Source organism: Panthera tigris, chromosome D1, assembly GCF_018350195.1.
Source record: "Panthera tigris isolate Pti1 chromosome D1, P.tigris_Pti1_mat1.1, whole genome shotgun sequence".
Taxonomy (NCBI): Eukaryota; Metazoa; Chordata; class Mammalia; order Carnivora; family Felidae; genus Panthera; species Panthera tigris.
Genome location: NC_056669.1, coordinates 101,060,433 through 101,132,521, shown reverse-complemented (window position 1 = coordinate 101,132,521; position 72,089 = coordinate 101,060,433). Strand labels below are relative to the sequence as shown.

The 72,089-nt window shown below is 38.3% G+C and overlaps 2 protein-coding genes across 2 annotated transcripts; both read right to left on the bottom strand.

The window, feature by feature from the left end:
- Nucleotides 1-19,601: 19,601 nt before the first annotated feature.
- Nucleotides 19,602-20,552, bottom strand: LOC102964833 (olfactory receptor 5G3-like). Its single transcript, XM_007088838.1, has one exon. The coding sequence runs from the start codon at nucleotides 20,550-20,552 to the stop codon at nucleotides 19,602-19,604; it is 951 nt and encodes a 316-aa protein (XP_007088900.1).
- A 15,156-nt stretch (nucleotides 20,553-35,708) lies between these two features.
- Nucleotides 35,709-69,206, bottom strand: LOC102964548 (olfactory receptor 5G3-like). Its single transcript, XM_007088837.2, has 4 exons — nucleotides 68,524-69,206; nucleotides 58,105-58,191; nucleotides 38,532-38,685; nucleotides 35,709-36,673 (listed from the first exon to the last, which is right to left on the bottom strand). The coding sequence occupies exon 4, from the start codon at nucleotides 36,657-36,659 to the stop codon at nucleotides 35,709-35,711; it is 951 nt and encodes a 316-aa protein (XP_007088899.1). The 5' UTR covers nucleotides 36,660-36,673; nucleotides 38,532-38,685; nucleotides 58,105-58,191; nucleotides 68,524-69,206.
- Nucleotides 69,207-72,089: the final 2,883 nt, after the last annotated feature.

Sequence of the window (72,089 nt, the reverse complement as noted above, 5' to 3'; positions counted from 1 at the left end):
TATTACATTATTTGCAATTTAAATATCTTACAATTATATTTGTCAATATGCCTCAATAAAGCTGGAAAAAATTTAAAAGAGGTAAGCCATCAATGAGCAGAAAAAGAATGAGATGAAGTTGATGTGGAAAGACGTATGACCTTAAACCACACCTGGGTCCAGGTTGTTAAGAAAGATGATAATTAGGACTTAAAGTAACTATGTGCCTTATATTTGTTTTGTTCACTCGCTCACTTAACATGTATTCTTGAGAACTTCCTATGTGTTAGGTGCTCTTATATGTATCATCGATTAATCTGTGTACAAACCACACATGACATTGGCCTCCTTGCAATTTTCCACCTAAGGCCTCAATGTATTGTTGTTAAAGGGTTATAGTTTCATTACACTTTTTTGCGCTCAGTTATTTTTAACAAAGATGTGTGAGACTATAAGATACTGAGTTGTAAAGTCTCGCATTTGATATATTGAATCAAGGAATGGAAAGGGAGAACAAGTCCCTAGAAAAGAAAACTGGAAAAATGGGTGGTATCATTGCCAGGAAATTCTTTTTTTCTTTTCTTCCCAGTGTATAAAAAGATGGCATTCATAGGAGTTGGACATATTGTGTACAATCGCAGAACTTTAGATAAAAAAGTAATATAAATGACATTGAGTCTTTTACCCTCAGTTTACAAAGTAAGACGTTGAGAACCAGAAATGGTATAGAATTTATCCTCTTTTAATCCTTTTTTCTTTTTGAAATGCCAGAGAAATTTATTTTAAATGGCACGGTTTTAGTCTAAAAATTATTTCGATCTGAAAGAGAACTCCAGCATGTCATGATTCTGTACACTCTGAAATAAGAATGATTAAAGTGTAACTACCAATTAATATCCAGGCACACGCAAATTGAAGACTGTCGCATTACTATGTTGTACACGGGAAACGAACCCAACACTGCACGTTAACGTTTAATCCTCTTTCTAATGGGAAGAGTCAAGGTTCAAACTGTCAACTCCTTAAGTCTAGTCCACCTCTTTCTTAGTACACGTTTTGTAATTCCACCTGAACATTGGTAAAAGCACCGTCCGAATTCCCTCCCGAGCAGAAAACTCTTCCTAACAAATGTCCCTCTAAATGCCCCTTTTACTTCCGTCTTCCTCAGGCAGTAAAGGAGCAGACTCAACATGGGCATCCATGTGGAATAGAATGCAAAATCGAATTTATTAGCGTACTGAGATGAACTTGAACGAGGACGTATGCAAAGGAAGAAAAGTGTCCCATGCGTGATGGCCAGAGCAGCCAAGCACGAGGAGCAGGTAGGGAAAACTTGCTGCCTGCATTTAGCAGATTGGATATTCAGAAGGTTTGAAGGATAAAAATGCAGGAGGCCAGGATGTTGAGGGCACACAGGATTCCTATGAATCCAGCCATAATGGAAAGAACCAACTTACTCTTCTGGGTAGCAGCACATGCCAGGGAGGGAAAAGGGGGAATGTCACAGAAAAGGTGGTTGACCACATTTGGACCACAGAAGCCTAGGCAAAAGTGAAGATCTCATGGACAATGGCACTTTGAGGACCCGTGGCACAGGGCCCCGCCACCAGCTGCACACGGGCCCTTTGGCACATGATGACTGTACGTGGCAAGGGTTTGCAGATGGCTGTGTACCAGTCACATGCTTGGCGGCCATGAGGAAACAGGCTAGTCACTACAAGCTGACCAAAAACCACATCAGTACAGCACAGCTCACAAAGGAGATGACTTTTCTCTCCCGAAAGGGATCACACCACATCGACGGAGCAGCGGAAGAAGAGGAGCATACACCCACAAAGGACAACGTTTCAAGGAAAAACTACATGGGTTTCTGGAGTCAGGAATCCAGCCACATCAGGGTGACCATCCCCGAGTTCCCACCCCGCGTGACAACATAAAGAACACTAAGCAGAACAACTGCCAGCAAAGACCACCCCTAGGCATACAGTTTTTAAAGTACAGAAAATCAGAAATAAAGAAAACAGTCTTCAAAGAAGGCAGGATCAGAAAGACACATCACCTGCAGAGGAACAAAGGATCACAGTTGATCTCTCAGAAACCGCACCTCCTAAAAGTCAGTGGCCGTCTACTGGGCGCCAAATTTACAAATCGGGAGACTTCAGTGAGTGGAGGCCTTAACTGACAGGCAATTTCCCTCTGATACTGGGACTAACTGGCGATTGTTTACAAAATAGGCAGAACCATTTAACGACTTCCGGGGTGAACAAACAAATGAACGGCAAAATGCACCTGCACTTGAATTTCTGTCCCTGCCCTCTAGGAAGAATCAGTTGGGAACATTTCCTACTAATAAAAACAAAACAAAAATCTATTTTAAGATGCACTGTGTTACAGCTATAAAGTCTAAGGGAAAAGAAGATGGTGCTGTAAGAGGACAATACACGGGCTCTAACTGACACTGTCTCTAATCATCCCTTAGGATGAGTCCCCAGTGGAGGTAACACTGAAACATATATGAAAAGCAAGTAGTTAATCCACGTGAATATGGCAGGAAGAGAATTGTAGGCAGAATACATGAGCAGATCAGAACAGCAATAACCAGAGCTAGAGGAAGACAGTTGGTTTGAATATATTTGCATACACTTAGACAAGGACCTTACAGCAATTCAGGAAATTTATAATTATCACTTGCCTCCTGCTGTTCTCCTCCCAATCCCCGTTCAATAGCACCTGCATCACGAATGTTTACCAAGCAATTAGGACCAAAGAAAACACTTCAGCTCTCCTACTAGGCAATGCATATCTCAATAGGTGACAGATCTGACACCTGTCATATAATGAAGACGCAGGATAGAGTCATTTTAAGGCAAAGTGTGACCGGGAAGAAAGTGTTGATCTTTCTAGATGAAAATACATTTCCCTTTGGCTCACCTAAGCCCAAGTTTTATCAAGTCTTAGTAAAATGGTGCTGGGAAATGTCACAAAACTGGCAACTAACAAATTATAATTTTTTTAATGTTTATTTAGTTTTGAGAGCGACAGGGACAGAATGTGAGTGGGTTGGGGCAGAGAGAGGGAGGCACAGAATCTGAAGCAGGCTCCAGGCTCCGAGCTGTCAGCACAGAGCCTGACGCGGGGCTCCATCTCACGAGCTGTGAGATCATGACCTGAGCCGAAGTCGGACGCTCAACCGACCCAGCCACCCCGGCGCCCCCAACAACTGACAAAGTTACTCATTCATAATCTGGGACCTAGCTCTCTTACATTTGGAAATCTGTGCTACAGAAATATAAATCTCAGATACACATGTGGCAACATCGTTTGTAGGGAGAATAAAAGGAAACCAGCTGAAGGGGTATCACTAGGAGAAGCATACATTCTTTGTATGAAATGCTGTGCTACAAAAACTATAAAATTTACCTGAATATTAATAATTAATTCACTTAGTAGTTTACTTTTCAAATTGCATCATTTGCATTGTGTCATTTTGAATTCAGCATTTTTTTTTTATCATTTCAACGTGTTTAATAAGGAGAAAACATACCACCTTGTATAAAAATGACAGATTCTGGGGTGAAGGGTGAGGGATGAGGGGAGACACAGGTCCTCAGAGGGAAAAAGTGAGATGGGAGCAGAGAGTTGCTAAGAATCTCTCGCTTTTACTTAGTTTTTGACAAAGATTTCAGTCACCAGTAGGTAACAGTGTTTCATTAAACCAGAGAGTGTTAGGATGGAGAAATAGCTTCACCAGAAGTCATTGAGTCCATCTGCCTAAATCTATTTACTTATGGCTATTTTCATTCATTCACTTATTCATTCATTCAGTTTTGACACAGATGGCAGCTTTTCAAGAGTAAATTTTAGTTATGAAATTGAGCATATTTGTTGCAAAACAAGTCCGACCACTCAGACAAGCATGAAGCACCCCCACTCTCTGTGGCTCCTTTCAATGTCATGTTACTAAAGTAACCAATGTTAACAGCGTGGCCAGTGACTTTGCACAATTCTCTCTATGATCATGTCCATAGGCACACACCAATGTCTTTTACACATGAGGTGGGTTTTACCCCCCCCCCCTTGTTCACCTTTGTTTACATGTTGGGGGGTTGGTCAACGAGAAGATCTGACCTCTGGTTGATCTGTGATCTGGACCCTGGCAACTGGAGGCTCCTCTCCCAGACCCTGCCCTTGGAACGTGCATTCTGCCTGCCTTCTCGGCTCCCAAAAGCTGCCCCAAGGACACAGCCTTGAGACAGTGATGTGTTCTTGGACGCTCTGGACGGCATGTGTGACTGCCTCTATCTAATCTTTCAAGATTGGGCAGGAGGCAGAAGGGCTATGGTCTTACTGCTGCGCCCAGGACAACCTCACAAGTAAGTTCTCTTGTCTGGTCAACCTGCTCCCTACCATTCCGGAGTGGCCTGCTTCTCTCTTTGGTCTCTCCCTGCCTTTGGTGATGGGGGGCCGGTTGCGGATTTCAGCGGAAGCTCCCCAGGAAGTTGCAAACCCACGCAAACTGTGATCGGTTCTACAGATTAAGGTTTGACTTGATTTTTTTTCTTATCTATCAATGATTGTATCAGGACGTTTCTTCCGAACCAAAACATTAATATTTAATTTACTTTTTTTAATAATTAGCCACCCAACACTTCAAGGAGAGAATGTATGTTTCTCCTGATGATACAAATTGAGGTTGTTTCCTTCCCCCCCCCCCCCCAAATGATGTTGCAGGATTTATGTCTGGTGTTGATATTGCGACAGCATAGATTTCCAAATGTAAGAGAGCCAGGTCAACGAGTATGTGAATTTTAACCGAAATCATCAAATTACTTTCTGAAAATGTAGCTGTTCTATACTTAGCCACTGTCGCTAAGTGTAATGTCGTGGTCAACATTCGTGGGCAACCTTACCAGCATTGCACAAATCGTTGTGATGTCTGCTAACGTGACAAATGAAAAAGAAACACTGTCTTGTCATTGTGATTTCATTTTTCCCAGCCATTGTGAAGTTCAGCAATTTTTAGTATATTTATATTTTTGGCCATTCCCATTTCCAGCTGTACCCATTGCTCATCCAGCCATTTATTGGTCCATGTCTCTACTGTGTGTCATACACACGTACGTTTGGGTTCAGGACTTTCTCATCGGGACATTACCTTATTGTAAGTCACCTATTTTGCAAAAGCCCTCTCACTTTCCATTGTTCAACAGAACAAGGTGTATGAACCTTTATTAATGAACACTGTTGACCTTTCTCTTACAACATTTGCTCTTCTAATCTGGAATAAATGTCCTCCCACATATGAGACTATATAAATGTTCCTCTGTACTTTCTGTTGGCATATAGTACATTTGTACCTTTAATATATCTGTAAATTATCTTGTATTTGTATTTTGTATTTTGTTCACTTTATGGAAGGGGAATGGAGAAGACTGATGAAAAAAATATAAGTAGTCTATAAGCAACCTGGAATAAAGGGAACTTCTAGTTCTCAGCCCAGTGTTCTTTTGACATGTTATAAACCAACGTCTAAGGTACAACACAACAGAGTTCTAATTACCAAAACTGCTGGAGAAGTTTTCCTTTTAAACTTCGTCCCAAATGTATATCTTACCTCCTTATTCCCCAAGCTGTAGACGAGGGGGTTCAACCTGGGCATTACCACAGTATATAACAGAGAAATCACTTTATTGATATCCAGGGAGGGACTTGAGCCAGGTCGAACAGAGATAAAGAAAAGAGTCCCATACAGGATGGAGACAACTGCCAGGTGAGAGGAGCAGGTGGGCAAAGCGTTCTGCCTCCCATGAGCAGTCTGGATCTTCCAGATCGCCACCAGGATGCAAACATGGGAGACCATCATGATCAGGGCACTGAGGATTCCTGTAGATCCAGCCAAAAAGAAAAATGTAAGTTGCATCACGGAAGTGTCTGCACATGTAAGAGAAAGCAGAAGGGAAATATCACAGAAAAAATGATTGATGATATTTGGACCACACAAGGGTAAGCAAAAAGTCAATGTCATATAGGTCATGCTCCTTAGAAGAGCCATGCCATAAGGGCCTACAACCAGCTGCACAGAGACCCTCTGGGACATAATGAGGGCATGCAACAAGGGCTTACCGATGGTCAAATACCAGTCATGTGCCATGGACGTCAGGAAGAAACATTCAGATACCACAAAGAAACCAGAGAACCACATCTGTGTGGTACCACCCTGAGAGAGCTGACTTTTTTCCCTGCAAAGATATCACACGGCATCTTGGGGGCAATGGAAGAGGAACAATACCTAAAAGGACGAGGGGCTAACAAACATACATAGTCTTTGACTGGTCAGTTGTAACCTGTGTAAGAAATTTAAAAGTACATTTTATTTTTACAATGTTAATTAGCATACACAAAATTGCTTCTTTTAAAAAATTTTTAATGTTTATTTATTTTGAGAGAGAGAGACAGAACACAAAAAGGGTAGGAGTAGAGAGAGATGGGGAACAGACAACCTGAAGCAGGCTCCTGCTTCCGCACAGAGCCTGACACGCGCTTGAAACCACAAACCATAAGATCGTGACCTGAGCTGAAGTCAGTCACTCAGCTGACTGAGCCACCCAGGCGCCCCATATTCATCATAGCTTCTTCAATGTATTACAAGTGTTTTTCAATCTGTAAAGGAGGCAGTTAGGAAAACAGCACTGGACTGGCAACGGTATTCCTGAGGAAAAGTTCCTGTCGCTTGGGACACTGTGCAAACTTGGGCAATTTATACTTGATCTTTTTGGATTCGGCACCCTCTGCCATCCAAAGAGCAGTCTAAGTATCAAATCTAAATTTCCCATAGGTTCTAAAATTGTATTTGAAACGAGAACAGTATCTGTATTTCATCTTTATCACATGATAGAATAACAATGCCTACCTAGGAATACCGTAACCAGTGAGACTGTAAGAAATGATGAAAAATTCAGACTCTGATAATAGACATTTGGGACCGGCTAAACAGAACAGAAATAAAGCCCTTTCAGTTCCTGTTTTGATGGAGAGGATACTGCCATTCAGATGAAATGAAGACAACATTCATATCTGTGTATATTAATCTCTTCCCCTTATAAAAGGCTTACAAAGAGAAATGTCAACAAATGTCAGTAGCATTCTTTACAAGGGGTAGTTCTATGGAAACTCATAATAGTCATTTTTATGTTTATAAAGGACAGGCCTGCAAATGAGAGATTGGATACATTTACTCTTTAACCATCATGAATACAGAAATGGCAGAAAGAAATAGGAACAGAGGATTCATGTTTGGGGTTAAATGAAGCGAAGAAATTTCCAGATCATGTAATTCATATAATCATATCATATAATTCAAAACAGAAATATAATGGTTTGGGAGGCACTGAGATGCCCTTCCTTTGAGATTAATTAATCTATCAAATATTGTATAGGAACTTTCCATGGAAATCAAAAGAAAACTAAGTATCCACTCTAGTCTCAACTGACTCGATCATTAGCGGCAATGTTACCATACATTTCCATGAATATACGAATGTATTTTGTTCATTGAAATAAAATTATTTCCCCTAATTCCCTGTAATGTTTATAAACCTATTTAAGGCATAAATTCTGACAGGTGATCTCTATGTTATTAACACAATGTGTGAAATGCTTACCATTTTTATTGTTACAAAATTTTTAAGTATTTTTCTGACTCATCAACTGAGTAAAAACACAGCAAGCTGTTTAAAATGACAGTAAGAAACACAAGGTGTGGGATTATCCGTAAGAAAGAGTCCAGATTCATATGTTTGTTACGAGGTCAAATAATTTCCTACATTAAAAAAAATATTCACACTTTGAAGATAGAGTGATTAAGATGTGAACCCTGAAATGCTACAGTGACAAAACAATAGTTAATATAATGTTTGTGCCCCCTGAGTTTATCATTACTTGAGAATTATCTGTGGAATGCATTTTCCACAGGGCAATTGCTTATTAATGGCGGCACTAAAATCAATCGCGGGAAATAGTGCCTGGGCATAAAAAGAAAGCCCACTTTTCAAAGCAGTGTTTGATAAATCCAAGACGACATATGCCGCAGCATTTCAGAGAAAGCTCCCTTCTTCACTGAGAGCTTAAGTGGTTGGAAAAACACTGATTTCGTTTCATGCCTAACAGTTCAAAATCTACGTGCAATGGCAGGCAGTGGTTGTGGACATTTGTGGACCCACCAGGGGAGGGCGTTTCGTGAGGGGAACGTGCTTCCATCCTTCCATTGCTCAGGACGCAAACAGGAATAAGACTCCGCCTCCCCTGTAAGGGGGACAATTTCTATGACCTTTGCATTTCTACATTCGGTGACCCGAGAATTTACCTGGACGTTGAAGTATCAGAGAAGAAGATCCGGCTTAAAATCGGGATCAAAACCTCAGTTATTTAGTGACCTAAAGAGCTGGACTAAACCAAAGACCACTCTCTCTGGGGTACCTGGGACAATGAGTTTATGTTCCCACAGATCAGGTTCATTCTGAAGTCTTGCTAGTGTATTTCAAAACTTGCTGTTAATCAATATGCGGGATACTCATTTCTTTAAGTTCATAGTACCCCTGGCTGAGTTCAAGGTAAATCAAAGCACAGACTTTTCAAAGAAGGAGATGTCATTGTGCACGAAAATGGTTGGGAAATATTTCATGGGCAGATTGGTTTGGAAAGGTGGACAAGTTTGAGATGACCTGAAATTGAGAGGAAAGACATTTCAGGTAGAACTAAGGAGATGAACAGAGGCAGGGAGGCAGGAACATTCAACTTGATTGGAATAAAGCTTCATGAAGGAGAAGAGAAAATATCACATTGAGGGAATAGCGGCATAGGCAGAATAATGGTCTCCAGTGATGTCCACCTCTTAACCCCAGGGACCGGTGATCATGTCACCTTGCATGGTAAAAAGTGACTTTACCCATGTTATTAACTTAAGGACCTTGGAATGAGGAGATTATCTGTGAGCCCTTCTCAGGAGATGTAAGTACGGAACATGGGCAGATATGCAACTTTGCGGGTTTTGAAGATGAAGGAAGGGGCCATCAGCTAAGAAATGTGGGCAAGGTTTAATAGCTGGAGAAAGCGGGAACATTTTCCTCTAGAGATTCCAGGAAGCAATGCAATCCTGCCAACACCTGATTGTAGTCTGGTGAGACCCATGTAGGACTCCTTAGCCTGCAGAGCATTAAATCAATACATTGTGTATACAACATTGTGTTGTTTTAGCTGCTGAACTTGTGGTAATTTGTCAGGACAGCATTGAGAAACTAAAACACATAGGTTGGATGACCTCAGTCACCACTTTCTCTCAAAAACCTTCTATGATCCCCTAAAAGGGTTATGATCTCCCACCTCTGAAACTGCCATAACATTTCCCCAGTAGCTCGTCTCCAGTGTCATCTGACTTTTAGAGTCAAGGACATGGTCTTACAATGGTCTATATCCTATGAAGTCCTGATGTCAGGGAGTTGCTGAGAAGACATATTCTGTAAGCATTTTTGAGCGATGTGTAAATTAAAGCAAAAATATTTCACAATCTATAATAATTTGAATGTAGCATTTAAATTATATCATACACTTTGCTTAAAGGAGGTAGAATAGGGGCACGTGCGTGGTTCAGTCAGTTAAGCATCTGATTCTTGATTCCAGCTCAGGTCATGACCTCAGGGTTTGTGGGTTCATGCCCTGCATCAGGCTCCGTGCTAACTGTGGAGCCTGTTTGAGATTCTCCCTCTTTCGCTGCCCCTCCTCAGCTCTCTCTCTTTCCCTCTATCTCTCTCTCTCAAAATAAATAAATGAACTTAATTTTTTTAATCAAGTAGTATAAAGCCATTTTGCCCCATTCTTCTACTTGAAACCAACCAAAACTGGTAAGGAAACGGACAATAACAACAAGAAAAGATAAAGAAAATGGCACTTTATGAAACTTCAAGAGAAGGAAATTATATGATATGAAAAAGATGATAAAGCAAATTCTATTATAGGAAAATGCTTCACTTTGACATTGAGAAAAATTTTCCCTCTGAAGAATGTAAACACTAAAAAAAAAGATATAATTGCTTAATATAATGGCTAGCTAACTGGCTGACTAGAGGTGGTCGTCAAGAGGATGTAGCTACCCATTGACTGTCTAGCTGGACCTGGGCAATCAGAGGCTCTGAGGCCCCCACCCATGGTCCTTGGAATGTACACTCTGCCCACCTGTCCAGGGCGGGAGCTGTTTTCAAGGAGGCAGCCTCAAGGGAGTAATGTGTTGTTGAGACGATCTGGATGGCGTATGTGACTGAACCCAGTGAAGGCCCCTATATAAACGTTTAAGGGGGCGCCTGGGAGGCTCTGTCGGTTAAGTGTCCAACTCTTGATTTTAGCTCAGGTCATGATCTCATGGTTCCTGGGTTTGAGCCCCACATCCGGCCCTGCACTTACCGCACGGAGCCCACTTGAGATCTTCTGCCTTCCTCTCTCTTTCTCTAACCCTCCACTGCTCATGCTCTATCTTTATCTCTCTCAAAAAATTAATAAACTTTAAAAGATTCCAGCAGGCAGGTGTGGAGAGATGCTCATCATGCTGCTGTCCCAAAGAAGCATTATCTGGAAGTTTTCTTCTTTGTTAAACTTGCCACCTGCCATACGATGTGGGCTGCCTCTTTCCTCAGAGTCTCCTGCCCTCTGACTACAGCGGCCAGTTTTAGATGTTACCTAGGTAATTCCCAAGTTTAGGAACCAACAATTGGTGAGCCAGCTAGGAGACCTAAGAATGGAGTCTCGGGAAAGAGGCATCGGGAGGGAAATCTCAAGTTGGCCCATGACCTCTGTATGGGGAGGGGTGGCCTGTGTGTAGATGCTGGTGGACCGCCGCTTGAGTGCAGACATGCCCCCAGATGCCAGCTGCTTCGATGCCCCTGTTTGTGGGACAGCTGCAAAGTACGAAAGAAGTGGCTGCATGGTGGGCTGGCCTCTGCTGTGGGAAGCCTGCCTAGTCACCTACGCACAGCTAGAGACTGACGCTTGCGTTAGAAAGTTAGAAGAGCTGAGGTTAGAGAAGAAAGGGCAGGTGTCCACCCTCTGCTGTCTTCGGGGCTGGCAGCCGAGGTGTGCTTACGTAGAACTAAAACTTAATTTTCCTTCATCTGCTAAGCCATGAAGGTTTCTTGAACTATTGCTCTATCTTGATAAGATTGTGAGAGTTTTTATTTCTCTTCTAAGTAATCTGTGCTTTATCAGAATTATTTCCTGTGCTTTCTGTTGTCTCTATCAAGTGTTTGATTACTTAAGAATCCATCTTTACTAGACTTACAGGAAAAAACTAAAAGACTATCAGAAAAATACTGTCCTCAGTGTTTTATTAGTGAAAATAAGAGATATAAACATAGATATGTTTCAATGTTTGTATACATCTTAGGTGAAAAGAACGGTCCTCAGGTTCAAGTATACAAATTGGTACAAGAACTGTCTACTGGCTAATTTTGTTTCTAATCACATCTCAAAAGTAAGCAGTTAGTGGCAATCGTGTATGGATGTTTTATTAGTCCACCAAAGGCTTTGGAGAATGGTCGGTGTCCTCCATGTTTATTATATGTGGTTACTTCCAGGGTAATCACTGACTAACTCTTGGTTAATTATGTGTTATCCCTCATCAGAGGATTCTATACTGTCTTTGCTTTATTGCTGGTTCACAAAACAATAGAGGAAAATTGACTAAAATCTTAGATCAGCATTGATAGGGCAATTTCACTTAAAATTATTGAGAATATTACTATAACATGTTCCATTAGCCAAACTTATAGCCCTGATAAAAGTGTAAAGGTAGAGCACAGGCAAGACCCAATGCAGAAAGATCATGTGAACATCGCAAATGCATTTTGTTATATTTTTATTTTTTAAAGTTTACTTATTTGAGAGAGAGAGAGAGAGAGAGAGAGAGCAGGGAAGGGACAGAGAGAGAGACACACACAGAATCTGAGGCAGGCTCCACGCTCCAAGCTGTCAACACAGGGCCCAACTCGGGGCTTGAACTCACAGGCTGGGAGATCATGACCTGAGCCGAAGTCGGATGCTTAACTGATTGAGCCACCCGGGCACCCTGCAAATGCATTTTAAACAATTGCCTTCAATCCTTCGGATGTGCTTTCTTGGTTGAGACTAGGAATGGTAAGTGGGGGGACTAAAGAGACGTGTCACAGTCTACCAATGATACTATTTCGTGGGTTCCTTACCACTGTAATCCCATATTTTATAGTGCCTAGAGTGTAAATGCCTCTGTGTATCTGCTAACTACTAACTCAAGAGATAAGTGCGATCATCCCAGACAATCACAATACTAAACCTTAGCTATCCTGCAAAATTCGTAGCTTCCAAATGTTCCCGCAACCTCTTATCCCTAAATGCACTTAAGCAGCCAATAACTGTTACCCTGAGATTCCATCTTCCTGTTCATACCTTCTGTCCCATGACTAAGATGACTCATTTCCTCCTACTTTCCAAGAATTTGCGCAGGGAATAATTCTTAGAAGAAAATTAAGTTTCGAATGACCATCCCCAATCAGCCTTAATTTCGTTCAGCTACTTGCTCCCCGCAGAACACTCATGTTAAGCTACTCCCCACATTTTAGCACTCTTAATACATGCTTGATTAAAGACTTTGGGTTGATATTTTCTTTCTTTCAGTGTAGGATTTACCTTAAAGAGTTGTAAATATAAAATGGTAGCAAACATTTTAGCAGAGAACAGGCTTCATAGCAGTTCCTCCATAAACGGTAGTAATACTGATGCTTCCAATAATTAAAAACATTTGTAGCTGATTTCATCGGAGGATGACGATGACGATGATGACGATGACGATGATGATGAAGCCTAGGAAAGGAAACCGCCAATAATTGGGAGCGACTTGGAACAATCACAGTGGAACAGTAAACTTTTTGAGGCTAGAGCAAACCCAACAGTAGGGCACATTGCCAGCAGTAAACTGAAATGCAAACAGCAAATTACTCTGATGCTTAAATTATTGTTTTCCCTGGTGATACCACACAGTGTTGCAGATTTCAGGCCGTTGTTTCTTTACTGATACACATCTCCGTGTTGCTTGCCGGCATTTTCGAAAGGGAATTTTATAGACTTCTTGTTAGAGATTTCTGTCTCAAGCCTCTAGAAACAAGCCAGGTCCTTTCCTGCCACGTAAGCCTCTGCCATTAGGATACAAGTAATTACGGAGCATTTTTTACCGTCACAGTTAGAAGAAGGCCGAAAAATTTGTAGTCTTACCCTTTGACACTGAAATGGGAGATGAAATGAGGTCACATATGTCTAGGGGTTTTTAAATGGAGCCAGGAGGCCAGAAAGGAGATGGGCCTTTTGTGCGTCCTCATCAGTGAAACCATCAACTTTTGGACGGGGCTAAACCACAAATATTCCAAGGATTCAGCCCAAACACCTGCAACTTGCTACACTAGGAAACTTTGCTTAGTGATAGCCTTAGCAACAAATTATATTCAGTTTCGTTTTCTGCCTCCAACACCAATCAAAATTCTTTGTAAACAACAAATACAAGCCATCTCTTATGTCTTCATAACCTCTTGACTTTTGTTCTCTGAGAGGACACAGTTTGGGCTGCTACCCAAATCTGTGTCCCCCAAATTGCAGTTCTGAGACCCCCAAATATAATGCTTGGTTTTATTTTAGCTTTGCCTCTTTCCTTGGTCAACGCCAAGTTTTTAGAGTTAAATAAAAGACTTCTACATCTTTGAAAAATGCCTGTATTCAATGAGTGGATTTACTTTTTAAAGTGCCCAGGGAAACAGTGTGTGAAACTTCAAACCACGGAAAGGCCAACCTTGCTTTGACTTGGTCTGTGGGACTGCAGCAAAGTATTTGGGCAGAGTCCTCTTCTCTGCCCAGGGAAGCAGGCTTGGCAGAGAAGAGATCGGTGGCAATGAATTCCTTGCATTTGTAAAGGAAGTTGCTTGTGAAGTTTATTCTTAAGCCATGCCACTTGAGATCCAGATCTCTTTTTTGTTGTTTAATGTTTTTAATTTTTATATTTTATTATTTTCATTTTTCATTATTGAAGTATATTTGATATACAATGTTATATTAGTTTTGAGTGTACAATATATTATGTCAACAATATACATTACTCAGTGCCCACTATGATAAATGTAGTCACCATCTGTCACCATACACTATTTACTAAAATTTTTATGCTGCGCTTCCTTTTTTTTTTCAAATGAAAATACCTTTATCTTACGAATTTTAGAAAACAAAAAAGGAAGAGGAGAAAAATGTTACCCAGCATCTTACCATCCAAGGACAAGCAATTATAACATTTGAGCCAATTTTCTTTCAGTTTTTTATTCTGCTTTGTTACTTTTTCATAATTATGACTTTTTAATCCACATTTGAAAAATTAATGTTTACTTATTTTTGAGAGAGGGAATCTGAAGCAGGCTCCAGGCTCTGAGCTGTCAGCACAGAGTCCGATGTGGGACTTGAACCCATGAATCATGAAACGTGAGCTGAAGTCCAGTGCTTAACCGACTGAGCCACCCAGACACCCCTTTAATTCACATTATGTATTATTACTTTTTTTTTTTTATCAATTCAAGTATAATTAACATACAGTGCTTTCTTAGTGCCAGGTGGACATTATAATGATTCAACAGTTTTATACATTACTCAGTTCTCATCATGATAAGTGTACTCTTAATTTCCTTCACCTATTTCATTCATCCCCCCACCCCCACCTCCACTCTAGAAACCACCAGTTTGTTGTCTATATATAAAACTCTGGTTTTTTTTGTTTGCCTATTTATTTATTTATTTATTTATTTATTTATTTATGTATGTATGTTTCTAAATTCTACATATGAGTGAAATCATATAATAGTTGTCATTCTCTGACTGACTTATTTCATTAGCATTAAACCCTCTAGACACATAAATTTGATTACTAATGGCAACATTTTATTTTGTGGCTCAGTTAATGGCCGAGAACTTCTATTGTGCATATAAACTACAAATGCTATAATTTATTTTATTTATTTTTTTAGCTTTAGCTTGAAGAGTACTTGTTATTTTTTTTAAATTTTTATTCATTTAGTTTACTTTTTATTTTATTTTATTTTATTTTTAATTTACATCCAAGTTAGTTAGCATTTAGTGCAACAATGATTTCAGGAGTAGATTCCTTAATGCCTCTTACCCATTTAGCCCATCCCCCCCCCACACACCCCCTCCAGCAACCCTCTGTTTGTCTCCATATTTAAGAGTCTCTTATGTTTTGTCCCCCTCCCTGTTTTACAGTATTTTTGTTTCCTTTCCCTTGTGTTCATCTCTTCTGTGTCTTTAAGTCCTCATATGAGTGAAGTCATATATTTGTCTTTCTCTGACTGACTAGTTTCCAAATGCTGTAATTTATTAAGTGAATTGTCCTTTATTCTTGTAGCCAGACTCTTTAGAGAACTCTGTGCTAGGTTCAAGTTTTAGAGATACTGAGTCTATTCTTAATGGAGTCTCCTCTTGTCGTCCAAGAGGTAAATGAGAGTTAAAATGCCTAAGGGCAAGCAGTTTCTAAAGGATATTTTTTTTGTAATATAGTTATCCAAAATTTTATTAGGAATTGTTTTCCATATCTCTTTGTATTATAAATTCATTGAACTATCCAGGTAAGTGGATTGAGTTATTTCAGATGCTTGTACCATGTTAAACTATGAGGGTTTTTTGTTTATTTATAATATGGGTGCTAAATTTTGTTCAGCTTTGTAATTCCAACAGCTTTTATTGGGTTACCTCATACATGACCATAGCTTATTACCTCCTTTCTTATAAATGTGTGCTATTCCTCCATTGAAAGACTGAGGTTTTTTTCCCCTGCCTTTGAATGTAGGCTGCCCTTAGTAACTTGCTTGATCAATGAATTCAGCAGATTCTTGGGTGGAATTCTGGAATCAGATCACTCACTAGACACCTGGCAGCAAGAGTCCCTTAATGGTGGAATGGGGCAGTCATAACCACTAGCATGCCCAAGCATTGCAATCACTAAGACCAGTGGATTGGGTTGGGATACAGGTGAAACCTACACATTGAATTATTTAATTATCTGTAGGCTGTGAAAGCGCGGAAGATATGGTAACTATTGGACTATGAAGTTGGTTGTTAAATGAATACCTCTCACATGCTAAAGGATGAAAATAACAGGCCAATTTCCAATGCATGATATGATGTCAAAATCAGATAGGCAACATTTAAAAAGGTCTTCATCTCCTACAGTTAGAGACCAGACTGCATAGAAGCTCAATCCAACGACCTGATACTGGAAAACAGAATAAGAAAGGAGCTGAATTCATACCTCTGCGAATTTCCTGTATGAAAGTCAGGATTCTGATAGGGAAGGAGTTGGACACTGAGAATAGGGAATAAGACATCTGATGTGTTTGAGATATTCCATTTTTCCCAAATCTTCTGACCCTGTAAAGTAGCCCTCTCCCCCTTGCTGGAAGAGACCAACCTTCCGCTGCCAGAGACAATAAAGAGCCCTCACCTGAGGGAGGTGTGACACAAGATAATAAATATTTTTCTCAATATCTTGTCCCACCTCCCCTTTTAGCTTTTTGACCTAAACCAAGAGCAAGGCTTAGAATGGTTTGGTCTGAAGACTAAAGAGAATTGGCCACAAAAAGAGTTACAGGGCTTGGCTAATAAGTACCAGCCAGAAATGGAAAACAGCTTGAAGGTAATGTGCTTAGGGAGGGAGGAATATAAAGCTGGATGAGGAAGAATTTACTGATGCAGAACTCCAGTGACTCAAAAGTTACCTTCTAGGCAAGACACCAGGAGTGTATTCTTATGTACTATCAGGGTATCTCCTTGAGCTTTGAAACGAATGACAGCCTACAGTAAGTGCAGTAGAAATACCATTATTACCGTGGGAGAGTATTGAAGAAGGGGCCCAAAGGCTCAGAGATGTTAGGACGCTTGAAAGGAATTATGATATAAGTAAATATATATAATGATGATGCTATCAGGAATCCATTAAAAAGATACCAAGGGACTATGTTCCCTTAGAGGACACTTCTTCCACTGAAACAATAAAGAAAGGCACTAATAAGAGGGGCTCCAGCTGGTGGGAAGCCAGTGGTATGAGATGTTGTTATGCATCCAGGCTTCCTAGAGCCAGGGAGAATGATAGGATTCCAGAACACGTGAATAAAGAAATTAATGCCACCACCAAAGACATAGAGGATACAGCAGAAGTAATCATATTATCTCTCTATTTAAGTCAGCAGTCTGGCCATCCAGAAATCAGATGGCTCTTAGAGAATGGCTGTAGACTGCTTAAAGTTCAACCAAATAGTGGCCCAATAGCAGCTCCATACCTTACATGGGATCGTTTACAAGGTCTCCCATGCATGGTATGCAGTTAATGACTTGGGAAATGTATCCTTTTCTATTCTGCCTAGAATGGAGGATGAGAAACAATTTACATTCATATGAGATGAACAACAATATTGATTTACAATTTTTCCTCAAGGCTATATTAACTCGCCTCCCCTCCTTAATATAGTCTCCAGGTATGTGGCCCCCTAAGGTATTTGGCCTCCTACCTACTACACTTAGTGGATACTAATTGTAATGTCTACTATATTGGTAATATCATGCTGATAGAGGAGGTTACACAAGCAGATGCTGGAACATTGGAGACCTTGATAAGACACCTGTGCTCCAGAGGGTGGGAGACAGAACACAAACACACAAACACCTGTTAGGATTCAGGAACTTGAAATGTTGGGTGAGTTTTACAGGTCCAGTGGTTAGGGGTATGCTAGAATACTCCATTCGAAGTAAAATTTATGAAGAAAGAACCAGAGGGTCCCAGTAGGCCTCTTTGGGTCTTGGAGGCAGCCTATTCCACAGCTAGGAATAGATCTCCAACAAGGATACCAAATGGCACAGAAGGCTGTAGGCATTAAGTGGGATGCAGAACAGGAGAGGCTCTGCAGCAGGTCCAGGTATAGTGCAAGCAGCCCTGCCCCTTGGGCCACGTGATACAACAGGATCTATAAGGAAAGTGATGGTCATGGGAAAAAAGCAACATGGAGCTTATTACAAACCTCAGTGGGAATGCTGCTGGTCCTGAGCTTCAGGAGCCATTCTATACCATTGGCAAAAAGAATGCTATGGCTTTTGAGAAAGAGCTCCTGGTATGTTTGTGGGCCGTAATAAAGAGTGAAGTCTTGCCCAGAAGCCACCATGTGTGTATGTATCCAGGACTGCTCTAATGCCCTGGGTCCTGTCAGATCCTCCAATAAATAAAGTACAATTGGCAAAGCAGAAATCATAAGATGTAAATGGAACTCCATATAAATGGAGCCCAAGTAAAGGCAGAGGGCATGATTAAGCAGCAATTCAAATGTACATGAATAAAACTTCTCCTTTCCCACCTCAAATGCAGCTCCCATTGAAGTGATCAATGTCAACAGCTTGCTGTGCATCCTTTATAGTTCTCCCTGTACTCATTTACACCTGCATGCACATGCACATTTTATTATACAGCTTTTGTCCTTGTTCTTAGTGATCATAACTACACTTTGATCTTCAGCTTGAGTTTTTTTCCACCTGACAGTGACTGCATACAATTGTCCTCTCCAGGTCAGTCCATAATTACCTTATCTAATCTTTTCATTTGTTGTGCATTTTGCACACACACACACACACACACACACACACAAACACAAGTTGACTTTTCTTATAATGATGTAAAACAGACTATTTTCTTTATTTTACTTTTCCATGCATAATAGTTATATATATGTAATCTTATTCATTGGCCTTTACATTTCTGTTGTTCAGATTTATAAAGGAGAAATTCTAGGTCAAATGCTGTGTAAATTGATCATTTTATATGGAAACTACCAGATTTTTTGGGTAATGGGGAATTCATACTATAAACAGAAAATACAGAATGTACATGGCCAAACAGGAACTTCATCGTTATTGAAAACTAATAATATTTCATCTCTATTAAAAGGCACTGCACTGACATTTTAACTTCATTTCACTTACTTGACCAATGATGATAGTGAACCTTTTTTCCATACATTTCTGTGTAGGGATCACCATTTCTGTGAATTGCTTGTTCATTTTTTCCCCATTTATCTAGTTTTGTTTCCATTGAATTTTAGACTGTTCTTTCATTATTAGGGATATTATCTCATTATTTGGCACATGTCACAAACATTTTCTCATTTTATTGTTTACTTTTTAATATTGTTTGTGGTACTCTGAACTTTTTATTATAACTTTTGGTTTTCTTGTCTGGATAAAATAGTATTCAAATATCCATGATAGTAAAATATTCATCTAAGTTTTCTTTCAGTATATTTTCACATTAATATTATCAATATTTCACTATTTTGTTTTGAAACTCTTGTCATGTCACAGACAACAAGATGGGGCAGAAAAAATATTTAAGTACTAGTCCATTTTCCAAATCACTTATGACCTGGCAGTGGACAAATTCACATGCAGCTTCTGATTTCCACTTCAGTGATCTTTCTCCTACACAGCCTGCACCAACATCTATGGTACAACACGGCAGGGTTCTATTTTGCCAAAACCATTAGAGAATTTTTCCTTTCAAACTTCCTCCTGAGTGCATTTTTTACTTCCTTGTTCCTCAGGCTGTAGATGAGGGGGTTCAACATGGGGATCACCACGGTATAAAACAGAGAAATCACTTTATCGATATCCAGGGAGGGACTTGAGCCAGGCTGAACATAGATAAAGAAAAGAGTCCCATACAGGATGGAGACAACTGCCAGGTGAGAAGAGCAGGTGGAGAAAGCTTTCCTTCTCCCATCAGCAGTCTGCATCTTCAAGATGGCCGCCAGGATGCAAACATAGGAGACCATGATGATCAAGCCACTGAGTATTACTACAGTTCCAGCCAAGATGAACAGCACTAATTTATTGATCAAGGTGTCTGCACATGCTAAGGAAAGCAATGGTGAAATGTCACAGAAGAAGTGATTGATGATATTTGTACCACAGAAGGGTAAGCGAAAAGTGAGAATTGTATGGGTCATTGTGCTTAGAAGAGCCATGGCATAAGGCCCTACTACCAGCTGCACACAGACCCTCTGGGACATGGTGAGTGTATACAACAAGGGCTTACAGATGGCCATGTACCGGTCATATGCCATGGAAGCCAGGAGGAAACATTCAGTTGCCACAAAGAAACCAGAGAACCACATCTGTGTAGCACAACCCATGAAAGAGATACCTTTTTTCTCTGCAAAGATATCACACAGCATCTTGGGGGCAATGGAAGAAGAGGAACAAATATCTACAAAGGACAAGTGGCTGAGAAAAAAGTACATAGGAGTGTGGAATCTGAGATCAGTCCATATGAGAATGATCATCCCTATGTTACCCCCCAGGGTGACAAGATAGACAATGAAGAGCATGACAAAGAGGCCAATCTGCTCTTGGAGAATGTCTGTGAGACCCAAGAAAAGAAATTCAGTCACTTCAGTCTGATTCTTATCTTCCATTGGTCAGTTTTAACCTGTTACAAGAAGCAAAAACATTTAAAAAATCAATCATCAATAGTTACAAATAATATTTTAACCTAATGACAGATTACCCTAAACAGGTCTCTAACAGGAAGTTATGGAAATATTATTGACTTGGAAGACAGTATTTCCATGTACTAGTTCTGGGAGTTGTGCAAAGATACTGTGTAAACTTGGACAATTCATCCCTGATCTCTTTGGATTTGGTACTCTCTCCCATAAAAAGAAGAGTTCAAGTGTATGGTTTAAATCTCCCTCAAGTCATAAAATCATATTTGAAATGGGAATTAGTCTCCATATTTCATTTTACTGGATTATGGGATAACAAAACTGTCTTAGAATATCTTTACTGGGAATGTTGCCAAATCTCACCAGTGTGATATTCAGATCCTGACATTAGACATCTGGGAAAGACTAAACAGGAGAGTTCCTGTTCTTATTGAAAGATCAGTACCATTCTATTATTGTTAGGACATAGTTCATAGATGGGCTTATCAGTCTACTCTGTACTTTCACTGGTAATGGCAGGTGGAAAGGATAATACACAATTGACAAAGAGGTGATTCATATAAAGGCATATGGTGTCATGGAAGAAATAGAGAGGCCTTGCCTTTGAGATCAAGTGATCTGGCAAATGTGAGACGGCAACTTTTCATGGAAATTGTGTAGAAAATTAAGACTTTGGTGTATCTAAATAATGTAGAGTTGTTTTTTTGTGATTTCCCATATATTCCGTAAACTGATTTTGAGACATTTTTCTGGAAATTTGTCAGGCAATTACAATTTATTCATTATAACTATAACTGTAATTATGTATGTAAAATATCAAATGAGTAATACTTTATTCAGCAAATACCCTCAAAAAAATGTTAGGTTTTGACTCATTAGTAAAGGAAGAAAAAATCAAGCTGTTCAAAATGCCTAGGAAAGATCATTATGTAGGATAATTTATATGAAAAACAATTGGTTCTAAGTAACATGTATTATCACTTCATTTAATGTCCTCTTAAAATAAAAGCAATATACTACAGTGGAATTATACTATAATTATATTTGGAGCTTCATACGTGATATAAGTAGTGACTGTATGTATTTAATTTATGATTGTTTTATCATTATCATGATTATTTGCTTCATGCCATATGGCATATATTTTCAGCAGTCAAAAAGGCAATTATAGGCTTTAGGAGCATTACACAGGGCATAAATGTTTTCGTTTGTGGCAATCCAAATGTGGATAATATAGGTGTGTGGTGTTTGGGATGGTATGATCACACTACTTCTTTTTTTAAAAATTTTTTAAAGGTTTATTTATTTTTGAGAGAGAGAAAGAGAGAGAGAGAGAGAGAGAGAGAATGAATGAGTAGGGGAGGAGCAGAGAGAGAGGGAGACACAGGATCTGAAGCAGGCTCCAGGCTCTGAGCTGTCAGCACAGAGGCCGACGTGGGGCTCAAACTCACAAATGGTGAGATTATGACCTGAGCTGAAGTTGGACACTTAATCAATTGAACCACTCAGGCATCGCACAATCACACTACTTTTAACTTTGATCCTTCCTTCCTTCCTTCCTTCCTTCCTTCCTTCCTTCCTTCCTCCCTCCCTCCCTCCCTTCCTAAGTTCTTTTCTTTCTTTCTTTCTTTCTTTCTTTCTTTCTTTCTTTCTTTCTTTCTTTCTTTCTTTCTTTCTCTTTCTTTCTTTCTTTCTTTCTTTCTTTCTTTCTCTCTTTCTTTCTTTCTTTCTTTCTTTCTTCTTCCTCTTTCTTTCTTTCTTTCTTTCTTTCTTTCTTTCTTTCTCTTTTTCTTTCTCTTTCTTTCTTTCTTTTTCTTTTCTTTTCTCTGTCTTTCCTTCTTTCTTACTTCTTTCTTTGAATAAGTTATTTTGAGTGTTTACAAAACAAGAATGATCTCTATGCCCCTTCAATAACTACATTCTGTGATCTTAGAAATCCTCATGAACATTGCCATGTCTTTATATTACAAAGAAATAAGCAGGAAATTGAGTTTAAAAAAAGTCACACAAAACAGTTGTTTAGTCTCAGGAGGATATGAACAAAATGCCAAAGTCTGCTCTCTTTAGAGAGCCTGTGCTAGGAAGGTTATTTTCCTGACATTCAAACTCATCCTGATGTTCCTCCACCAGATTTCAAAGCTTCACATTATCCAAAATGCAATGTACTCAGTTATTATTATTTTTGTTTTGAGAGGGAGAGAGAGAGAGAGAGAGAGAGCGTGCACTCACTAATGAGTAGGGGAGGGGGGCAGAGGGAGAGGGAGGGAGAGAATCTTAAGCAAGCCCCATGGTCAGCATGGAGCCCAACACTGGGCTCCATCTCACAATCCTGAGATCATGACCTGAGCCAAAACCAAGAGTCAGACAATTAACCAACTGAGCCATCTAGGTGTCCCTGTACTCACTTCTTTAAGGATATCCTGCATGTAGCTCCTTTAACTGCTTCAAAGGAAGTGATCATTTTATAGAAGAATGGAACACTAACTTCCTTTGTGGTGGTAACTTCTTCCAAGTAACATGACTTTCTAAATACTTGGTGAAGAAGACAAATATCCATCTTGAAGAGTCTGGGAGTAAAGAGATACTGTACCTGCACATTAATACACGTACTGTACAGAATAAGGGAAATTTTCTCAGGAGTTTACAATAGCTTGGGTCCCCAAAGAACTAAAACCTCAAGAGTTTACACCTAAAGGGACAAAATTAAGAAAAATATCAGTGGCATATAGACCAAGTATTATTTCCTAACTACATCTTTTCTCAAAGAAGATTCCTAAGAAAACAGTGTGAATTTTTCTCCCACTTTGGGATCTTTCTTGCCAAAAAGAGTCTCTTTTCTATCAGTGGGGAGTTATTCACTGAGCTTCCAGAACCAGCTGGGAGGAAGTAGTTTATTGCCTAGATTCTGGAGACACGTCACCTGGTGTTAATCTCAATTCCACGGCTCTACTGCTTATGTCACTTCCAACAAGTTTTTAAGTCTCTCTGTGCCTCATTCTGTTAATCTTTACAACAGTATCTAGTTTACAGATATCTTGGAAATATCTAATGAAGTAATACTTTTAAAGTCTTTAAAGAGTATCCAGCACACAATCAGTGCTCATGAAAGTTATGTATCATTATTAGGGATTTATAGCATAGCTGGGACACAATATCTAGACATTAAAAAAAACCACAGCAGTACAAGGTAGATTTTTCTTCTTTCTAGGCAAAATAAAACACAGTCACTGGACTCCAAAGAAAGGATGGATCACTATAAAACTGGAATACAGGAGACTACTCAAGGAAGGAATTGCTCTGGAAAGATAAATAAAATTTAGATAAACTGAAGTTAAAAAAAAAAAAAAGTATTCCAGGCAGTGCTAATGAAATCCACAGAAGCAGGAACAGAAGCAAGGAAGTTGTTTGGGATGAAAGGGTCATGCAAGAGAGAAGCAAGTGTAGAGTCTGATGATACAGATTAAACTATTCCAATCACCACCTTATCTGAGAGTTTATTGTTTATCCCATGGGAAAGAGTTGATATCTCTCTAACCCCTGTAACGTTTCATTGGAAGCTCATTTTTTAACCCCAGAAGGTTGTCAATAATTAGTTTGCACAAATATTTGTTCAATTAGTAGAAAATAAACCTCCAAAATCAATAATTCATAATGGTTTATGTTTAGCAATTAAAATTATGTTATATACTTTTGTTTTAAGAATGTAAGTAAAGGTATGTTTATCTGTTATTCTCAAAACAAATTAAAAGCAATAAAAACAACCAACAAAAACAGATTTTAAATAAAAAGAAAAGAACACTTCATCAGCCCTAAAAAGGAAAAAGTAATATGGAAAATAATAATAAAGAGCATTTTATTAACAGAGAAAATCATAACAAAACTCTTTTATTATGGTTTTTTAAAATAAAAACATCCACTGATGGAACAGCAAGGTTGAAAAAAGAAATAACAAACTTATATTAGATAATGGGAAGTAAACTGGCTGAGACCAGTAAACAAAATTATATGAGAACTATCAGTTGGGGTGCCTGGGTGGGTCAGTCAGTTGAGTGTCCAACTCTTGGTTGTGGCTCAGGTCATGATCTCACAGTTCTTTGGATTGAGCCCTGAATAGGATTCTGCTCTGACAACGTGGATCCTGCTTGGGATTCTCTCTCCTTCTTTTTATACCCCTCCTCTTGCTCACATGCTCTCTCTCTCTCTCTCAAAATAAATAAATAAACTTAAAAAAAAAAAGAATTGTCAGCACATGAAACAAAACAAAAAGCCATAAAGACAGTACTAACATAATCCTGGGAGATGTTTGAGAAAATTTAAAAAGTAAAGTTTAAAAATAAGTTGCCACTTCAAAATGTTTAGGGAGAAAATACTAAGGCAGAAAGGAAGACCTAACATACAAACAATTGGTATCTATGAAGAAGATAGATGTCATATGTAAAAAACTTTTTAAAATGTAAGAAAATCTATATCAGTGGAATAAAAGCATACAATATGTCTTAATGAAAAGACAATAAAATTACCATAAAGTGACTGGACTTATTAATTATTTTATTAATTAAAGAGGAAATAATTCAAACTGTTCTCAAAATGCTCCACAATTTCATTCCACCCTACAGTCAGTACAGTGAATAGTATTAGAGAAGGAACCAAGATTGGGCAGCAGTGAGGATTATAGGAAACGGTGATATGACAATTGTAATATAATCAACAATGATATCGATATGGCTAATACGATAGTAATATTATCAAAACACACTGGAAATGAAAGAAGATGGAGTTTTATGGGTTTTGTTGCCTGCAAATCTCCTACCCTCAGTGTAGAGAGTTATTAAATACAAATTAAATGTGATAAATACAGTATTTTAGATGTAGGAATATCCTAAGACATAGAAAATTTGCCACTGGGAGTGTTAAGAATAATAATATATCCAAATCAACCTATGGAAGGAAAATAAGAAATACAATGTAGGAAAAATCTAATACTAACTAATATTAGCATCTTATATAATTCAAGACATAGAAGTTTGATATATATAATCTGAAGACTAACATCAGAAGTGATATAAATGAATTATATCATTTTCAAATTATTAGAAGAAATGCAGATACTTTACATATGTCTCAAAACATGAAAAAAGTCATGCTATAAAAATATTTTTAAAATAATTATTCAAAACAGAAAGTTTTAAAAATAGAATGGCAAGGTTAAGAAAAAGCCTATTTATAGTTGCAGTATTAGTTAAAATAGCAAGAAGTTGGAAATAATTTTTTACCAATAAGGGAGAGCTTAAATAGTTTTTAAATGAGTTAGAGCTATGTGTTTTGATATGACATAATATTCTAGAAAATATTTGATTTAAAGTAGCAAAGGATAAAATAACATGATCATCTCAATAGACGCAGAAAAAGCATTTGACAACATCTTCTCATGATGAAAACTCTTAATAGATTGGGAGTACAAAGAACATATCTTAATGTAACAAAGGCCAAATGTGACAAACCCATAGATAAAATTGCATTCAATGTAGAAATATGGAAAGGTTTTCCTCTGAGATCAGGAACAAGACAAGGATGCCCACTCTCAACATCCTTATTTAGCATTGCACTGGAAGTTTTAGCTAGAGCAATTAGACAAGACAGAGAAATAAAAGGAATCCAAAATGTTAAGGAAATACTAAAATTCTCACACTTTGTTGAATAAGTGACTTTATTTACAGAAAACCCCAAAAAGTCAATCAATAAACTGTTGGAACTAATTAACAATTTCAGTAATTGGCAGATTATAAAATCAACATATAGAAATAATTTTCCTTTCATCCTTACGAATAATGAAACATCTGAAAAATAAAGAAAACTTTCCTATTCACAGTAGCATCAAGAGCAATAAATACTTAGGAATAAATTAAACTGAGGAATTGAAAGATCTGTACAATGAAAAATAAAAAAAACTTTGCTGAAAGAAATTAAAGAAAACAAAAAGGGAAACACATTGCCTGTTCATGGATCAGAAGAATTAATAGTGTTAAAATTTCCATACTGTCCGAAACCCTCTATAGATTCAAAGTAATCCCCATCAAAATATAAAAGTCATTCTTCACAGAAATGGAAGACACAAGCAAAAATGTGTGTGGATGCCAAAGTTATTATGTTTCCTGGTTAAAACTATACTTCAAAGATATAATAATAAAAATAATATGGTACTGGCACAAAAATAGACACATAGACTGATGAAATAGAATAGAGGGGCCAGAGTTAAATCCCAGCATATACAGTCATCTAATATCCATCAAGGAGACAAAAATACTCAATTGGGGAAAGACATTCTCTTCAACAAATAGTGCTGGGAAAACTGGAGAAACCCATGCAAAATGATCTCATTAGACCCTTATCTCACATCAAAAACTCAAAAGAAATCAAAGACTTAAACATAAGTTATGATATCATAGAACTTCTAAAAGGAAACATAAGAAAGAAACTCCTTGATTTTGGTGTTGGTAATGATTTTTAGACATGATGCCAAAAACACAAACAACAAAATCAAAACTCAACAAACGAGACTACATCAAACTTGAAAGCTTCTGCACAGCAAATGAAACAGTTAATGAGGTGCCTGGGTGGCTCCGTTGGTTAAGCGTCCAACTTCAGCCCAGGTCATGATCTTGTGGTTCATGGGTTTGAGCCCCAGGTTGGGCTCTGTGCTGACAGCTCAAAGCCTTGAGCCTGCTTCGGTTTCTGTGTCTTTGTCTCTCTCTGCCCCTCCCCCCTTTCTCTCTCTCTCTCTCTCTCTCTCTCTCTATCAAAAATAAGCATAAAAAAACAGTTAAAAAGGAAAAGACAATTGGAGTAAATTTTTGCAAACCATATATTGGAGAACAGGTTAATATCTAAAATATATAAGGAACTCATACTACTAAACAAAAATCCAACAATCTGATAAAAAATGGGCAAAACAACTAAATAGACATTTCTCCAATGTCCTGGCCAGCAGGCATATGGAAAGACATTCAACATCACTAACACCAGGAAAATAAACATTAAAGTCACAAGGAGAATCCACCTTATACCTGTTAGAATGGCTATCACCAAGAAGACAAGAGACCACAGGTGCCGGTGAGCATGTAGAGAACAAAAAACAAACAAACAAGCAAATAAACAAACAAACAAACAAACAAACAGGAATCATACACTACTGGTGGGAATTCCAACTATTATGGAAAACAAAACTCCTCCTACCCAAATTAAAAATAAATCTACCATAACAATCCAGCAATTCCACTTCTCGGTATATAGCCAAAGAAAATTAAAACGTGTTTTTGAAGAGCTATCTTCACTTCCATGTTTATTGAAGCATTAATCACAATAGCCAAGATATATGTGGGGCATATATGCAATGGAATATTATTTAGCAACAAGAAAGGAGGATATCCTGCAATTCGTGACAACATGGATGTACCTTGAGAAATTATGCTGAGATTAGCCAGACAGAGAAAGGTAAGTACTGTATGATAGCACCAATATGTGAAATCCAAAAAAGTCAAACTGTGAAACACAGAGAGTGAAATGGTGGCCACCATGGGATGGGGGAGTGGAAGAATAAGACTGATGTTGTAAAGTACAAACTTGCAGCCAATAGTAATAAGCCATAGAGATCTAATGCAGAGTACAATAACTACAGACAAAATACTGTACTGTAATTCTGTAATGTGAAAAATATTGCTACAATGGCAGTAACATTATTACACATAAATATATAAAAGTAACACATTATATGCCTTAACCCTACACAATGCTATATATCAAATTTATTCAATAATAAATAAATCAACAAACAAGCAGGAAGTAGAGATGTGTAAAAGCTAAGCTTTCATTTATGTTATTTGTATAAGGACACACATGTACAAATATGCATGCTTTTATATGCGAAGAAAATTTCTTTTTTTTTTAATAATTTTTTTAAGTTTGTTTATTTTGAGAGAGAGAGCAGAGGAGGGGCAGAGGGAGAGGGAGAGAGAGAGAATCCCAAGCAGCCTCACACTGTCAGTATGGAGCCCGATGTAAGGCTCAAACTCACAAACTGAGATCATGACCTGAGCTGAAACCAAGAGTCAGACATTTAACTGACTATGCCACCCAGGTGCCCCTATGCAGAGAAAACTTCCTGATAAAGAAACTTCTTCATCAGGATCCATTTGAATCCTGTGGATGGGAAGCTTACATTTACTTCTATTTTCTGTTATGCAATTTAAATATTGTACTATGTATAGTCATACTTTGTAAGTGAAAGCATCAAACAGTGGAAATTACGTTGGGTAAAGAATTTAATCAGATGAAATGATACTCATATTTTTATTAATTGAAAACACAATATGAAATAGTTTGTACAGTATGCATGACCTCACAAATGAATTATAGTGGACCCTTGAGTGATGTGAGGGTTAGGGGTGCCGACTCTCTCACAATTAAAAATCTGCACGTAACTTTTCAATTTCCCAAAATTTAACTACTGATAACCTCCAGGTTGCCCAGAAGGCTTCCTGATTACATAATCAATTAACCCATATTCTGTATGCTATATGTGTTATATCCTGTATTCTTACAATAAAGTAAGCTAGAGAAAAGAAAATGGTATTAAGAAAGTCATAAGGGGCACCTGGGTGGTTCAGTTGGTTGAGTGTCTGACTTTGGCTCAGGTCATGATCTTGCGGTTTGAGTTCAAGCTTCGCATTGGGCTTGCTGCTGTCAGCGTAGAGCCTGCTTCAGGCCCTGTGTCCCTCCGTCTCTCTGCTCTTCCCCCGCTCATTCTCTCTCTCTCAAAAATAAATAAACATTTAAAAAGAAAATCATAAGCAAGAAAAAATACAACTATAGTACTGTACTATTTTTATCCAAAAAATATGCATATAGGTGGGCCATGCAGTTCAAATCCATGTTATTCAAAGTTCAAATGTACATGCAAATCTACTATTTTAACCATGTCTTAACTTCTGTACCTTATAACTTCACTTCTCTAGAAAATGTACATGTAGTTCAGCAGGAATAATACAGGTGTTGGTAGGGGTGGTCTAGCTTGAAGTGGCTTCTGATTGTTGACGTCCCATCTTATCCCACCAACTTCAATTCACTGCCGCTTAATCCTTTTTGCATCCACCATTTAATCCCTGAGATTCAGCCAAGAGGTAGAGTGATATAGCTGGTACTGCTACTTTGATAAATAAAAGATAATACCTTATCCTAATATTCCCAGCTATTTACTTTGAGTCATATTTGTAGTTCCAACTGATCCAGAAACAGCATTTTAAAATACTTAGCCACTTATTCACTGAGCACTCTTACTACATCAGGAGATGGCCTCTTCAATTCCTAGCTGGCAAGAAAGAGGTTGTAAAATCATATCTTTATGGATGAATGTCACTTAATGACATTTCTTACACAAATCTAAGCTTCCAAAGAAAGCATGATTCATTGCAAATAATATTTTTATTTGCTCATGAATGGATTCATGTAATTGCAGGAAAATAGTAAAGTGGAATTTACAAATAATTTATTTTTTAAAAGTATATGTCAAAAAACCATTGGTAGTGGAATACCAGTCATGTCACATCAGTAGATTTTCATTAAAATGGGGGAAACGGAATGCACATTTTGGTAACTCAAAAAGACCTGCTATTCAGGTTTAAGAATCATGTAAATTTTATGTTTAGCAAGAAGCATGCACAAAAATATTTGAAAGAAGCTTCGTATTGGAGAATTAAAAAAAAAATTTTGGCCATAAAATCATAATTAATATCATTCCATGGATTTGGCCTATACAAATTCAGGAAACTTACCTCTTTGGTAACATCCTTTATTTGCCCCTCATAACTGCTTCCAATTTCTACCAAAATGTTTAAACTTCTGACCTTAGGCAAGAAAAATCAAGTGTCTCCAATGTAGAATTAGCGAAGTATCATTGTTTATATTTGTCCTGATTAACCAGGGTCTTTTAACAGATAAAATAATTCCTTGTCATTTTCTGACTCTCATTTGGCACAATATGAAGTGCATATTTGAATACATTGACACCTGATCTATGAAGAACCCTTAACCTCATGACTCTACAACAATAGAGAAGAAATTACATGACATGGATGTTAGAGTTTGAGCCACTATCACCTCACAGTGGATTTTTCCCTCAAGGAAGGCTTCTGAAAACAAAAATATTCTGTCATCTTGGGATCATCTTTGAAAAGCAAAACAGAGTTCTACTGAGTAAGAAGCACCGGCTTCTAAGAGACAGAAGCTCACAATTCAGAAACTCTCCCTGAAAGTTGGTATAGGTTGTTTTGGGTGACTGGAGCTAAATGTGAAAAAATCAAATATGTAACAAAAAACTAACTACACACAACTTGGAAATATCCTGTTTTAGGTTTATTCAGAATGACGGGGGAAGGTTCTCAGTTGTGGGTAGAGTCCCAGACACCACTTTCAGGTACACTTTTATACAAGCCACATACTCTCAGAGGTCAAAACCCCATTAAAACATTTCTGATCATTAATGAAATCTGCCATATTTTATTCGTTGAAAATATTGATGTTAGGTGATGTCCCAGAGCAGAGCTTTACAGACTAAATTTCATACAAGTTCTAATCCATATGTAGTTAGAAATGAGAGCACCTGGAAAATTCTTTAAAAAACCCACAATATTAAATTTCATATACCTATAAAGAAAAACACACTTCAGAACGTCATATTCAAAGTACAAAAACTAAAGAAAAAGAAAATCTGAAATTCACTCAGTACGAAAAAGGAAAAATTATTTTGAAGGAGCAATGAGACCGATATCTGAGTTATTAACACAAATAAAAAAAATGGAAGAAGATAGAATAACTTTAAAGTGCTGAAAAAAGTAGCACCTGAGAACTCTACAGTAGGTGAAACTATGGAGGTGAAATAAAGGTGTATTCAAACAAGGAAAATCTAAGAAAAGTTTTCATGTGTAGACTGAACTAGAGATAATACTAATCATTTCATTAGTCAGAAGGAATATTACATTACTTATGGAATCTCAGGGATGAAGAGAGGTATGTATTTCAATGGAAAAATTCAGATGTGAGTAACTATAGAGATATTAACTAATAGAAACTAAACATAATGTCCTTCATAGAAAACTGATTAAATGAAAACAATAAACATTCAAATCAACAGTGGGTTGAATGAAATTAAATTGTTCTAAGACTTTCCCATCATCTGAAGATAGGTACAAATACTCACCTGTATTAGACTCTGAAACATCTAGAGACTATTGGCACCTGATAGCCAACAAAAGAATAGCATAAGATTGTATAATGACTCTGGTACCTGGGTGGCTCAGTCCTTTAAGCGTCCAACTTCGGCTCAGGTCATGATCTCATACTTCGTGAGTCTGATCCTCTCATCCTTCCCTGACAGTGCAGAGCCTACTTCAGATCCTCTGTCTCCCTCTCTCTCTCTCCCCTTCCCATGCTCTCTCTCTGTCTCAAAATAAGTAAACATAAAAAAAAAAGAATGTGTAATGACCAAACAATGGTGAGATTACCCACCTATCACATGAGTCAGACTTTTTTTCTCATAAAGCCACACCATCTGACCATTGAATAAATATCAAACATACAATAGGTCCAAATAGTGGTTGAGATGTACCAGTTTAATAAATTAACAAGTGCACATGAAGCTTACATTTTAATGAGAGAAGATAATAAACAATAAATTAAAAAAATAAATTTACATGTGTTACAGGTTGGAAGGTGATAAATTTTATGGATAACAGAGAAGGTTAGACCGGAGTAAAGAGAATCTAAATTTCTTGGTCGGGTAGAGATGGTAACAAATTCAGTGTTAAATAAGTTAAACACCATTGAGAAAATGATCTTTGGTCAAGGCAGAAAGGTGTGGAGTGCTTCAGGCATATTTTGGAAGATGAGTATCTCAGGCAGAGAGAACATTATTGCAAAAACCATGAAGGGACTGTGGGTTTCTAGTTCTGCATGCAAGGATCTTAGAAGTCACCACTCTGTCCTAGTAAGTAAAAAGTTAAAAATACAGATGAATGAAGAACTCTTCTTGGGTCTGTAAGAGAGGGGAGGACACAGGGCAAGCCACTGTCCCAAGATTGGAGAGACACACAGGTGAAAGCAGACAGTCACAGTTTACCCACAAGAGGAAACTGCCATGAGAACCAGTTCCTTGAAAACCTGAACTGAGCAATGGAGTGAGATTTACCTTCAGAGTCTTGACCACATGCCCATAGTAAATGTAAGAGAAAAATCTCCTTTTATTTCCATCAGGGGAGAGGAGGAACCATTCTCAAATCCATCAGAGAGCTCTGTACTTCTTAACAAAGGCTGCCCTCAGGAGAAACTAGTCAACCAGACAGTACCCTGCTGGGGTGCCATCAGATCCTGATCAGGGTGAAGAGAAATGGCCAACTTCAGTCTCCTGTAGCCTTCCACGTAGAGGAAGGAAATAACCCACTCTGGTCCACTCTAGTCATCCTGTCCCAATTTACGGGGGAGAAAAAAACACTGAGAAACACTGTTGAAGTTCACAGTCCAGAGGTACAACTACACCAAAAGCCTGACCTAATCGGATGACTACAGAATGCTCCCCTCCCTCCACACCTTACCACTACATTGCTAAAGGCTTATGTACACTAGCTGGCCAGCAAGAAAAAAATAACAAGAAAGATACAAAAAGGCAAAAACATGATATGAAGAGACAGAGCCAGATCCAGAATCAGACATGGTAGAGATGTAGGAATTAATCAGACCAGGAATTTAAATCAGCTGTGATTAAATTGCTGGCGATTAAAAACACTGCAACCAAAATGAAGAATGCCTTTGTTGGGCTCATTGGACTGGATGCAGCTGAGAAAAGAATCAAAGAGTCTGAGGATATAGAAATGAAAACCTCAAAAACTAAAAAAGGAAAGAGAATAAAGACAAAAAAAAAAAAAAAAGAGAGAGAGAGAGAGAGGACAGAGCCAAATAGCTAAGTAAGGTCTAACATATATATCATGGGACTCTCAGAAGAAGAAAGAGAGAAAGGAAGGGAAGAAATATTTGAAACAATGACTATTTTCCCCAAATTAAAGTTAGACACCAAACCACTGATCCAGGGAGTTCAGAGGACACCAACCAGAATAAATACTAGCAAACACTATGCCTAGCATACAATTTTCAAGGTACAGAAAATCGAAAATAGAGAAAAAATCTTGAAAGCAGGCAGAGTCAAAAAGACACATCACCTACAGAGAAACAAAAACAAGAATTATATCTGACTTAGAAAAGTGGGATGCAGAGGCACCTGGATGGCTCAGTGGGTTAAGTATCCGACTTCTGCTCAGATCAGGATCTCGCAGCTCATAGTTCGAGCCCTGCTTTGAGCTCTGTGCTGCTAGCTCAGAGCCTGGAGCCTGATTTGGATTCTATGTCTCCCTCTTTCTCTGCCCCTCTCCGGCTCTCACTCTGTCTGTCTGTCTGTCTCTCTCTCTCTCAGAAAACAAATAAACACTTAACAGAAGAAACGTGGGATGCAGATCAGGAAAAGGCTTTGCAGCAGGTCCAGGTACAGTACAACAGACTTTATGATCAAAGTTATATTCATGGGGTAAGAAGCAAGGTGGAGCTTATCACAAGCCTCAGTGGGAGAATCATGTAGTTCTTGAAGCCAGCCAATGTCATTGGCAACAAGAATGTTATGGCTTTTGAGAAAGAGCTCGTGGTCTGTTTGTGGGCCCTAATAAAAAAGAAATTTTAGCACAAGAGACACAAAATAATTATGTATCCAGGACTGCCCTGATGTCCTGGGTCCCATCAGATCACCCAATAAATAAAGTGAGATGGGCAAGGCAGCAATATATCAGAAGATGAAAATGGTCCATCCAAATGGATCCCAAGTAAGACTCAAGGGAGATTAGGCTGCAATTAAAATGTGTTTGAATAGAACCTCTCCTTTCCTATCTCCAGTACAACTCTCATCGAAGTAATCAATGTCAACAGTTTGCTGTGCATCCTTTAAATGTTCCATGCTTTTACAACTGCATGCACATGCACATTTTATTCATTACATACATTTTGCCTTTTTTCTTAATTTTCATAACTGCATGTTGATCTTCAACTTGTTTTTTTTTCCCCCACCTAATAATGACTGCATACAATAGTTCTCTCCAGGTCAGTCCATGATTATGGAATCCAGTCTATCAATTTCCTGTACATTTCACAGAAAAAAAGAAAAAGTGTGTTTCTTCTAGAGTTGGATATTCAAGTTATTTCTTTTATTCTTATTTTCCATATATAATGTGGACATATATGTAATATTTACCTTGTTATTTATATTTGTCATCTACATTTCTAACGGAGGGATTTATGGTTCAAATACCAGACAGAGTTATTATTTTATATGGACACTATCAGTTTCTTTGTGGAATTGTAGTATTCATACTATCAGCAGGAAATGAGAGTGTTACATGGCCAAATAGAAATTTCACCATCATTGAAAACTATCAATATTTCTCCTACATTGAAAGGCACTGCACTGACATTTTAATTTCATTTCATTTACTTGACCAGTAATGATGTTCAGCATGTTTCCCATACCTTTTTGGCAATTTGCATTCACATTTTGTGAATTGCTTGTTCACTTGTTCACTCAATTAGCTATTGTATTTCTTTTTTATTGTGAATTATAGAATGCTCTTTGAATATTGGGGGTATTATCCCAATGTCTGGCACATGTACACAAATATTTTCTCTTATTTTATTATTTACCTTTTAATATTGTTTTTCATGCTCTGAAATTTCTATTATAACTTTGGTTTCCTTGTCTAGATTAACAGTTTTTAAACATCCATGATTGTACAAATATTTACCTAAGTTTTCTACCAGTATATTTTCACATTAATGTTCTTGATCCATCTCTATATTTTTTGGAAAATCTCATCATGTTACAGACAACAAGATGGGGCAGAAAAATATTTAAGTAGTAGTCCATTTTTCAAATCATCTATGACCTGGTAGTGCATGAACTCACATGCAGCTTCTGATTTCCACTTCAGTGATCTTTCTCCTACACAGCCTGCACCAACATCTATGGTACAACACGGCAGGGTTCTATTTTGCCAAAACCATTAGAGAATTTTTCCTTTCAAACTTCCTCCTGAGTGCATTTTTTACCTCCTTGTTCCTCAGGCTGTAGATGAGGGGGTTCAACATGGGGATCACCACGGTATAAAACAGAGAAATCACTTTATCGATATCCAGGGAGGGACTTGAGCCAGGCTGAACATAGATAAAGAAAAGAGTCCCATACAGGATGGAGACAACTGCCAGGTGAGAAGAGCAGGTGGAGAAAGCTTTCCTTCTCCCATCAGCAGTCTGCATCTTCAAGATGGCCGCCAGGATGCAAACATAGGAGACCATGATGATCAGGCCACTGACCACACCAATTGCTCCAGCCAAGATGAACAGCACTAATTTATTGATCAAGGTGTCTGCACATGCTAAGGAAAGCAGTGGTGAAATGTCACAGAAGAAGTGATTGATGATATTTGTACCACAGAAGGGTAAGCGAAAAGTGAGAATTGTATGGGTCATTGTGCTTAGAAGAGCCATGGCATAAGGCCCTACTACCAGCTGCACACAGACCCTCTGGGACATAATGAATGTATACAACAAGGGCTTACAGATGGCCATATACCGGTCATATGCCATGGAAGCCAGGAGGAAACATTCAGTTGCCACAAAAAGACCAAAGAACCACATCTGTGTAGCACAACCCATGAAAGAGATACCTTTTTTCTCTGCAAAGATATCACACAGCATCTTGGGGGCAATGGAAGAAGAGGAACAAATATCTACAAAGGACAAGTGGCTGAGAAAAAAGTACATAGGAGTGTGGAATCTGAGATCAGTCCATATGAGAATGATCATCCCTATGTTACCCCCCAGGGTGACAAGATAGACAATGAAGAGCATGACAAAGAGGCCAATCTGCTCTTGGAGAATGTCTGTGAGACCCAAGAAAAGAAAGTCAGTCATTTTTGTCTGATTCTTATCTTCCATTGGTCAGTTTTAACCTGTTATAAAGAAAGAAAAATAATTTTTATCAAAAAATAACCAACAATTACAAATATATTTTAAGGCAATAACATTATGCTAAACAGATCTATATTAGACAATTACTGAAATATTGTTTATCTGAAAGACAATATTTTCATGTACTAGGTATGAGAGTTGTGCAAAGATTCTCTGTAAACTTGGACAATTCACCCTCAATCTCTTTGGATTCAGTACTTTCTCATGAAAAGAAGAGTCCAACTATATTGTCAAAACCTTCCTCAAGTTCTAAAATTGTGTTTGAAATGAGAATTACCCTCCACATTTCATCTTACTGTGTTATGGGATAATAAAACTTACTTAGGAATACCCTTACTGGGAGGACTATAAAATCTCACCAATGTGATATGCAGACATTAGACATCTGGGAAAGACTAAGCAAGGGAGTTCCTGTTCTTATTGAAGGATCAGTGTCATTCTAATATTGTTAAGACACAATTCATAGATGGGCTGATCAGTCTCTTCTCTACTTGCACTGATAATGGCCTATGGAAGGATAATGTACACAATTAGCAAAGCAGTTACTCATGTAAAGTAGTATGATGTCAGGGGAGAAATGGAGAGATCTTGCCTTTGAAAACAGATGACCTAGCAAATGTTGGACAGCAAAGTGGAAATGTCATCATTATAAGTGTATAGAAAATTAAGCGTGTGTTGCACCAAAGTAAGAAATTATTATTTTATGTGATTCCCTATACATTATGTAAACTACTTTTTAACGTACTTATTCTGAAATTTGTTAGGAAATATCAATTACAGTAATAAGATATGAAAATATCAAATGCAGAATAACTTATGCATGGAGCACAGTGAAGAAAACACGACTTTTTGTCTTATTAGTTCAGGAAGATAATATCAAATGGCTTCTGAGGAGACAATCACTACGTAGGGTAATTTATATGAAAAAGATCTGACTTTAAGTAACATTTATTATTACTTATTCTTATTCTCACTTCAATTAATCTTTAAATAAATAAAAGCAATATGCTACTCATATTATACAATAATTATGTGTGAAGCCTGGTATACAATATAGTGACTGTATTAAATTTGCTTCTTTTATCATTATCATATTTCCTCAGTGTGATATAAAGTAAGCTTTCAGTAGTCACAAAGACAATTCTAGGCTTAACTTAGGAGCATCAGGTATGGCATAAACGTTTTCAGTTATGGTAGCCCAAATATACTAATATAGGTATGTGGATGTAGGGGTAGTTTAGAGAGGCTGTTTCTAGTTTTGGTCCAACCACCCTTTGCTTTTTTCTTTCTTCCCTTCTTCTCTCTTTCTCTTTTTTCTTTCTTTCTTTCTTTCTTTCTTTCTTTCTTTCTTTCTTTCTTTTTTCTTTCTCCTTCTTCCTTCCTTTCTTTCTTTCTTTCTTTCTTTCTTTCTTTCTTTCTTTCTTCTTTCTTTCTTTCTTTCTTTCTTTCTTTCTTTCTTCTTCCTTTCCTTCATTCTTTATTCCTTTCTTTCTTTCCTTCCTTCTTTCTTTTCATTTATTTGAATATAAGTCATTTCGAGTCTTCTATAATACAAGGAGGATGATCTCTATGCCCTTTAATACCTACATTCTGTGATTTTGGAAATCCTTGTGGACATTTCAGAATCTCTGTATTATACAAAACTAAACAAGAAATTCAGTTTAAAACAAAAAAACACAGACCAGTTGTTTAGTTTCCTGAGAATGTGAATAAAATCTCAAAGTCTGCTCTCTTTAGAGTCTGTGCTGGGAAAGTTATTTTCCTGACATTCAAACTCAACCTGATGTTTCTCCACCAAAACTTGGAAATGTCACATTTTCCAAAACGCGGTGTACTCACTTCTTTAAGGATATCCCTCATGTAGTTCCTTTAATTGCTTCAATCATCATTTTCTAGAAGAATGGGACACTAATTCCCTTCAAGGCGGTAACTTATCCCAAAAGGTATGAGTTTCTAAATACTCGGTGAAGACAAATCTCCCATCTTGAAGAGCCTGGGAATAAAGAGATACTCTTTGACCTTCACATTAATACACATACTGCACAGAATAAAGGACATTTTCCTGGGAGTTTTCATTATCTTAGAGCCAGGTCCCCAAAGAACTGAAACCTCAAGAGTTTACACCTAAAGGGACAAAATTAAAAGAATCTCAGTGGCATTTAGACCAAATATTATTTCCTAACTATGTCTTTTCTTAAAAAGAGGGTTCCTAAGAATATTTGGTTGGTTTCCCCCAACCCCTTTGAGATCTTCCTCTGCCCAAAGAAATTTTTTTCTATCAGTGGAGAGTGATATGTTGAGCACCAGGACCAGTTTGGAGGAAATAGTTTGCACTTGGATTCTGGAAACACATCACCTGCTGTTCATCTTAATTCCACAGTCTTTCTGCTTATGTCACTTTGAGCAAGTTTTTAAGTCTCTCTGTGCCTCATTCTCTTAATCTGTAAAATAAAGAAGCCAAGAGTGTCTAGTTCACAGAGATGTTGCAAGGATTTCATGAAGTAATACATTTAAAGTCCTTAATGAGTGTCTGGCACAGAATCAGTACTCATTAACATTATGTATCATTATTAGGGTTTTATAGCATAGTTGGGGACAGAAACCTAGACATTAAAAAAATACACAGCAGTTCAAGGAAGCTTTTGCTTCACTCTAGAAAAAATAAAACACAGTCACTGGACTCCAAAGTAATGAAAGATCACTATAAAACTGGAATAGAGAAGAAAATAAGGAAGGAATTATGTTGGAATGATAAATAAAATTTAGATAAACTGAAGTTAGAAAGTAAAGGTATTCTAGAGAATGCTACAGAAGGAAGAGATCCACAGAAGCAGGAGCAGAAGCAAGGAAGTTGTTTGGGATAGAAGGGTCACACAAGAGAGAAGCAAGTAGAGTCTGATGACACATATTAAACCATCACCACCATCACCACTGTCACCACCTTCTCTGGGACCTTATTGTTGAAAGAAGAGTTGACATTTCCTTCTGTTCAATGCCTAAAACATTTTATCGGTAGTTCATTTTTAACTATCTATCTCAGAAGGCTGTCAATAATTGGTATTGTGTAAGTATTTGTTGAATGCTGGAAAATAAGTTCCTCTCTCCAAAATTTATAACTTACTGTGGTGTACATTTAGCCTTTACAATTATGTTATATTTGTTTGATTAACAATGTCAGGGAACGTCTTCTTAGAACCAATTAAAAATAATAAGAAAAAAACAAAAACAGATTTTAATGACATTTGATTAATCTAAAATGGGAAAGGAAAATAAAAGGAAAAAATCATTTTATTAAAAGAAAAACATTATACAAAATCCTTCAATAGATTTTTAAGATTAAAAATACCAGTGTTGAAAAAGTAATAAAATTATATCAGGTAATGGAAATATGCTGGATAAGCCCAGGAAAGAAATTACATGAAAACCGTAAGCACATGAAACAAAACAAATAAGTAATCCAGATGTTCCATAAAACAATCATGGAAGATGTTTGAGAAGGTTAAAAAGAAAACATTTTAAAATAAGCTACAACTTCGAAGTGGTTATAGAAAAGATGATTACCAAGGAATAAAAGAAGATCTAACATACAAATAATTGGTATCTTTGAAGAAAATAGGTGTCCTATTTCTTTTGGGTTTTCTACATAGTGTATCACGTCAACTGCAAACAGTGAAAGTTTGACTTCTTCCTTGTTGATTTGGAAGCCTTTTATTTCTTTGGATTGTCTGATTGCTGAGGCTAATATTTCCAGTACTATGTGAAATTGTAATGGTGAGAGTGGACATCCTTGCCTTGTTCCTGACTGTAGGGGAAGGGGTCTCAGTTTTTCCCCATTGAGGGTGATATTAGCAATGGGTTTTTGATATATGGCCTATATGATGTTGAGATAGGTTCCACTTTGTTGAGGGATTTTATCAAGAATGGATGCTGTGTTTTGTCTAATGCTTTTTCTGCATCTATTGACAGGATCATATGGTTCTTGTCTTTTCTTTTATTAGTGTGATGTATCACATTGATTGATTTGTAAATAATGAGCCAGCCCTGCAGCCCTGGAATAAATCCCAATTGATCACGGTGAATAATTGCTTTAATTTACTCTTGAATTTGATCTGCTAGTTTCTTGTTGAGAATATTTACATTCAGTTTCACCAGGGATATTGGCCTGTGATTCTCCTTGTTAGTGGGGTGTTTGTCTGGCTTTGGAATCAAGGTAATGCTTGATGAGGCAGAATGAGTTTGGAAGCTTTCCTTCCATTTGTATTTTTTGAAAAAATTTGAGAAGGATAAGTATTAACTCTTCGTTAAATGTCTGGTAGAATTCCCCTGGGAAGCCATGGACTTTTGTTTGTTGGGAGATTTTTGATTACTGATTCAATTTCTTCACTGGTTATGGGTCTGTTCAAATTTTCTATTTCTTCCTATTTCAGCTTTTGCAGTTTGTGGGTGTCTAGGGATTTGTCCCTTTCTTCCATATTTTCCAGTTTGTTAGCATATAATTTTTTATAGTATTGTCTTATAATTGTTTGTATTTTGTGGTATTGGCTGTGATCTCTCCTCTTTCATTTGTGATTTCATCTATTTGGGTCTTTTGATAAGTCTGGTTAAGGGTTTATCAATTTTGTTTATTCTTTCAAAGGACCAGCTCTTGGTTTCGTTGATATGTTCTACTGATTTTTTTTTTTTGGTTTCTATATCATTTATTTCTGTTCTAATCTTTATTATTTCCTTTATTCTGCTTGATTAAGGCTTTATTTGCTGTTTCTTTTATAGTTCCTTTAAGTGTAAGTTTAGGTTGTGTATTTGGGACCTTTCTTGCCTCTTGAGATAGGCTGAATTGCAATATACTTTCCTCTTTGGACTGCCTTTACTACATCCCAAAGACTTTGGACCATTGTGTTTTCATTTTCACTTCCTCATATGTATTTTTTATTTCTTCTTTAATTTCGTGATTAACCCATTTACTCCTTAGTAGGATGTTCTATAACCTCCATGGATTTGAAGGATTTAGAATAAAGCTAACAAAAGGGGTAAAAGATGTATTCTTTGAAAACTATACAAGAGTTAAAAAACAAATTGAAGATGACACAAAGAAACAGAAAACCATTTCATGCTCATGGATTGGAAGAACAAACATTGTTAAAATGACACTACTACTCAGAGCAATCTACACATTTAATGCAATCACTATCAAAATACCACCAGTTTTTGCAAAGCTAGAACAAACAATCCTAAAATTTCTATGGAACCACAAAAGACCCCAAATAGCCAAAGAAATCCTATAGAAGAAAGAGAAACAAAACTGGAGGCATCACAATTCTGGATTTAAAGCTATAGTCATCAAGACAGTATGGTACTGCTAGAAAAATAGACATATAGATCAATGGAACAAAATAGAAAACCCAGAAGTGGACTCATAAGTCAACTCATCTTAGACAAACAGGACAGAATATCCAATGGAAAAAAGACAATGCTCTCAGCAAATGATATTGGGAAAACTGGATGGCAACATGCAGAAGAGTCAAACTGGACCACTTTCTTACATCATACACAAAACTAAATTCAAAATGGGTGAAAGACCTAACTGTGAGACAGGAAACCATCAAAATCCTAGAGAAGAACACAGGCAGCAACCATTTTGGCCTTCCTTTGGAAAGGAAGAACTAAAATTGTCACTGCTGATAAAATGCTTTTATATATAGAAAACCCAAAAAAATCCACTGAAAAATTGTAATAACTAATCAACAATTCAGTAAAGTAAAGGTTACAAAAGCAACATACAGGATCAGTTGCATTCTTTTACACTAATGATGAGACATCTGAAAAAGAAATAAAATATCCTATCCACAATAGCATCAAAGACAATCAAATACTTAGGAATAAAATTAACTAAGGAAATCAAAGATCTGGCAATGAAAAATACAAGACTGCTGAAAGAAATCAAAGAAAACACAAATGGAAAGAATTTCATGTTCATAGATCAGAAGAATTAATATTGTTAATCAACCTATGGATGTAGCCCGAGTGTTCATTGATAGATGAATGGATAAAGATGTATTATATATATACAATGGAATATTATTTGGCAATTAAAAAAATGAAATCTTGCCATTTACAATAGTATGGATGCATCTTGAGAGTATAATACTAAGCAAAATAAGCCAGCCAAAGAAATGACAAATACCATATGATGTGTAATTTAGAAACAAAACAAATGAACACAGAAAAAGATAGAGAGACAAAACAAAACAAAACAAAAAAACAGACTCTTAATTATAGAGAACAAATGTATGATTACTGGCAGGGAGGTGGATGGGATAATGGTTGAAATAGGTCAAAGGAATTAGGAGTACACTTATCTTGATGAGCACTGAGGGATACAGGGAATTGAGTCGCTATATTGTTCGCCTAAAACTAATATAACACTGTATGTTAACTACACTAGAATTAAAATAAAAACTTAATATAAATAAATAAATAAATAAATAAATAGAAATTTAAATGGGCAGAACAACTAAAGAGACATTTTTTCAAGGAGTCAACAAAATGGCCAATAGGCAAATGGAAAGATGCTCAGCATCACTAATTGTCAGTAAAAAAGTTAAAACTACTTTTATCTATCTAAAAGTAGATACCACCTCACACCTGTTAGAATGTTATCATCAAGAAGACAAGAGGCAACAGGTACTGGTGAGGATGTGGAAAAAAGGGAACCCTTATACATTGTTGGTGGGAATGTGAATTGATCCAACTGCTATGGAAAAAAGTATGGAGGCTCTCACCCAAATTAAAAATAGATCCACCCTACAATCTAGCAATTGCATTTCTGGGTATACACCTAAAGGAAATGAAAACAGGATTTTGAGGAGATATCTGTACTTCTATGTTTATTGCAGCATTATTTATAATAGTTAAGATATAAATGGAAACACCTAAATGTCTATCAATAGATAAATGGATAAAACAAGATGTAGTATGGAGAGGGAGCCAAGATGGCAGAACAGCATGGAAGTTTTTTGTATGTCTTGTGTCCATGAAATACAGCCAGACCAACACTAAACCATCCTGCACACCTAGAAAACTGATCTGAGGATTAACACAACAATCTGCCCAACCTGAAACACAGAATTCAGCAGGTACACCGCACAGAGAGGTGAACTTGGGGAGAGAGAAGCCTTGGAGGGAAGGGAGGTGCTTTTGCATGTGAAGAGAGGATGGAGATGGTGGGGAGAATATGGGAAAAGCACCCCTCCCCAAAAGCAGCTGGAGAGAAAATGGAAAATTGGAAACAGCCGCAGGGACTGAACTAAAAAGGGAGAAAGAAGAAAGGATAAAGGATAAAGGAGAGGGTTTAAATTCCATTGAGACTATAAACAGGGGGAGCGCAGAGTCTGCAACTCCACAGCTCTATATCTGGTGGTGCTCTGGTCGGAAGAATGAATCCCCAGGAGCAGAGTGGGGTCTGGGAGATTCTTTGGCCACATGGGGAGAAGCGGTTCCAATGCTGGAAGGACATTTGGTAGAGGCTGTGAGGCTACCTGGTCCCAGCAGACCCCAAAGAACAGTCACATTCGCTGGTGCTGGAACAAGGTCATTAAGGGTGAAGCCTGGTGCCAGATGCTTGTTGTGATTTTCCATAATCTCTGAGACGCTGCTGCTACACCATCTCATGAACATTTTCTGGGGCGGGCTGTCACCTGTCCGCAGTCTTCGGGCATCGGCAGTAGCATGGTCCTGTGAACTTTCCTGGGTGCGGCTGGTATTCAGCCATTGCTCCATGAGATACTCCTCAGAGGGGTGGAACAGGTCAAAGCCACAGTCCCTCAGACGTAAGGGGCTAGTGAAAACAGCCCCATCTGAGACTAAACTCATGAGAGAGGTACTACCTGGGGCGTGGTCACGGATAGTGTAAAAGCGAGGAGTGGACAAAACCTGAAGACAAAGGATGGGTGTGCAATTGCTGATCAGGGAGAACACAGTTCGGATACTAGAGACTGAGTAGCTGGAGGCGCCATTTTCACCACTTCCAGGCATGCGCACATGCACCTACAAGCATCACAACAATCCACCCCAGTGAGCTAAGCAGCGCCATCTAGTGGAGAACGGGGCTGTTACACTAGGCCCCTCCCAACTGGGCCAACCTCACTCTTCAAGAACAGAAGTCTCACTGCCTGCTTAGTTTATGGACTATAAAGTCTGACTTCTAGGGGAGAATGAACTAATTTCAGTCATATTTCAGTCTGTTAGCAGGTCCATCTATTCAATTTTCTTTCTTTCCTTTTTTTTTTCTTTTTTTCTCTTTTTCATTCTTTTCTTTTTCAATTGTTATTAAAAATATTTTTCTCTAGTTGTTTTGCTATATTTTTTACTTTTGTGTAATTTTTTTCAAATTCTACTTTACTTCCATTATTTCAATTTAGTCTATTTCAATGTATTCATTTTTATAAATTTTCAAACAATTTCCTTTTTTTTCTTTTTTCCCCTTTTTTCTCTAATCTATTAAGCCACTTTCAACACCCAGATCAAAACACATCTAGGATCTAGCATCATCTATTCAACTTTTTGTGTGTATTTTTAATTTTCTAATTTTAATATTTTTTTAATTTTAATTTTTCTACCTCATTAATTAATTTTCTCCCTTCAAAATGATGAAATAAAGGAATTCACCCCAAAATAAAGAGTAGGAAGAAATGACATTCAGGGACTTAACCAACACAGATACAAGCAAGATGTCTGAACCAGAATTTAGAAGTAAAAACTAGTCAGGATGAAATAAAAAATGCTATAACTGAGCTGCAATCACGAATGGATGCCATAGCATCAAGGATGGGTGAGGCAGAACAGAGAATCAACGATATAGAGGACAAACTTATGGAGAATAATGAAGCAGAAAAAAAGAGGGAGATTAAGGCAAAAGAGCATGATTTAAGAATTAGAGAAATCAGTGACTCATTAAAAAGGAACAACATCAGAATCATAGGGGTCCCAGAAGAGGAAAAAAGAGAGATAGGGATAGAAGGGTTATGTGAGCAAATCATAGTGGAAAACTTTACCAACCTGGGGAAAGACACAGACATCACAACCCAGGAAGCATGGAGGACTTGCTTCCAAGAATTCTTTATCCAGAAAGGCTGTCATTCAAAATAGAAGGAGAGATAAAAAGTTTCCCAGACAAACAAAAATTAAAGGAGTTTGTGACCACTAAACCAGCCCTGCAAGAAATTCTAAGGGGGACTCTCTGAGGGGAAAAAAGATGAATATATATATATATATATATATATATGTATATATATATATATACATATATATATATATATATATATATCAAAAGTAACGAGATTAGAAAAGGCCAGAGAACACCACCAGAAACTCCAACCCTACAACTATCATAATGGCAATAAATTCATATGTTTCAGTACTCACTGTAAATGTCAATGGGCTCAGTGCTCCAGTCAAAAGACATAGGATAACAGAATGGATAAGAAAACAATATCCTTCAATATACTGTTTACAAGAGAACCACTTTAGACCTTAAGACACCTTCAGATTGAAAATAAGGGGATGGAGAACCATCTATCATGCTAATGGTCAACAAAAGAAAGCCAAAGTAGCCACACTTATATCAGACAATCTAGACTTTAAAATAAGGACTGTATCAAGGGATGCAGAAGGGCATTATATCATAATCAAGGGGTCTATCCACCAAGAAGACCTAACAATTGTAAACATTTATGTGCCAAATGTGAGAGCACCCAAATATATAAATCAATTAATCACAAACATAAAGAAACTCATTGATAGTAATACCTTAATAGTAGGAGTCTTCAACATCCCACTCACAGCAATGGACAGATCATCTAATCAAAAAATCCACAAGGAAACAATGGCTTTGAATGACACACTGGACCAGATGGACTTAACAGATATATTCAGAACATTTCATCCTAAAGCAGCAGAATATACATTCTTCTCCAGTGCACATGGAACGTTCTCCAGAATAGACCATATACTGGGACACAAACCAGCCCTAAGTAAGTACAAAAAGATCGAGATCATACTGTGCATATTTTCAGACCACAACGCTATAAAACTCGAATCAACCACAAGAAAAAATTTGGAAAGGTAACAAATACTTAGAGACTGAAGAATATTGTACCAAAAATGAATGGGCTAACAAAGCAGTTAAAGAGGAAATTAAGAAGTATATGGAATTCAATGAAAATGATAAGACCACAACCCAAAACCCTTGGGACATAGCAAAGGTGGTCATAAGAGGAAAGTATATAGCAATCCAGGCCTTCCTAGAGAAGGAAGAAAGATCTCAGATACACAACCTAACCTCACACCTTAAGGAGCTGGGAAAAAGAACAGCAAATAAAGCCAGCAGAAGACAGGAAATAACAAAGATGAGAGCAAAAATTAATGCTATCAAAACCAAAAAAACAGTAGAACTGATCAGTGAAACCAGAAGCTTGTTCTTTGAAAGAATTAACAAAATTGATAAACCACTAGCCAGTTTGATAAAAAAGAAAAAGGAAAGGACTCAAATAAATAAAATCAAGAATGAAAGAGGAGAGATCACAACCAACACAACAGAAATAAAAACAATAATAAGAGAATATTATGAGAAATAATTAGCCAATAAAATGGGCAATCTGGAAGAAATGGACAAATTCCTAGAAACATATACACTACCAAAACTGAAACAGAAAGAAATAGAAAATTTGAACAGACACATAACCAGCAAGGAAATCGAATTAGTAATCAAAAATCTGCCAAAAAACAAGAGTCCAGGGCCAGATGGCTTTCTAGGGGAATTCTACCAAACATTTAAGAAAGAGTTAACACCTATTCTCTTGAAACTGTTCCAAAAAATAGAAATGGAAGGAAAACTTCCAAACTCTTTCTATGAAGCCAGCATTACCTTGATTCCAAAACCAGACAGAGACCCCACGATAAAAGAGAACTATAGACCAATTTCCCTGATGAACATGGATGCAAAAATCCCCAACAAGATATTAGCCAATCGGCTCCAACAATACATTAAAAAAATTATTCACCACGACCAAGTGGGATTTATACCTGGGATGCAGGGCTGGTCCAATGTCCGCAAAAACAATTAACATGATTCATCACATCGATAAAAGAAAGGACACGAATCATGTGATCCTCTCAATAGATGCAGAGAAAGCATTTGACAAAATACAGCATCCTTTCTTGATAATAACCCTCAAGAAAGTAGGGATATAAGGAACATAACTCGAGATCATAAAAGCCGTATGTGAACGACCCAATGCTAATATCATCCTCAATGGGGAAAAACTGAGAGCTTTTCCCCTGAGGTCAGGAAAGAGACAGGGATGTCCACTCTTGCCACTGTTATTCAACATAGTGTTGTTGAATAGCTTCTGCAATCAGACAACAAAAAGAAATAAAAGGCATCCAAATTGGCCAGGAGGAGGTCAAACTTTCACTCTTCACAGATGACATGATACTCTATCTAAAACCCAAAAGATTCCACCAAAAAACTGCTAAAATTGATTCATGAATTCAGCAAGGTTTCAGGATATAAAATCAACACACAGAAATTGGTTGCATTCCTATACACCAACAATGAAGTGACAGAAGGAGAAATCAAGGAATTGATCCCATTTACAGTTGCACCAAAAACCATAAAATACCTAGGTATAAATAATAAACAAACAAACAAACGAACAAACAAACAAACCAAAGAGATGAAAAATCTATACACTGAAAACTTTAGAAAGCTTATGAAAGAAATTGAAGAAGACACAAAAAAATGGAAAAAGTTTCCATGCTCCTGGATAGGAAGAACAAATATCGTTAAAATGTTGATACTACCCAAAGCAATCTACATATTCAATGCAACCCCTATCAACGTAACACCAGCATTATTCACAGAGCTAGAACAAATAATCCTAAAATGTCAATGGAACCAGAAAAGACCCTGAATAGCCAAAGCGATTTTGAAAAAGTAAACCAAAGCAGGAGGCATCATAATCCCAGACTTCAAGCTATACCACAAAGCTATAATCATCAAGACAGTATGGTACTGGCACAAGAACAGACACTCACATCAATGGAACAGAATGGAGAACCCAGAAATGGACCCACAAATGTATGGGCAACTAATCTTTGACAAAGCTGGAAAGAATATCCAATGGAATAAAGACAGTCTCTTCAGCAAGTGGTGCTGGGAATACTGGACAGCGACATGCAGAAGAATGAACCTGGACCACTTTCTTACACCATCCACAAAAATAAACTCAAAATGGATGAAAGACCTCAATGTAAGACAGGAAACCATCAAAATCCTCGAGGAGAAAGCAGGCAAAAACCTCTTTGATCTTGCCCGCAGCAACTTCTTACTCAACACGTCTCTGGAGGCAAGGGAAACAAAAGCAAAAATGAACTATTGGGACCTCATCAAAATAAAAAGCTTCTGCACAGCAAAGGAAACAATCAGCAAAACTAAAGGGCAACTGACAGAATGGGAGAAGATATTTGCAAACGACATATCAGATAAAGGGTTAGTATCCAAAAATCTATAAAGAACTTATCAATCTCAACACCCAAAAAACAAAGAATCTAGTGAAGAAATGGGCAAAAGACGTGAATAGACACTTCTCCGAGGAAGACATCCAGATGGCCAACTGACACATGAAAAAATGATCAACATCACTCATCATCAGGGAAATACAAATCAAAACCACAATGAGATACCACCTTATACCTGTCAGAATGGCTAACATTAACAACTCAGTCAACAACAGATGTTGGCGAGGATGCAGAGAAAGAGGATTTCTTTTGCATTGTTGGTGGCAATACAAGAGAATAAGCCACTCTGGAAAACAGTATGGAGGTTCCTCAAAAAACTAAAAATAGAACTACTCTATGACCCAGCAATTGCACTACTAGGCATTTATCCACGGGATATAGGTGTGCTGTTTCAAAGGAACACCTGCACCCCATGTTTATAGCAGCACTATCCACAATAGCCAAAGTATGGAAAGAGCCCAAATGTCCATCGGTGGATGAATGGATAAAGAAAATATGGTATATATGTGTGTGTGTGTGTGTGTGTGTGTGTATATATATATATATATATATAGGAGTATTACTCAGCAATCAAAAAGAATGAAATCTTGCCATTTGCAACTACATGGATGGAACTGGAAGGTATTATGCTAAGTGAAATTAGTCAGAGAAAGACAAAAATCATAGGACTTCACTCATATGAGGACTTTAAGAGACAAAATAGATGAACATAAGGGAAAGGAAAGAAAAATAATATAAAAACAGGAAGGCGGACAAAACAGAAGAGATTCATAAATATGCAGAACAAACTGAGGGTTCCTGGAGGGGTTGTGGGAGGGGGGATGTGCTAAATGGGTAAGGGGCACTAAGGAATCTACTCCTGAAATCATTGTTTCACTATATACTAACTAATTTGGATGTAAATTTAAAAAAATAGAAAAGAAAATTTAAAAAATGTAAAAATAAAAATAAATGTCTTTTACATCTTTATTCTCTAAAAAAAATAACCTAGGAGTAAACATTTTAAAAATAAATATAGAAATTATGTTTAGCGTAATGAAAACATGAAATATCAAAGTAATAGGATAAGATAAAGCTGCACTTACAGGAAATTTCTAGCACTCACCACCAACAGAGAACAAGATAAAATGTCTTCAATCAATGATTTGAGCTTTTACCTGAGTAAGTAGCTCAGGAAGCACAATGTGATAATTAGAATAATGCCTCCTCCTCAAAGCTTTCAGGTCCTGATCCCTGGAACCTGTAAATGTTTCTTGATTTGGTTAAGGAGGTTTCCTGATATAATTAAAGTGAAGATCTGAGATAAAGTAGGACCTAAATGCAAGAAAGTGCTTTTATAAGAGAGAGATGTCGAAGAGGTCAGAAAGAGAAATAGAAGGAAGGCAATGAGAAGACAGAGGCAGAGATTAGAGAGGTGTGTTCCCTGGGCCAAGAAATTCTGGCAAAGCTGAAAGAAGCAAAAAATGAATTCTCACCTAGAGCCTCTGGGGAAAGTATGGCCCCGCTGCCATCTTGATTTGTGCCCACTGGTGGTAATGTGTTAGTGTAACCACAGTAAACTAGTACACAAAAGAAAAGAAACAGTAAAAATCAGAGTGGAAATCAATTAAGCAAAAGCAAAAAAAAAACACTTTTGTAAAAGCAATGGAATCAAAACCAGGTTCCTTGAGAGACAAATAAAATTTATAACCTTGTCAAATTGATCAGAAAAAAAAAGAAACAAGTTGGGGCACCGGGTGGCTCAGTGGGTTAAGCGTCTGACTGTGGATTTAGATTCAGGTCACGATCTCACAGTCATGAGTTCAAGCCCTGAGTCTGGCTCTGCACTGGCAGTGCATTTAGGCTCAGGTTGTGATCTCACAGTTGTGAGTTCCAGCCCTGAGTCAGGGCTGTGAGCACAGAGCCTGCTTGAGATTATTTCTTTCTCTCTCTCTGCCTCTTTCCCACTCACCTGTGCATGTACACACACTCTCTCCCCTGCTCTCAAAATAAATAAATAAATATTAAAAAAAGAAAAGAAGCAAATTACCAGCAACAATAATTACAGAGGTGACAGCACCATAGTTTCTACCACAGGTGAAAGTGGCCTGCATTAAAAGTACACTCAGACTCCTGAGATGTTGCAAATGGCCTGGCTGTTGTTAAGGAACCCAGAAGATGCAAGACTGGAAGAACAGAGACAAAGAGCTCTGGGGGCGAAGCACACGGATAGAGCTATAAGTGTGTGTCCAGTGGATGCAGATCTTTGTGTCTTATATCAATGCCACAATATCACCTGTTGGAGATATCACTGACCAGGTAGACAGGATGTCAGCCAGTCTGTGTCCTCAGTCACCTCACTGCCAGCACAATGGACCCATGAACAGAGCAGCCGTGGTGGAGTGAAGGAGGCTATGCACAAACCCAGCAGCATGAGCCCTCCCTCAGCATGGCTGATGGAATAGCCTTGCTGGTACTGAGGCAGCTACTGCTGAATGTTCATCGTCACCGAAAGACTGATTCTGGGCCATTGATATGGTCCCATCCCTTGAGGAAACTAACCAGCCACCTGGAACTAAATTGATTATATCAGACCCCTTCTACATTGTAATAAGCAATAAATGTTTTGATCTTATTGGGATTAACACAAATTTGAAATAAAAATTTGCTCTCCAAGGATGCTTTCGCTATTATTAGCTGACAGGTCACAGAATGTCTACCTTATTGTCATGGGATGCTGGTAATGGCATCCCAGTGTAAGGGACACATTTATGATGATTGGGGAGAAAAAGCAAATGACCATGAAGCCAACGTGACCTCCCTTATGTCACATCATCCAGAAGTTACTGACTGACAGAACATTGGGGTGTCCTCAGGAGTAATGCTCAGAAAACAGCTTAGAAATGATAACCTAGCATGGTTAGGACACTTTTTCCCAATGGTCTGTATACTCCAAACCAACAGTCATTACATGGTGTGCAGTGTCCCTGAGAGCTAGAATACCAACATTGATAGTGGAATCCAAAAGACGAAAGAAGTAGCCCCTATCTTAAACACAAAGACCAACTTGGGGAGTTTATGTTTCCTACTACTTCGAATTTAAGACTGATGGACCTTGCATTTCTTTGCTTGAGGCCATTCACTGCTACCTGCCTGGCAGGTCCAAAGCAATGGGGGAATTAACAACCCCAAGAGCTGCCTCCAGCCTGTGGCTGATAGGAGTTGGTATAGAAGTATCCCAGCCCCTGGTCACTCCGAGGGACCACCTCTGAGGTTTGTGTTCTGAACAGGCTTCCAGTGTGTCTTCAACTACTGCAAGCTCCAGATGCCCACCGTAGTAGCCTCTTTTTGGACAACCTCCTTTTTCTGTCTCAGTTCCTCACTCCTATACTGGTGCTTCCTTCACCTCCCAGATAAATTACTCAAACTCAAATCCCTGTTTCAGGTTCTGCTTCTAAGAAGCACACACTGGGAAACCAACCTGGCCTGAGACACAAGAAGATAAAAATAATAAAATATAGATGGTTACGAAGAAACAAAACATCTGTATTTTTTTCTTTGCTAGGGTGTTTCTTACGTCTCTTTTCACAACCAAGAGGCAGGCGAACATCTTTTCCTTGACATTTAGGCTACAACTAAGCTTTGGTCTGTACATGTGCTTGCATGTGTACGTGTCTGTGTGATTTTAAGCTTTTTATAGCTGCCTTTTAAGTTGACATTATATTTTGGGTCGTTTTGCTTGTTTTAAATGAATACTTGGCATACAATATCCTATTAGTTTCAGGCGTATGTTATTGTGATTCTGTACTTGTATACATTACACAATAATTCTCACAATGAATCTAGCTGCAATGTGTCACCGTACGATATTACAATATTGGTATTACAATAGTATTGGCTATATTCCCTACATTGTACATTAATACCCATGGCTTATTTATTTTATTTCTGGAAGTTTGTACCTCTTAATCCTCTTGACCTATTTTACCCACCCTTCTTCTCTCTCTGGAGATCAACAATTTGTTTTCCGTGCCCATGAGTCTGTTTTTACTTTGCTTCGTTCGTTTTAGATTCCACATATAAGTGAAACCATACGGTATTTGGCTTCCCGTGTCTTCCTTATTCCATTTAGCATAATTCCCTCAAGGTCCATTCACGTTATTGTAAATGGCCAGACTTTATTGTTTTTTTTTATGGCTGACTAATATTCCATGGTGTATATATGCCACATTTTATGTATCCATTCGTCTATTCTTAGACACTTTAGTTTGCCTCCATAGCACTGCTATTATAAATAGTGCTGTAATAGACACAGGAGTATAGATATCTTTTCAAGTTGGTATTTTCATTCTTTTTGGATGAATACCCAGAAATGCAATTGCTCTCTCTGCCCCTCTCTGCCCCTCCTCCACTTGCACTCTGTCTCTCTCTCTCTCTCTCTCAAAAATAAATAAATATTTAAAAACTCATTTTTAAAGTGACTAGATACTTGTGGGGAATTGATGTGCCTCTGGTGGCTTACAAAAGTTTCGATGGGACTTATGTCCAAGCTGCACAAAGCTGGGCTCGTAGTTATTCAGAGTGCCAATCCTTAGAAGGTCAGTTTACTGTCATCTCTGCCACGGAGTTTCCCCTGTGTCCAGATTGCTGTCATCTCCTGGGTACTTGACTCTTTGATATTCTAGCTTGACCCTTCTTACTGCAGACATCACAATGATACGTAATAAACCATATGACAAGTTACCATTCTGTACTAGATAGAAGTCCCCTTCAGGGCTGGGTCTATATTGGAATAGGCTCTGTATTCCTCTTCCTTATGCTGCCTAGTATAATTTTTTGTACAAAAAAACCCTCATTCATATATATATTCTCAGGTGCTACCTTAAATGCCTTATGGCATATTCGTGTCTGCAGAACCAGGAAGAAAAACGAAGGGTGGGCCATTGTAAACACTTCAGGAAGTCGGAAATCAAGTAATGTAAACATTAGTGTCCTAGCCTATGAAATGGTAATAATAACAGTATCTTCTCTATAGGATTACAACAATGGTATAATGAGGGAACTCATAAAAACTCACCACATTTCTGTCAAGTAGCAAGTTGTCAATAAACATTAGCTATCATTATAACTAATTCATTAAGAAAAGAAGATGTAGAAAAACCAGAACTGGAAGCAATCTTTTAAAAAATATTTAGCATCATGTTCAAGGATATGTGTTCTTAAATCAGAACTTCCTAAGATCAACTCCCATCTCCATCACTTATCAAAAAGTTTGGTTGTTGGCTCTTTGTCAGTTTCTTCATTTGTAAGTGTATATAATTATTTGGCCTCAGTAACATAATACATATAAAGTATTTAATAAATATCATTTTATAAGCTCACTACACATTTGGGTTATTATGATCAATTGTTTGGTTGTTTTGCAAATGAGAAAACCACCATCCAAAGCAGTTGGGACTTGTTAAGGTCACAGAGCAAGTTAGTGTCATTGTTGGCACTAGAATCCAATTTTCCTGAATCCCACCCCAGTGGGAAACACACACACACACACACACACACACACACACACACACACACACTAAAAAGTCTGTTAAGATCTCAAAATAGGAAGTCATAAGTAGAATGAGTGTATATCCTCCGACCATATTAAGAATTCATGGGAGCAGCCTTCTAATCCTGACCAATAACAAGAAAAGACCAAAAGGTGGCAGTATATTCATCTACAAAGAGGTTGGTTGTATTGATTATCAATCTCTTCCAATGCTTTTCCTCTCAATGCTCAAAATCACACAGGAGAAAATCTAGACTTGACTATTAATGTCCTGTGCCCACCCACAATGTTTCCTTTGCTTGTGTAAGCTTCAGATATCTCTAATTATGAACTCAGCTTACCGATTCAGAACAGAATTTCCCACAGCAGTTTGCTCCTGAAATCCTTATTGTTAATCAATTGATTTGTTGAGTCAATAACAGGCTTTTTAAGAACTTAAGGAGTATCACTGCATCTAAGGTTTACTCATTAAATCATTCTAGTGTTTGCCAAGTAGAAAACATCACCTTACGTTTTACAGGCATTTCAAGGAGGTAACATAAAGATGCCTCACTGCTACCTCCACAGCCCCTCCCCTCTAAAAAATACAATATTTGAAATATTAGGTTTGCCCATTCTGAGAGTAAAACTATAAGTGAGTGGAAAATAATTGAGAATAAAAATGTACAAAGTTACTTTTGAAAGATCTGTCCTGAGACTGGGCAGAAATAAGATTCAATTACTTCCTTATCTAAAGATGGAGTGCATCCATTAGGAGAGAAGTTTGCCAGTAATGCAACCACAAGAAAAATAGAAAGCATAAAAGAAAGCATGAAGACAAGAAAGCATGAAAGGAAGGAAGGAAGGAAGGAAGGAAGGAAGGAAGGAAGGAAGGAAGGAATGCGGGCAGGCAAGCTCTAAAAACATAAGCTAAATGGGGAAGTTCCTATTCAAATGTATTACATGGAGTGTAAGGAACTCTAGAGTATCATTCTTACGGTAGCTTAGCCAGATGCCACTGAATATTTCAATTTTAGTCACAAATTCTTTACGCATTTCCATATCCATCAAGTTAGTTTCAAACTAGTATGTGGCACCCCACACACCCATATGTAGATATTCTTTGGGGAGCCTGAATAAATGAGGACCATGTGAGTTTCACTGTTTATGGAAACCAAATAGTTAATGGTGAAATCATAAACTTATATTCTACTTTTATCTGTCATTCTCTTGTGAGCTTTGGGGGCTTTTAGGTATCACTCGCCTGTGATGTTCTTTGGCACAACTCAGAACTCAACCCAATACCCTTGAGACCAAGATTCTGTACTTGAAAACCTAACTAATCCTGGACTCGAAGACGTGTTTGAAGTCTATGGGCAACCTTTTAACTTCCTGTCATGACATTTCAAGTCCATGGATTTAACTTTCAAACATCAACAAATCGTCTTCAGTGAATATTCAGCTTACTTACATATATAGTCCTGTTTTTGTTCTCTGGGGAGATGGAAATAAGTGGTCACCTCGCTCCTTTATAGACTTAGTGATGGCTCTTGCTGTGCCATGTAGTCTATGCCCCAGCCGTGTGGGCAGCTGGACAGTTGGATGATATCAGAAAACATGCTAAAGTCCACTGGTGAAGTATATTTCAAAAAGGAGCGAATTTGCTGTAATGTTGTTTTAAGCGAAATAAATTGACAAATGGAAATCTGTAGCAATCGCACATCTGTTTTCTAATTCAAAGGTGACTTCTGAATCCTCCAGGCCATAGCTCATCTCTTCCATTTGCCACAGCGGTGAAAGGTGATTGATCTCCCTAATTTCACACAAAGTTCTGCCCTTCCTGGTCAAGGAATCTTGGGTGATTTGTTTATTCATGCTTATTTAGCTGACAGGCACTCTAGAGATCATAGACTCCAACTTCTTATTTTACAAAGAAGGAAATGAAGGTCTTGCACATGCAACATGACTCATGGTCACGCAACTATTCGGTGAGAGTTCCAGGCTCACTATAGAGGACACTGGTGCCATGCTAGAAATTCTCTCAATAAAAATAATATTGAGGTTTAATCCAGGGTAAGATTGATCCCAACTCAAACAAGTGAGTGTTCACTGACCTTTTCGGGTTCCAGAGTGCACTAATGGTCGCAGTAATCTACATGATACCATTTTAAGTTTCCATGAAGTCTTTGGGGCCCTATTTAAGAACATTTGCAAATACCTGATCGCTTGACCCCTACAGTCTGGCAATGTCTGACATGCCATGATTAGAATTGCATTACTGTAGCTTAAGCTTTTATCCAGCTATTACATTTGCATTTGCACCTATTGCATTGGCAATGCAAATGTACCTGGGAGAAACATCACCACTCACTCAGCCCTCAGTAACTCTTCAAAGTGAAATTACTCCTTTATCTCTATATTTGTTAATTCATTGGTGTCTTTGATCATGCATTTAATGAGTATCTACTGTTATAAGACACTGTGGTAGGAGCTCGTGGATTTCATGGAAATGAATAGACAGGATTGTTGTCTTCACAGATTTTTCAGTCCATCAGGGAAAAAGGGATCTAATAGGATGTGACATGTCACAGCAGTTTTGTGAAAACATACTCCTGCTACCGCAGAGGACAGAGAAATAATTTTATTTAAAGGGGATCAGGTAGGGGAGAATTAGGAAGGTTTCTTAGAGCAATCCACAGAAGGTCTTGATGGGGAATGTTAGAGAAAAATATGAGTGCATTCAGGGTCAAAAGCGGATGGGGAAAAACAGTGTGAAGGGAAGAGGAGAAGAGAAAATCAAGTCTGTGGGTTACTCAAAAGCTGACTTTATCAATTGCCCATGTGCCTTTGTCCAGCTTAACCTAGCATTTGCTCTAGACATGAGCTGAAAATATATATATAGACTTTTTACTGATTCACATTCCCGAGTGAATACAAAACTAACACAAAGCATTAATTATGCAGGGTTGAATGGTTGGAATGACTCATGAGGCTCCAATATAGCAGGAAAAAGAAAGCACAGGCAAATATCAGAGAGGTCCAGACTTCCAGACACGGATCACAGGGTGCTTCCTCAAACAATCACATAGGATGAACTTTTATATCTGAATCATGAACTACTAAGATATGTGCAGGATACCTTGGGCTCAGGAGAGCCATGGTCTTCTCCAATGAGTGGGTTTCAACTCCTCTGGTTATGTAGCCAAAGTTGGGCTTCATGACCAAGAACAATAGAAGAAACCAAAGAATATAATAGATTCTAATTGCTAACCACCTACTTGATTTTTTTTAACGAACAAAGCCGACAAACCAGTACAGATTGCTTACTGTGTCTCTCTTAGATGTTAGCACGCGAATATTTAATTGCTTTCATTCTGATTTGGCCAAGAATCTGCACCTCAGCTCCAGTCATCCCTGGAAGTAAGTGTAAGATTCAATAGGTCAGCTGTTGTATGTATTTACACATATAATCTACACTTCCTCAAACCAGAAGGGGACAATTAAGGGTAAAGTGCTAATACAATGATAGGAAAAACATCTTTTGGCTGCATTTCTACCCCTCATCCCTCCATTCTCCCTATCCAAATATTTCCCTTCAGCACTTGTTGGGGCCCAGATGATGCCTGAAGTCTTCTTGGCCACTGGCTGCAATTGAGACTGGCACCTGCTCTCCCTCCTGGGGCCAGAATTAGTTTCCACTAAGTACATCCAATTAGTACATCCAACTTATGGCTGACCACTCCTGGATCTGTTGCTGAGGTGGTGGGTCCTCTTTCCAACCTCAGAAAATATGCTGCTCTCAAGTACAAGAGAGAGAATCACTGCTTTCTCCCTGCCATACATAAACCATTTGATATTCTGCGATGAAAGTTAATCAAGTTAAGGCTGGATATTCTGGGCCCTGGCTGCTGATATACGGTTGGCCACATACAAACTCTAGAGCCACTGGTATAAATTGCCTTCCACTCAGATCGCAGGCATTCACATGGTGAACATGCCAGTGGTTGAAATGGAAAGGACTTTGAGTCAAGGTTAGAACTTCAGCAGATAGTGAAAACATTCACGATTCCATAGATGTCTCTGTCTGTGAAGTTTTGTTTGTGAGGCACTCTCCAAAGGGCTGTTGATGGACTCAAATCCACTAAAATTGATGCTTCTCCGAAAGACTGAGTCACTGTCCTAGAAACGGTGTTTTTTAAGGTGGACAGCAACTAAGATTCAGATGATAAATTAGCAATTCAAGTCCTAACTAAAAAACCACTATAACATGCCATTGTCCAACCACAAATAGAATAAATGCTTGGAAACTCATAAGTAAGCAGCTGAGTTTCTGACCGAGCAGTATGTCAGGACTTATTAAACAATGCTGGGAATTGTCCCTATGCCAAAAGCCAACTCATTTTTTTTCTGTTTTATTGAGAAATAGTTGACAGACATTGGTATACAAGTTTAAGGTGTGCAGTATAATGGTTTCATTTATGTATATTGTAAAATGATTAGCACAATAAGTTCAGCTAACATCCACCTTCTCACTTAGATAAATATAGAGAAAAGAAGGAAGATAGAAAGAAGAAAAGACCTTTTCTCCTTGTGATGAGATGCTTAGAATTTACTCTCTTAATGACTGTTCTATACATTGTATAGCAATGTTAGCTACAGGCACCATGCTGTTCAGAACCAACTGTTAATTGAATCTCAACTTAACTGGGGAACACAGGGAAGGAAATCTCATGCACAATAGGATGTAGAACTGAGGAATGAAATTCAAGGAGGTCCCTGGAAGGTGGAGATGAATAAATGTCATTTGCACCCCACAGAAGCCTGAGTGCAGGCTAGAGACTTATGTCCCTAGTTCCCTTCCAGTGTAACATAGGCAGCCATAAAAGGGATGGTCAGATCACCTAGTGATTTACACCCACCCTCTGACTAACTGGGAACCCCAGAGGTCATGGACCAAATCCCAATACTGCTGGGTTAGAGATGGATATCTCCTGGTTGCTTTGTTCAACCTTGTTACCTTTCCTATTCATGGCAAAGAGCCTGGTCGTGGACAGGAAGACTAAATTCTAATTCTAATGAATTTGCTCCTGAACAAGACTATTCCCCAGCCTGAAGATTTATGCGGGAGGGACTGAGATGCCTTTGGAGAGGTTCCACTCAACAGTAATTCCAGAATCAAGGATATATTTATATTTCAGGAAACATCTAGAAGAGCAAGCTAGATATTTGATACCACTCCACAGGGATGCACAGAGATTGATCATAGTGAGAACATCCTCTTATTTAGATTTAGAACCTTCTTTCCTCAGCTTCTCAACCCACCCACAGCATTTAGCCACAGCCTACTTAGTGCTGTGCCCTTTATTCTAACTCACTAAGAGGAAAGAAAGGTCAGAAGTGCTTTGAACAGACACTTGCAAGAAGAGGAGGCAGAGCGGAGAACCAACTCCCCTTTCCAAGGAGCTGGGACCAGGGAATCTAGATGTTAAGTGAACAGTTCATCACACAGAAGGCAATACTTGGACAGGAGACTACAGAAGGAGAGGAGAGATCAGACTTGGGATGGCAGAAATGAGAAGGAAAATTCTAAAGTAAAAACGAAATGGCTCCTGAAAGCTGTAAGTGCTGGAAAATGACAGGGCAGGACAGGGGAAGAATATTCACTTTAAATTTGAACTTGATAGGCTTTCAGTAAATGTTAAAAGCACCGTTCTTACCTTTGAAGAGCTGAAAAATAAAAATAGAAAAAAAGGAAAGAAGAAGAAAAGTGAGATCGTTCAGAAAAGCTGAATGAATGCCTATTAACACACAAAAAGGGTGTTAAAACAAAATTTTGTTAAAACAAATAGAAATGTTCTAACAGGGAGGCTGGCTCCTGGTGCCAGTACAGACCCTAAAGGACTGACATGAAACTCATCTTTACATCAGTATGAGAATAATGGACACTTCTAGAAATAAAAAAAACCCATTGTCATTTGGGGGTCTGAGACTATAAAGACCTATCATAAGTTTTATGGCCTGTGGAACACATATTCTCCAACAGGGATTGAGATCATCAGGCAGTCTAGCCCACCTTAGGCTACACAACCCCTTTAATTTTCTTATATCATGAATTTTTATCAGACTCTTTCTGCCTAAGCAGAATCACTTAGCTAGTGAGGAAGACTAGACATCTGCTCGTATTTATGAAGCTTTGTTTTATCTTCATTGGGAACATGGTAACTCACTTACGGGGATGAACCTCTTTTAGGATGGAGATGGGTGTGACTTTTTAAAATGGTTCTATCACGAAAGCCTGCTTTGGGGTGCCTGGGTGGCTCAGTCGGTTGAGCATCTGACTTCAGCTCAGGTCTTGATCTCACGGCTTGTGAGTTCGAGCCCTGCGTCGGGCTCTGTACTGACAGCTCAGAGCCTGGAGCCTGTTTCAGATTCTGTGTCTCCCCCTCTCTCTCTCCCACTCCCCTGCTCACCCTCTGTCTCTGTCTCTCAAAAATAAAACAAAACATTAAAAAAAAAAGAAAGCCTGCCTGCTTCTACTTTTGGAGATGGGAATGGAGAGGCTGAGAAAGTAATGGTTCTCAAGTAATAGGTCTGCTTGAGTGTAAAAGTGGAATATCAAATTTAGTGATAGCTTACATCTTCATATACCTTCTACACAACAGCAGGAGAACTTAACTGTCTCAGTGAAAAAAAATTACTCACCAAGTGAGAGACAAATTTGTGAAAGCTGAAAATGTGGTTTACTTGTCACACAAGGATAAACACAGGAAATAAATGCCTCTGGGTAGAAAAGTACTTCAGGTAAAAAAGTCAGGAATTCGCAAGTACACGTCCTTAAATTGTAAATGGTGAGGCTACTGTGAACATTCCCAATGTTTATCACTAAGCAATGGCTCCTGGGAACATTTTAAGAACCGGTTTTGCTTGTTTAATGTAAATTGAATAGAAGAAAGAGTATCAACTGACTTCCTTACCTATCAATTGTTTTTAAGTTTATTTTTTTTTTGTCCTAGATTAAAAAGCCAAAGAGTCTCATTATGGAGGCTATGGACCAGGATAAATGTTCAACACAGAGCAAATATCTATATGAGATGAAAATGCTTTGGCACACAAAGATACCCAAGGAAAAATGAGCTTCTGGGTTTAAAGTGGGTTTAAAGACCAACTAACTCATCTTCTCTGGGACAATTATGGAGGTTTGGTTGTTCAGCTGGAATTGTTGTGCTCTGCTATGTTATTAAGTTTTTGTTTCTGGCTCACTCACTCCTTTGATGGACTCATTGATATATACCTATAACTCCCAAATTTATATGTCCAGTTGAGACCTCTCCCCAAACACAGACTCCAAACATCTACTCAACAAATACTCTTGGATTTTTTTGGCATTTCAAAATTGATACATTCAAAAATAAACTTCAGATTTTCCTCCCTTAACCTGATACACCCACAGCCTTCCACATCTTTTAAAAAAATTTTAGACTGTATTTAAAAATACATTATTTTTGAGACAGAGAGAGACAGAGTGCGAGTGGGGAAGGGGCAGAGAGAGAGGGAGACGCAGAATCCGAAGAAGGCTCCAGGCTCTGAGTTGTCAGCACAGAGCCCGATGCAGAACTGCCTTCCACATCCTAATGGTATTTCCATTTTTCTAGTTACTCAAGCCAAAAAATGTGGAAGTTATCTTGATTTTCCTCCGCCTCTTCTGCCCCACATCCAATCCATTCATCAATGCTATTTGCTCTACTACAAAATATATCCATATCCATTTTTTCATACTCTCTTCCTTGCTAACACTCTGGTCTAAATTATTAATAACTCTTTCACTGGAATGATTGGTACAGTCTCCTAACTGTTTTTTCTGCTTTCACCTTTCCCCCTCAGTAATGGAGTCAAATCTCAGCACAGCAACCAAATGATTCTTTAAGAAAAGAAGTCAGACCAGGTCACTCCTCTGCTCAAGACCTCAGAGGCTCCCATATCATCTAGAATAAAACCAAAAGCCCTTTCACTGATTATGGTCCTTTATTTTTCTTACCTGTTTACAATTCCTTTTCTCCTGACTCATGACTTTCCCGCCCACTCACCTCTTTCCTGTTCCTTCAACATATACCAGATACAGCATTACCTTCCACCTGGAACTCTACTTCCAGATATTCACATGGCTCACTTCACCTCCTTCAATTTTTCGTTCAAATTTCATTCATTCATGAGATGTTTCTTGACCAGATCAACTTCAACTCCACTCCCCACACTCCCTCTCTCCTCCTTCATTGCTTTGTCTGCAACAATCATCACCAGTTAAGGCACCATATATTTTACTTAGTTATTTTACTTATTGTCTGACACTCATTCTTGAATATAAGCTACGTGAAGGTGTGCATTTTTTCTGTCTTTTTTCTTCTCCTAACCTCCAACTCCCACTTCCTTGCTTTTTCTCTAGTACCTAGAATAGTGTCTGGCATACTGTAGATACTCAATAAATACTCATTCGTATTTTAATTGTTCTAAGTTCTCATACTACATTCACCCCATCTCTGAATTTGCAATAAGTTTCCCTGGGGTAGGTCAAGAGACTCTGAGGTTCATAAGTCTGGGTCAAAACTAGATGTTCCTTACCAGCCAATATCCAGGCATTATCCATCCAGGATCCAAAGGCCCTCATGGCTGACTAACTCAACTATATACAGAAACCACCTCACGCATATAGGCACATGCTGGGAAGTTGGGTGATGGGCACTAAGGTTTCAAGAGAGATGTGAAATGGTAGGACGGTGGGTAGTGGGTGCTCTCATAGGCAGGAGTAGTTGGAGATCTAGTTTGCTTTGACACTGAGGGATATTGGCCCCATAAATGGACTCAATCAATAGGTATACCAGAACCTTCCCAGACTTTCTGCACCTCTTCTTATAACTGACACCATCATCGCCAAAAAGACGAGAGTGAGACCATGAAGACAAGTCCACAGTACCCTTCCCATGCAAGAGATAAGACAACTGGTGATCACCAGCTAATGAAGAAGCCAGCAGCCACTAGATGATGAGAAACAAGTAGGTTGGCAGGAAAGGTACTGTCGCCACCAGGATGCCAAGAGGACAAGTTCCCATAGGTGACTCCAAGAGACCCCTCCTATTTCAATCACCTTACAGTCTGCTGAGACCCCTTCCCTATACCTCTAGAGGTCAACTTGGAAAGAAGCAGGGAGATGAGGCGTCTGGAAGACAGGACCTTAAAAGATCGGTTCAGTTGTGTTTAACGGATTGATCTCAAGTGTAGTGGTCACTGCCACTCAGCGGCATGTTGAGTGCTACTTAAGATGGAGTCGGCTACAGAAAAAAATGTCAAAATACAGATTATTTGTACAACTGAGTACACTATAAATTGTTTCTTCCTTGCTACATTTGCCATTTACTTCCAACACCACAGTCTAGATTTCTCAAAGGGATCCTGATGGGTCTTCTGTCTGGGTCCTCTCTCCCAGGCTAGTCTCTCCAATCCTGAGGCGGGCCTACCTAGGCCATCATGCACGCATGCATTCATTCATTCGTTTGTTCATTTTCTTTAAATCACTCCAATAAATGAAGGCATCTGAGACATAAGAAGAGTCAATTTAGAGAGAAAAGAGCTGGTGCCAGGCCTCAGAGCCATTAAGCGTTACCTGCTCTGTGACTTGGGCAGTACCTTAACTTCTCTGAGTCTGTTTCCTCATCTGTAAAATAAAGATAATATACCCAGCTTTTAACTACTGGCATTTGAATTAAATTCCAAAGTAAATATGAAAGAGATTGGCGCATTTCAAATATGAAAGAGATTGGCCCATTTCAAATATGAAAGAGATTGGCACATTTCAAATATGAAAGAGATTGGCGCATTTCAAATATGAAAGAGATTGGCGCATTTCAAATATGAAAGAGATTGGCGCATTTCAAATGCAGGACATTATTAGGAATACTAAAAGTACCATCACTTGGTTGCCCACTTATACTACTGCATGGTGCAAAGTTGAACAAGACACATGCCTTAGGTTCATCTGGCTTACCTTCTGTGTCTTGCTCTGGCTTGTTAGAAATCCATTGATTCATGCTGAGAAAGGCAGTTTAGACTGCAGCTTGGTTCCAATTTCTTACCCTGGAATGAGTTACTTGACTGCATACAATTCCCTGATCCCTGGGATATGACACAGATACGCACACACAAGCACAGAGGGACCAAAATGGCTCTGTCTCTCCAAATTCTCACCTTGGACATCTCTACAATTGTCTCAAGTGCAAAGGGAAATCTTTAGAGAGTCCCTTGCATAATGTTGGTAATATTGCATACACATCTTCCAGAGGTTTTTTTTTTTTACCTAATTAATTCAGTCTGTATCCATGTAGTGAGAAATTGAAGTAACCGACCAAATAATGCACACCTGAAAATTTGCTATTGTGGGGCTCGGAATTATCCAGAGAAGCTGGTGACAGTGGGCAAAGTGGCTGGAAAATAACTTTTTCCATCTTACTTTGCTAAAACCACACACACATACACACACACACACACACACACACACACACACACACATGCTTATATAATGGTATATTAACATATGCTGAGCAAGAAGAGGCTGTAAAACAACCAAAAGTGTTTATTTGGAGTTTAGGGATTGCAATCTGGGAGATGCAGAGAGGCCAGAAATTGAAAGTGTGCTCTGAATTGCAAGCGGTGAGTGCAGGCTTAGAAAGGCAGAAACCACGAGGTTACATAAGTTGGTTTGAAGGAACTAAGATTGGTGCTGACAGGGTTAAAATGACTCTCTAAGACACGATTGGCCATTTAGTGAACAGATGTTGTATTATCTCTGTTTCAGTCCAAATTGGAAGGATGTGTTCCAGGAGGTGGTCGAGGTGCAGTTGACAAGCAGCAAATGACAAAATTCACAAGCCCGTGGTTTTTCAAAAATGGAAGCAGGGGAAGTGAATCCGTCCTGCTTCCTCAATATCCTCCCCACCCTATTCTGAATGATGTTCCTAGTGATGCTTACTTCACTTTTGAAGCTTTTGTCACACATGATGTAATTATTGTACTTTAATTTCATATTAATTTTGTATTAATTATTTTAATGATATTTAATTAATATTAATTTTTAATTATTATATTCACTGTAAATGAAGCATGAGGATAAGCCTCCCATAAGCCCCACCATGCTTGGGTGTGGGGTAGGTGAGTCCAAAGGAAAAAATATGTGAATTAGAATTCAACTTATACCACTGCACACATTTAATGTTTAAAGGTATAACTCCCTGTCACTCTAAATACCTATCTACAAAACCAGAAAACCATTTTTTTAATATTTGCGCGCACACACACACACACACACAACTCAGTTTATATATATATATATATATATATATATATATATATATATATATATGTGGGATTTTTCCCTCTCCTGCTTCCATCCCAAGGTTATATCAAGTTCAAAGATAGTACTTTTCTTAAGGAGGAAAAAATAAGAAAAACATACACTGAATTTTCTCTCTAGAGATATTGCAGAGGGAGATAATTAAGCTCCTTCTCTCTGAAAGTTACAACTCTAGGAGAAGGAGTTTCAGCCATTTGTGCTTTGATATTCTTAGTACAATCATCTCCATTTGCCCACAGGGGTACATTCCAAGACCCCCAGAGGATGCCTGAAACCAAGATAGTGCCAAATGCTGTATATACTCTGTTTTTTCCTATACTTAAGTACCAGTAATAAAGCTTAATCCATAAATTAGGTACAGTAAGAGGTTAGCAATAACTAAAAATAAGAACAATGATAGCAATAGACTGTAACAGAAGTTATGTGCTGTGGTGTCTCGCTTTCTGTCTCTCTCTTAACATATCTTATTGTACTCTACTTACCTTCTTCTTGTGATGATGTGAGATTATAAAATGTATACCTGATAAGATGAAGGGAGGTGAACGATGTAGGCATTCTGATGTGATGTTAAGCTACTACTGACCCTCTGAAAACATCAGAAAGGGGATCGTCTGATTCCTGACTATACTGACTGTGGGTAACTGGAAGTACAGAACATGAAGTTTCAGATAAGGGGGCGGGGAGACTTTAGTATTAGTAAGTTACTTACAGTCTACGGTGGCCTGGCCTGAACTTGAGCCCAGCAGGATGTCTACTGTTGTGTTGATTTCTCGGGATGGTGACAACAATAAAATAATGAGCATTTATTGCATACCAGTCGCTAACTGTTCTAAGCACTCCTCATGTATGAGCATGCGTAATCTTTACAACCACACTGGGAGTTAGACACTGTTATTATTCTCATTTTGTGGAGAAGGAAATTGAGGCATGATGTTTCAAAAGATATCCACAAGGAAAAGTGTGACAGTGGGAAAAATGAGAGAAGGAGGACACAGTCATTATAATCAAGTAACTTTTGCAAACATATCATTGTGTGAGCACATTCCTGGGGTCCCTTGCAGGTCCCTTGCAGGAAGAGCTTCCTGGCAAATTGGCCTCTAATGGAAGGACTCCTTGGGAACCTATTTAGGTAGAGATTTAAATGATGAGAAAGAAGCAAATCATGTGAAAATATGGAGAAACTTGGGAAAAGATTGCCCTGGCTCAACTAAAGCAAAATCTCAAAGCACGAAGAAATTTGAGATGTCTAAGGCATTGAGAGAAAGCCACCATGTATAGAATGTAACTTTATCTTTCTGGAAAACTCAGGATCATGAAAGCAAAAAGTAACTCAATGTGGAACTTTTGCCTGGAAACTCACGAGTCACTACGATGAGCTTAAAGAAATATGTGAGACGATCTAATAATCTGCAATGTCACTAGAATTCTGATATGCCTCATAGAGCCCCAGAGATTGGAGGCAGGGAAGCTTATACAGAGGCCAAGCAAGATTCAAGCTTCTCACCCCAGTCTTACCACTTCATGTTTCATATATCTGTTTAAAAAAAACTTTGATGTTTATTTATTTTTGAGAGAGGGTGTGGGGAATAGAGAGAGGGAGACACAGAATTCGAAGCAGGCTCCAGGGTCTGAGTTGTCAGCACAGAGTGCAACGTGGGGCATGAAGCCATGAACTGTGAGATCATGACCTGAGCCAAAGTCAGATGCTTAACTGACTGAGCCACTGGGGCACCCCTCATATATCTGTTTTATGTCTTGGATTCCTCACAAGGACTTACTTGAACCAAGGGCTCTATCACTGGGAAGAGTTGAAAGCCTATAGAGCCCCAACCTCACCCTTTGATCGGAAGGACACTGAAGCTCAGAAAGAGTATATGGCTGTCCCCAAGCCACAGTTAGATAGGGACAGACCATTGCAAGAATTCCAACCTCCTGGTTCCCATTCTGGGGCTCATTCCAGTAGTCCATAAGTCACCCATCTCTAATCTTCAGTAAGTTTATTTTTTTTCTTCAGATATTTGATGTTCTTTTTAAATGCAGTGTCGCTGGGTTTTCACCAACTAATATTTTGTACCCAGCTAATGAGACAAAGCAGAAATCTGGACTACCTGCTCAGGGTAATAAATGCTGCATTTGACACAGTGTTAAGTTAAGAAAGGAAAAAGTGAATCTTTGCAGCTGTCAATTCTACCAACTGGAGCTGCTACAAGCAATATTATTTCTTGATATCTCTACAAGAGTCAAGGCATGGTGCATGTGGTTGTGATGAAAATGCTAGGAGATGCCAACCTCCTTCCCCCTCTACTCTCACCACTCTTAGTCGTTTTCAAATCCTTATTACATTTCACCTTAATCCATGGTGCAAACCATCAGTGTTTTCTCGGCCTCTGGTCTTTCCCCATTCCAGTCTGCTTTCTTCAGTCTTTCCCAATTCGTCATCTTTCAAATAAAGCTCTTACAAAAACATGCCTCTTCACACACAATCTGAGGTTCTCCTACAAATAAAATTGTAGAAATCCCAGGATCTCCAAGAATGTGTGGATTCAATTACTCAAGCTCGGTATTCAAAGCCTTTTGTGATCCAAACCTTTGCAATAATTCCTATTTTTTTCTCCAAACCTGCTTTTTTTTCATGCTGTGACCCAAAAAGTTTGAGTGTTCTTCATTCCCACACTCTGCTCTTTATTTTTGCAAACGTAGATATTTGCTTATCACCTGTGCCCATGTGTTCTCCCTGAGAACTGCCATTGGAGAGCTTCTCAGTCTTTCGTGGTTTAATTCTATGATATCTCCATTATGAAGGTTTCCTTTTTCATGGCAAACAAATAAGAATTCTTCCAACTTTGACTCCCCACAGTGGGTTTTATACCACTTTCATGGCAGTTGTAAGATGCTGTGTTATCGTTATTTGCAAAAATATTTTGTTCCCCTTATATATTGTAAGGGAAGAACTAATCTATTGATCTTGGCATCTCCTGTAGGGCCTCACACAATGCCAGGGGCACAGTGAGTGTTTGGCACCTGATTTGGTGAAAGGACAGGACTGGGAGATCCTCAGTATTCCATTCCTCCAGTTTGGGATTGACGCACAGACACTAGGTCAGAAATTGAAGAGAAATTCCTTTATGACATATTCAAAGGCTCTGCCCAAACAGAGGGTGAAACACAGAGGGTTACCAGGATGCAGCCTGACAACAAACAGACATCCAATAAAGTTAGTTATAGACAGATGACACTGTGAGAAAATAGAAAGGGCTTCAGCTGGAGCCATTTGGAGCCATGTCCAAATCCTGGTCAAGTCACTTTCCAGCTCTGTGACTTTGAGCAGGTTCCTAACTATTCTGAATCTTTCCTGCAAAACCAGGCTAAGGGTCAGCTGTGCAGACTGCCTGAGAAATGGTAATTAACACTTTGGAACCTAATACTTCTGCCATAAAAAGTAACAAAACTACAAGAATCAGAAAATCAACTGCAGAGCTGAGTATTTATTACTGAAATCATTCCCCGCAGGCATGAAATAGCCATTTGCAGCAGCAAACACCTGTTAGAAACCCAAAGTTTGGGTCTTTGTCTTGTCATCTGAAGGGTTTTTTAAGCCTTCAGAAATCACCTTTCCTCCTTTTTTGCAGGCTTCCCATTTATCATCAGATCTAAAGATGATGCAGATGACACAAGACTGTGAACAGCACATCCAAAAAAAAAAAAAAAACACAACAGAAACAAAAACAAACAAAACAAAACAAAACAAAATGAACACACCTGGAATGAAAGACCTAAGGACATTTCTAATGAGAGTGGGAGAGAACAATCAGGGACAGCACTGAAATGAGTCCCAAGGCCTGGCACTGCTAAGATGGGAAGGGAGCCAGGCGTTAACTGAGACTTGCCCCGTCCATCACAGAGAATATATGACAGAGGAGAATGTGAACATTTCTGAGTCTTTGTTATCCATCGAGCCACTCATTCACTCTGTCCTCAAGTACTGAGGACTAGGCTGTGCCAGGTTTGAAAAATGCAGGAATGAAAGTGGCTTGTCCCTCAAATAACTCACAAACTCATGGCGGAAATAGACAACAGTTCAGTCAAGACGCAACAAGAGCTACAATCACACTGTGCTGGAGGGACGGGGAGAGCACAGAGGGGATCCAGCTCTAGCAAGGTGGATCAGGAAAAACTAAAAGTGCTGCTTAACCCGAGTTTTGAAGCATTAACAGGAGTCCCTGGGTAGGCAGGGTGGCACGCGCCAGCATGCACAGTGTCCCCTTTGTGAGTCCACATATAGTCTAATGTAGGAGCACAGAAAATACAAAAGGGTAGCAGATGGTAAACCAGCGGTGGGCAGAGGTCACACGTTCACCCTTTCTTGTGGATCCTCCAAAAATGCCTAGTTAAATGTTTGCCACATATGTTCTCAGGAGAGGAGTGTCTATTATGAAATCTCATGTTATCTGTAGGCTTAATCTCCACATATGATAGAGCAGAATCGGAAGTGTGCTTCAACTATCGTCACAGAAGAGCATTGAAGAAATTATCACACCAGGGAAATCAGATATGGTTTCTTTTTTTAAAAAATATTTTATAGTTTTATTAAAAACTAATTGACATACATCACTATATAGGTTTAAGGCAAATAGCATGATGATGTGATTTACATATATTGTGAAATGGTTACCACAATAGTTTCAACATCCGTCGGTAAGGCTTTTAAATACAGAGGACAAACTGAGGGTTGCTGGAGGGGAGATTCATCAGGGGATGGGCTAGATCAGTGATGGGTATTAAGGAGGGCACTTACTGGGGTGAGCACTGGATGTTATGTATAAATGATGAATCACTACGTTCTACTACCGAAAAAGAAAAAAGAAGTTTTTCAGACATAGTTTCTTTTTATCTGAGAGCTGGAAGGAACCTCAGATACTATCCAATATAGTATTTCTTGGCATCCTCAAGTACTCTGTGAAGGACTCTGGTTTCATTTGAGTTATAAAAAATAATATGTGTATTAGGATGACCAACTTCTAGCAAATTCTGCTATGCAATTTTGGTGTTCAAGTGTTTTGTGTTTGTGGTCCTGAATATTTTGATACCAAATGATCAGCCAAAGTGATAGTTTTTGGCTTCTTATTCTTTGGGATCTCCAAGTTCTCAAGTTTGAGAACAACTTTATCTGATAATGATCGGCCAAAGTGATAGTTTTTGGCTTCTTATTCTTTGGGATCTCCAAGTTCTCAAGTTTGAGAACAACTTTATCTGATGCAATCTCTCAATGTGAGGTGAGGATTTGGAGACCCAGAAAGGGAAAATGGCTTTGAAATGCATCCAGTTAATCAGTAATGGGGACTAGAAGCCCAGATGACTGGTTCAGCATTTGTTTTAACACAGGGCGGCCACCACCCCTCTGAACAGGCAGCCACAAGTCCCATGACCTTCAGGATCTCTAAATACACATCCAACTTCATAATTCACAGCAATGCAATTTACCTTTATGGCCAGAGAATCATCTTCTAGTTTATCTCAGACGAGGTCTGTGCCCCACCTCTCTGAGAAGCAAGCAGAAAAAGTCAACATAAATTACTCAAGCTTGGGATAATTAAAATTGTTTTTTTTTTAAATCCTCACTCTCTGAGTCTCTCATATGATGGAATTCATGACTTCACATATATACATGGGAGACTTCTTATGTTCTGATGAGATGATACCATGAAACTGCTGATCCTAAAGTAGGTATTGCTATTTTGTTTGTTGAAGCAGGTAGTAACTGCTTTCCTATTAGGACACTTTTAAAGCAGAGGAAACAATCAATTTTAGCTGTGCTTTACACATATTTGAACTTCATAAGTGTTCACTGAATGAATGGCAAATCGATGTTACCTCAAACACCCATTTAATAAAATATATAATCTAATTAGAACTG

Bases quoted from the DNA above. Each gene is read 5' to 3' on its own strand.
- LOC102964833 (XM_007088838.1), bottom strand. From the start codon at position 20,552: ATGGAAGATAAGAATCAGACTGAAGTGACTGAATTTCTTTTCTTGGGT.
- LOC102964548 (XM_007088837.2), bottom strand. From the start codon at position 36,659: ATGGAAGATAAGAATCAGACAAAAATGACTGACTTTCTTTTCTTGGGT.